The following is a 69,827-nucleotide window of genomic DNA, read 5'->3' as shown; positions in this document are numbered from 1 at the left end:
CCCTGCTCCTCTGTGTGGATAAAGGCGTACTGGGAGAACCACAGGAAGATTCTGCTACTGCAGTCTAGGGTGGGCAATGACAGCTGCCAACACTAAGGACAGAGAATGCAGGGAGAGGTGTGAGGGTCTCCAAACAATGGGAGCAACTTGTTTAGCCTCGAATAAAACACAAAGCTTATTAATGGAATGCACACACACAGGACATTTATGGAATGCCGGTGAGATATTTTTACCTTAAATAAGCCACTCATACGGTAGGAGGAGAAAATAAAGAATAAGTCAAATATGAAGCTAACCCTTTGAAATGTCATTTTCCAAGAAGAAAGTACCCTTTTCTCTGTGGGAGGATAGGAGCCTAAGTTCCATAAATACAAATTGGGAAACACAGATGGCCCAATCACACTGCTCAACCTTCCCGCCAGCAACCTCCAGTACTTTTCCACCAGCTCACTCTAGGGCTTAAACTCCCCTGTGTTTCACCTCAAGACAGTTGAGTTCAACTGCTCTCCTTATTGCAAAGAGTTAACACCTATTGGGACATTCCTCAATAACCAATTTCTTGGCATTTCAAAAAACTATCTGGTGCAATTTTTCTTTTAAACAAAGGATATTGGCTTGTTAGTGTTGCTGTTGATATTTTGTGCTTGTTTATATGATATTCTGAACTCTGTTTACAATGAAAAAAGAATGTAAGAGATGAGAAAAGTACTTGTTCCCTTTTCTGAACTTTGGCATATTTTTTCTTTTGCTGCTAAAAGTCCCATAACTCACGAAGAAACTTAAGATTATGAGAAGTTATTTTTCACTCTAATATTTCCCAGAAGGTCACTCTCACTACCCCTCAATGCTTTGAGATCCTGGATAACAGTAACCCCCACCCCTCACTTTGCACCAGCCCTCTACCCATGGCCACCCACCAGCTCCTGACACCACCTGGAATTCCTCCATTTATGAACATCAACTATGAAGCTCCCCATCCCTGACTCACCCACTGTCCTTCCAGCCTCTCATGTACCGTCCCTCCTTCCCTGCTGATCAACATCAACAAGTTTCTTCTCCCCCGGGGCTGTGCATGGGAATCACCAGGGAACCTGATGCCGGAGCTGCCCCCAGTATACCTGTCATCTGCTCTCAAGCTGCCCCTGGGACACTTGTCATCTGCTCTCATCTCCTGTCCTTGTGCACTGCACTATCTTTGCCTCAGGTTCTCTGCGTTCGGTATTTTTGATGGTTTTCGGATCTCTTAATGGAGTCTTGAATTCAAATGTCAGAAACCAAAGACAAGCTAAGTTAACATTTTGACTCCTGTATCTTGGAATTGAGGAGGAATTCTGGCTTTAGGAATTGCTTGATCCAAGAACTCAAAGCATGAGTTACATTGTTATTTTTACCATTTTTTTTTTCCCTTTGTTTCTCTTGATCTTATTTTGGGCTGTCTCCCCAGGTGACATCCATGTGAATCGTGGTCATCTCTCCATGACCTTTGTTGCTAATCTCCAGGAGAAAATCTCTACTTCTCTCCCTATTGTTCCAGCCAATTCCCGGGTCCCATGGCCTCCTCTGAGTCTGTTGCTGCAGGGACAGGTTGAGACTCCACCTGGCTCCCGCACCACCTCTGCTCCAAGCAGTAAGAATTTAAACTAAGAATAAGTGAGGGGGTTCTTCAGTCACTCCTAAGACTCCACAGTTCCATGCTGCCATGACGATGGGCTCTTTGTGACACTTTGGGAATAACGTGAGAGGGTTCTGTCCCACTTCATCAATACTATAGAGAAGCTGAGATTTACATGCAAAAACAATGCACACATTCAACTTCTCACCAAAACTGTGCCTTCTGTTCATCTGGGACTGTGTGAAAAGACACCAAAGAAAGTAGTGGATTGAAACAGCATGATCAGGTCTTCACTCACACATTTGCAATTGGGGTTTGGATCCTTCCATGGGCATAAGAGGAGAGGTTCTGCTGGGATCTGAAAATTCCAGGGCCAGGACACTCATGCACAGGTGGCGGGTGGTGCTGGCTCAGCTGGGAACTCTGAGAAAGCTGAACGATGAGACCCTGTGATGTGCAGGGGCCAGATCAGGCCAGCTTATCAGAGAGGAGTTCTGTGTGATAATTCTTAAACTGTCCATAGCTGGGAGCATTTTAACCACAGAAATTTACATAAATTTACATTGCAAATCACAGTTTTGTTTTTTCCTAGAAAGCTGGTTGCTCGGTGTTCTCTAGCCCATCCTTGCAGGTGGGCTCAGTTCCTCTCCCTGTGGAATGCTTAGTCTTCCTCCAAGCATGGTGTCTGGGCTCCAAAGGCACCAGCCCTCTTAGCACAATTGGTCTGCTAAAAAAAATTTAAATGCCATGAACCAAGTTACTCTAATATTGCCTGGAAGGTCACCCTCACTACCTCTCAGCACTCTGTCCTGCTGAACAACAGTGACCCTTCATCTTCTTTGTTCCAACCCTCCACACCCTAACTCCTGCCACCACTCAGAATTGCCTGTGGAGGCTGAGAAGTCCAAATCAAGGTGGTAGCAGAATCAGCCTCTGGTGAGGACCAGCTTTTTGGTTCATATACAATATCTTCTCACTGTGTCTTCATCTGGTGGAAGGAATGAAGGAGCTCTCTGGGACCTCTTCTACAGGGGCACTCATTCCATTCATGAGGACCCCACCATGCTGACCTGCTCACTTCCAAAAAGGCCCCTTCTTTTAATGCTATCATCTTAGGGTCTAAGACTTCAACATATGAATTTCAGAGGAAAAATGTATCAGGCCACAGCACCATCCAACACAGAGAAAGTGAAAGACACCAGTTCACTAGGGCCTAATCCCAGAAAACAGCATGGCATCTAGTTGCATGTAGTCTGTCGGTCAAAATGTCACCCGTCCTAGATCCAACAGGAGAGAACAGAAACCTTCCTTTCTATAAAAAAGAGTAAAAGGATTTAGGGGTCATATTTGAAAACAGCTCAAGGAAGCTATTTCCTTATGGTTTATTGTAAAATAAACCTGCTGCAGACATCTGCTGCGGATGCCAACACCGGACACATAGACAGCTAGTGAGAGGCGGCTGGGAAAGGCGGACAAAAGGCAGGGGACTCGGAGCTTCTGCCTGTCCCAGCTGGATCTGCAGGCCCAGGAGTGGCTGTTGGCACAGGCAGCACCAGGACACTCCCTGCAGGATGGGGGACAGATGGCTGAGGGGAGGGACAGGGCGATGCACTCTGAGGAGCTAGGAGGTGGAGGGTCCTCCTCAGAGCTCACCTCCATGCAGCCCCCGCTCTGCCCCACGCTAACACGCATGCTGCGTTCTATGATTACCCTTTCCTACCGGGTCAAAACCATAACCCCATGCCTGCGTCCCAGGTTCTGAGTTTCACGGGGAGGCCCTCACTACCGCCCATCACAACTCTCAGAGCCTCTGGACAAAGCACACTAGTCCTGGCTATGGGCTTCTGCACGTGTAGACTTCCAGGGAAGGTAACTCCTTATGCCTTGGCTGGAGCAGGTGTTCTCCTTTCGTGGCATTTCTCCGCTTTCTCCTTTAGAACCACATCTACATTTGATTCAGATGGAGGTTCCCACCTCAGGGCATCACAACACTGCGGTGGGTTAAGGGAGTCTCATTTAGTTCATCATCCCCAAGCCACCAGCTTCCTCAAGCAGCACGGTGGCCTCCTAAAGTCATGGTTTTTAATGTCTCTGCATGTGCTACGGACACCCAAGGCACCAAGGACCTTCAAAGGGCCATCACTTTTTTAATTCTCAACCCCATGGCCACCATCTCCTCATCACAATTGGGCTAGACTCACTGTGGTGCCCACCTTGGTGATCACAGAAGAGTTAGCTTCTTTTTCCCTTAGAGATAACATCATTTACATGTTCTCCAATAATGAGACCTCCCCACACCATCACAGGACATCCACCATCTCAACAGCAAACATTTACTGAACAACGGATTGTGGATGGATAGTAAACTATGATCTTCTGAGGACTGACGCCCCAGGCCCACTGGCACCCAGCAGGGCCACGAGACTTTTGCTAGACCACATCTCTCCATTTGACAAGCAACTTCTGGCACAAGCTCCCGTTTTTACCGGTTTTAAAGGTTAGCTAATATTTCCCACTTACTCCTCCTGGCAGGAAGTAGGGATTATTGCTCCAGAACCCACCGAGGGTGCAGTCGGAGGCAGCAAATGAGGAGAAGAAGCCTTCAAATTAGAGACAACAACTACATCAGGCAAAGACCATATGGAAGTGCCATCACCGAACGTGGCCATGGGGGAGAAAGGCTCCAAGGAAAAGTGGGTGCGAGCTGACCCATGGAAGCACTGGGAAGAAAGCCCTGAGTGACAAGATGTCAGTGTTCTCGATGATTGGCCTTGCTTGGTATCTCGTGTACACATGGCTTGTGGGGTAGCTGTTACACCCAGGTCTTGCAGCCTAGAGAGCTGCTGGGAACAGGACAGCCCTAGTCAGAATTTGTACTCCAGGCTGGAAAACTGGGGAATTCCCTGTGAGTCCTGTTAGAGGGGCTGTACCCCAAATACAACCTGACCTGTGTCCAAGGTGGGCAACACAATTCTTAGATATTGATTGGGTCCCATGGCACCAATGCTTAAACACCAGCAGCCCTCGCAACGTCAGATCACCCTGTTTCAAGGATGAGGAGGTGGTTCTCTGGATGCACAGGATTCAATCCAAATGGGCTAACGACACCACAGCACAAACCCAGACTGCAGCCTGAAGGGTTGGAGCCTTGCATTCACAGAAAGCATCCAGACATGATCATGGACTCAGCGATACACCTGTGCTCCAATGTATACGAGTTACAGATGGAAACCTCCTATGCCTCTCAGGAAGCACCACTCAACTTTACTAAATGCTTCTCTGAAGACCCACAAGGGCTGAGAAGCTGTACAACACCAGCAGTAAAGTGAATGCCCAGACCCCACTTCCCTTTTTGTGTGGCCATCTGAAAAGGCCACCCCCACCCCGAAGGCTAATGTTTCAGACCAGTTCTTGGCCCAGATGATCGTAGACAATTGTTTAACCTTAAACTGTTCATTGGCCAAGCAAGGAGGTGATTGTCCCCTCTGGGGAGCCACACACTGCGTGTACATCCATAACTCAGGAGAACCCACAAAAGTCTGTTCCACAGAGCAACAGAAGCCCAGGTGGCACTCAGTCTCACCTGGGTGTTCTCCAACATCCCAGCTCAGCCAAACGGCTTTGATTTGTTTTTATGGTTAGACCCCAAGTCCTCTGGACGCTGCTTCAGAAACAGATTCCAAATCCCCTTCTGTGTGTGAGTGGCATTCCTATCCTAGTCTCTTTGTAGGGTATATACTACGATACGCAGCCAGGCTGTCCCGGAGGCTTTAAGTACTACCTTGGTGCAGGTAGTTCACCTTAGCCACAACCAATGCAGCACAGGGTCAATTGTGTTAGGAGCCATGGAGAATCCAGAGTTGGTTGCTGCCCAGGCCTGGTCAGGGCTGGCCAAGGTAGACAAGGGGTTCCTCTGTGGAGTTCAACTTTAACCTCACCTTCCCACCAAATTTCTCAACCATCCTTGACACCACAATTATTGAATGGACCCAACAGAAAGTAACCCCGGAAATTAGGACACCTCATCCCAAAAGACCTTTAAATAGGGGAAGTCCACTTGCGCATAGCTGCTCCTTACTACAGAAGACCTGGGACAGAGGACTGCTGTCTGCCCTCTCTGGTCGCCCTGCCTAGCTAGAGGAGCTGTAAGTAAACTTAAACTTTTACACTGAGTTTTCATCATTGAAGCTATGCCTCCAATCTGACCTCTGACTGTGGGGCCACCCCAGAGGGACCCAGTGGGTAAATCCCTGCTGGGAACGTCTGTCTGGATCTCTGGTGGCTCCTGGGGACAATGGCTTTCAGCTAAGTTAATAGAGAAACTTAAGCAGTTTCCTTCTAAACACAAGTGTCCTAGTTGACATGTTCAACAGAGACAATCGCAGGTCTTTGGAACATTGTTTTGAGAAAAGCATATTCAGGTCCTTGGTCTGTTTTTCAATCAAGTTGTTTGATTTTTGCTATTGAGTTGTTTGACTTCCTTATGTATTCGAATATTTGCCCCTTCTACCACATAGGTTTTGCAAATATTTTCTCTCATGTTCTGGATTATCTTTTGACGCAGCTGATTGTTTCCTTTGCTGTGCAGATGCTTTAGTGTTCAATACAGTCACAATTGTCTATTTTCCCTTTTATTGTCTGTGCCTTTGGTGTCACAGCCAAGAAATCATTACCTACATCAATGTCAAAAGCTTTATCCTTATATGCACTTCTAGTAGTTTATGGTTTCGGGTGTTGCATTTAGGTCTTCAGTTCATTCTGAATTGATGTTTCTACACAGTGTGAGATAAAGATTTAAATACAAACATATATAAAATCATGAGGTAGTGTACACTATAAATATACAATTGTTAATTGTCACTCAAGTCTAAATAGAGCTGGAAATAATAAACAGTTTTTTTTCACTTCAACAACTCTATGTCACTGAGCTTATTTCACCTTTAGCCTGATAAAATCATTGTCCTCTGCACCCTGATTCCTACAGGAGACTACGCACCCCATAACCTCAAAAACCTCTTCATGAGGATGGTAAGTCACTTGAATCCTGAAGTGAATTACTCTCTAGTCCATTGGAAACTCATATAGGACAGCAGAATCTAGACCTCCAGAGAGCAGCAGGACACATCTTCAGAAAATAAGAAGCATTTGTTCCCTGAGCCTGTTGAATGAAAGCGCAATTTCTATTGTTTTTGGAATGTCGAAAAGTAAATACTAATATTTAAGCAGGTGAACCCAAGAGTAACATAGCAGGGTCTTTCTTGTCATTATCAGCTCCAACCTAGCACAGACATTAAACGTACAGATTTACACTAGCATGAAGCTGGGAAAACAGGAGCATTCGAGTGACCTTGAGACCAATGGACTTCTCTTACAAAATGCACACCTCTTCTTACTGAAGGTCGAGAAGGTTTCTTGTCTCTGAGCCTTCTCCCAGCAGAGTTATAAATCCAGGCTGGCTCCTCCCTCCCACACATCCGCTCCTGCTCTCCCTCCTCTAGGTGACGCCAGCCATGAGGACCCTCGTCATCCTTGCTGCCATTCTCCTGGTGGCCCTGCAGGCCCAGGCTGAGCCACTCCAGGCAAGAACTGACGAGGCTACTGCAGCCCAGGAGCAGATTCCAACAGACAACCCAGAAGTGGTTATTTCCCTTGCCTGGGATGAAAGCTTGGCTCCAAAGGATTCAGGTGAGAGAGACCAGCATGTAGAGCTGCTGAGTCTAGAGGGAATGACAGGAGACAGGTTCCAGAGTTGGGTCTCAGCAGTCTATGTCACTGAGGTGGCTTCACTTAGCATCTCTGGGCCTTGATTTTCTCATCTATAAATTGAACAGAGAGCCAAATAAATCTGAGAAGTTTTATTTCTCCAAAGACTTGATTCCATGAAATATCTGTGAAATTCACTAGGTTTAAGATATGAAGAGACAGACTAGTTATCTCTGGATCTAAACAAGTAGACTTATTTATAAAGAGAACATTTTACTCTATTTATAGAAGAGCTTTTAAAAACTGGAGCCAAGCCTGAGGGTATGTTTAGGTGTGTGTGTCATGGGGCAGGAATGCAAAAATGAGAGCAAAGGAGAATGAGTCTCAAATTCTGTGTGACCAGCACTCCTCTGTGTATTTATTCCTATTGACTGAGGTTGTACGTGCTATATGGCAGCAATGCAGCCAGCATCACCCATTAGCTAGCATGTGACTTCCCCAAGATTCTCTTTCTTATCCACTGCTGACCCCGTATTCAATTTCTCATGCTCTCCCAGTCCCAGGCTTAAGGAAAAACATGGCCTGCTATTGCAGAATACCAGCGTGCTTTGCAGGAGACCGTCGCTATGGAACCTGCTTCTACCAGGGAAGAGTCTGGGCATTCTGCTGCTGAGCTTGCAAAAAAGAAAAAAGAAAAATGAGCTCAAAATTTGCTTCGAGAGGTATAGGGAATTGCTATCAACTCCTGTACCTTCTGCTCAATTTCCTTTCCTCATCCAAAATAAATGCCTTGTAACAAGATTTCTGTTTTTACTTCTCTTTAATGTGTGATATGTGTCTGCGTCAAGATACTTGGGATACATGTACCAAAAAGCAAAATCAAATGTTTGAACAATATAAAATTCCAAATTCTAGGAATTTTAAACAAGAATTTACGATTCAGACCCAAATTGAAAAGAAGGCCCATGTGACACCACCGATTTCCCCATCCACTGCTCTGCCTTTTCACTCTGCCTCATTTTCTCTGGATCTACTCTCAAAGAGCTCCCGTGTGCTGCACAAACAATCAGTGTCAGCTTAAAGTTCAAGCAGTCACAAAATCATACTTCTCTGGGAAAACTACCATCCTCTGTGCTAAAGAATTGGAGTTTCATTGAACAATGTCAGATTGTACATTTTCCCTTTAAGACATAGGGTTACATGAGATCCACTGAAATAACTTTAATTAAGAGGGAAATGGGTTGTGGGCAAAGGCGTGATGCATGGAACAGAAAACACAGCAGACCACACTGGAACGTCCTCATTAAGAGCAACCTCCAGCCACATCTACTAAGACCTGGATTTCACACTCATAAAATTGTCTTCACACCGGCCGGGCGCGGTGGCTCAAGCCTGTAATCCCAGCACTTTGGGAGGCCGAGACGGGCGGATCACGAGGTCAGGAGATCGAGACCATCCTGGCTAACACGGTGAAACCCCGTCTCTACTAAAAATACAAAAAAAAAAAAAAAACTAGCCGGGCGAGGTGGCGGGCGCCTGTAGTCCCAGCTACTCCTGAGGCTGAGGGAGGAGAATGGCGTAAACCCGGGAGGCGGAGCTTGCAGTGAGCTGAGATCCGGCCACTGCACTACAGCCCGGGCTACAGAGCAAGACTCCGTCTCAAAAAAAAAAAAAAAAAATTGTCTTCACACCTAGAAAACACACACGCACTGGCCGGGCGCGGTGGCTCAAGCCTGTAATCCCAGCACTTTGGGGGGCCGAGACGGGCGGATCATGAGGTCAGGAGATCGAGACCATTCTGGCTGACATGGTGAAACCCTATCTCTACTAAAAAATACAAAAAACAAGCCGGGCGAGGTGGTGGGCGCCTGTAGTCCCAGCTACTCGGGAGGCTGAGGCAGGAGAATGGCGTAAACCCGGGAGGCAGAGCTTGCAGTGAGCTGAGATCTGGCCACTGCACTCCAGCCTGGGCGACAGAGCGAGATTGTCTCAAAAAAAAAGAAAAAAAAAAAGAAAACACACACGCACTAATGCACCACTGCACTTTGCAACACGCACTCCCTTGTGTTGCCCTAAAGCTGCTGAGAACCTGATTCTGCCTGGAAAATACAGCTTCAGAGGGGTAACGGACGAGGGAGGGAAAGCATTTCACCAGGAACATGGTAGTCTTCCTGATGCTGCAGGGTGCTGAGGAAGCTCAGGGGTCCAGGTACCTACTGAGACACTGCATGGATGGGGAAGCCCACATAGAAGCCAGGGAGGACAGAGTGGGTAATGATCCCAGACTTCTTGTTTAGACGGTGAAGGACACAAATAGGGAACCAGGATGTGAACCCCAGGAGCCTTCTCTGGGCTCTGGTGACTGCCACAGACCTGGAATCATGTGGTCCCTGAATTAACTTTCCATATTATTCTGAACTATGAACCGGGTCAAGATGACTGTATATTGGGGCATCTGCCAGAGGTCCACCTGGCTTCCTCCCAAGCATCTGAAGTCTCAGCTAAAACTTCACTTGGTCACTGAGGTCCTTTCTGATCTCTCCATTTTAAATTGCAACAAGTTCCTCCAGACACCTCCATTCCCCGGATTTTCCTCATTGCTAACGACAGAATTGCAACCATCTCACCCCCTGTACACTTCACGTACTATCTGTAACATTTGCCTCCTTATCTAGAAGGGAAGCTGCATGTTTTGCTTATTGTTGCACCAGAGTGCATGGATGACTGCAACATAAAGTAGGGGGTTAATAAATTAATTCTGATTACATTAACTAATTACATCTAATAGCATATCACAATACAAAATTATTAATTAATTGTTATTACTAAATTCTGTAGGAAAAAGCTAAATTCAACACAGGTAGAGCAGTCCATGTCTCTAGACCCTATGACAGCACACCTTTAAAAACAAAATAAATAAAACCATTCAAGGCTGAAAGATGAAAAATCATCATGGGTACGATTTGGTGTCATGAAGCTTTAGGACTTTGGAAGAAAGAGGCCATTCTGGCTAGAGGTGGCAGAAAGATTTCATGTGAATCTTCAAGTACAACGTGAATACTTTTAAAACGTGGAGAGATTAAAAGAAGAGGTAGAGTAAAATATTTGGTGGACAGAATGGTATCAGGGCAAGAGCTACACAGGATGAGGGTCGACCTCCACTGAATTTAGAGGAATGGATGTTGCCAGACAGAAGGCTGGAGGAGAATTCAGGCTGATGTGCTGAGAAGCATCCGTCAATCCAAGGGAAAGGGCCAGACAAGGGCGGAGCCTCCCTGTTCTTCTGTGTGGATAAAGGCACACTGGGAGCACCACATGTGCCTTCTGCTCCTGCAGTCTAGGGTGGACGATGACTGCTGCAAAATCTAGGACACAGAATTGAGGGAGAGGAGTGAGGGTCTCCAAACAACCAGGGCCACTTGCTCGGCCTCAGATGAGACATAAAACTGTTTACTGCGATGCATGTACACTCTAGGATTAGTAATGACATACATGATCTTTTCTACCTGCCACTCATGTGGCAGGACAAGGAAATAAGGAATAAGACAGATACTTCATCCCTTTAAATGTAATTACTCAAGGGGACAGCAGCCCTGTCTCTGTAGGCAGGTAGGAGCCTAACTCCAGTAAGCACAAACTAGCAAATGCAGATGGCCCAATCACACTGCAAGACTCCCACTAACAACCTCCCGTGCATTTCCGCTAGCTCTCCGAGGGCTTAACCTTCCCTGGCTTTGTCTTCAGGGAACTTGAGGCCAATGGCTCTCCCTATTACAACGTTCTGACTCACATTTCAACAGGCTTCAGTAAGCGCTTCCTTCACATTTTCAAAAATCTTGGTGAATTTTTACCTGTATGATAAATGAAATAGGTATCCTTTGCTGTTACTGTGCTGATTTTCTAAACTCGGCTTACAAGCAAAACTAGAAGGAAAGAGCTGAAAAGTACTCATTCCATTTTATGAATATCATGTTTCTTGGCCTCCTGTATGTCTATTTTTGAGAAGTATCTGTTCAGGCCCTGGAACACATTTTAAAAGGGTCATTTCTTTGTTACTTACTTATCTGTTTAAGTCCCTTGTAGAGGAAAATCACTTTGACCACGAGATCACCACCAACCAGCCTCTCCTTACTGCTACAGGTATGGACCTCGTCATCTCCAGGACACGGCGCTGGCTCATGTCCATTACCCTAACCCTTGCCTTGCTGCTTCCCTGAACGCAAGCTTTGCTGATTACCCCAAAAATGACCTCATTACAGTGGAATTTTGCTGAGATCACCATTTGCTTTCAGTATAATCCCATTACTTTATGGTGCAAGGAACCCATAGAGCCTCAGTCAGATTGGAAGGCTGCCCTACAAGCTTTGCAAAAACTACACACTTGGGAGGCCTGTGTGTCAGAATCCCATGCCCGAATCTAACAGCTCTCCAGTGAAAACACTCATGCAGTGCTGGGGAAATGCCTATGGACTGGAGTGTGTTCTGTGTGCAGGAAGCAGGTCCAGGTTTCATTTCCACAGGATACGGGGCATATCCAGAACCCGAGATCTTCCTCTCGCTCATACATACCCCTTCACATTTTGTCCCTATAACCTCATCATTGTGACCCTACAGGCACCTACTAATGCCCTGGAACCTAAAACCATCACCAAGCCTTAAGTTCCCCCAAATAGCCCAAATTTCTTCTTATGCTGGGATAAGACTGGTGCTGACTTCCTCCAATGCTGAAGTACCTGGGCCTCCACTCATCAGGAACTCACTGTTCCTCAGAGGGACAGCTGACCCCACTGCTCTGCCACAGCGACCACCCCAGCAAGGCTTGAGATGCCTCCTCCTTACTTAAGGTTGAGGGAGACGCTTCAGCTCTCACTCCTCTGCCCCCAGTCCTCCACAGCCCAGTGCCTGCTGCCTTCACACAGAGCTGGAGGGGAGGCGCTGAGCACCCAGCCTGTGGGACCAGCACTGTGCACGACCTTCCCATGGTGGCAGGGGCTGCCCGGCCTGCACACTAGGTTCAGCAGCCTCACCGTAGGTATTTATTGCCTCAGGAGTGACTGCATTCTTTTCTTATTATCCCATCTACCTCACTAGGAGAAGGACGAGGAGGGTGGATAGTGGTACATTTTAAAATGTGCTCTAGTCTTCCTAGGAATTCTCCTCAAATAACACAGGAAGAACCACAGAGCTCGATCCTGCATGTCTCAAGCGACCAGTGATCATCCCACTCACACTGTGTGTATGGAAACTCTTAAGCCTGCCCAGAATGGGCTATGGAATAAGGTATTTGAGCACACAACACCAGGTGATCCAAGCTAACACCAGTCTCGCTGCCACCTTGACCACCTCACTGAGAGACTTCCAAGAGACATTAGGTCTCAAGCAGCAAACTCAGGAGTCCCCGGCTACAATGATCCTAGACACTCGTTTAGCCTTAAACTGTCCATTGCCCAAGCAATGAGGCAACTGTCCGCTCCAGGGAACCACATGCTGTGTGCACATCCTTAACGAACCCAACAGAACCTGCCCTGCCTGGAAACACAAGCCGAAGTGGGATTCAGTCTCCCCCAGGTGGCCTGCAACATCCCAGCCCAGCCATCGGCTTTGATGTGTTGTAATGGTGAGAACTCAGGTACTAGGGAGGCTGGTTCAGGGCAAGATTCCTCATTCTCTCCTGTGCATAGTGATTGTGTTCTTGTCTCCCTAACGAAGTGTATCCTGTGAGATGCAGGCCAGGCTTTCCTGGGGGCTTTAAGTATTCCCCTGCTGCAGCGAGCTCAGCCTCAGCCACCAGCACAGGCACCTCGGGGTTCATTATCTTAGGAGTCATGGAGAATCCATCATTGGTTGCTGCCTGGGCCTGGCCAGGGCTGACCAAGGCAGATGAGGGGACCCTCCCTAGACTCCTGTCTGAACCCCAGCTTCCCACCAAATTTCTCAACTGCCCTTACCAAAAGAGTTATTTAATATACCCAACGGAAAGTAACCCAGGATATTAGGACACCTGATCCCAAATAACTCTTAAATAGGGAAGTCCTCTGCTGTTTGTGCACGGCTGCTCTTGCTACAGGAGACCCGGGACAGAGGACTGCTGTCTGCATTCTCTCTTCACTCTGCCTAACTTGAGGATCTGTAAGTAACACAAAACTTAAACTTTCCTGTCGAGGTTTGAACATTGAAGCTGTGCCCCCAATCTGACCTGTGACTCCCGGGCCACCCCAGAGGGACCTAGTGGGTGAATCCCCTGCTGTGCATTTCTGTCTGAACCTCTGGGGGCTGCTGGGAGCATTGGCTACCAGCTCAATTAATAGAGAAACTCAAGGAATTTCCTTAATTATACGTGTCCTACTTGACACATCCAACAGAGACAACAATAGCTCCTTAAAACACCCTTTTATTTGGAGAGAGGCCGATCCTGTTCCTCGGCCTGTTTTTCAATCGGGTTATTTGTTATTTGCTATTTAGTTGTTTGACTTCCTTATGCATTTAGATGTTCACCCTTTCTACCACTTAGGGTTTGTAACTATTGTCTTTCATTTTCTGAGTTGCCTTTTCATTCAGTTGATTGTTTGTTTGTTGGTTTGTTTTTTGATGTGCGGATGCTTTAGAGGTCAGTGCAGCCCCACTTGTCTCTTTTCTCGTCTACTGCCTGTGTCTTTGGTGTTGCATCAAAGATATCATTACTAACATCAATGTCACAGCGTTATCTTCATATGTTCCTCTGATCGTTTTACGGTTTCAGGTCTATGTTTGGGTCTTCAATCCATTTTGAGTTGGTTTGTGTATATAGTATATGATAAAGGACCACATGTACACAAACATCAAATCCTAAGTTGGAGTACAGTAGATATATACCATTTTTCATTCTTATTCCTATCTCAATAGAGCTGGAAACAAATTTTTGGCTGTAGATGAAATTTTTACCTCGATATCACTGTGTGATTACCTCATTTCACCTATAGCATGATAGGGTCATTGTCCTCTTCACACTGGCCCCTACAGTAGGCTACATACCTCATGCCTTCATGAGAGTAGTCTTGCCTATGATGCCTGCAACAGATCACTCTTCACTTGATAGGAAATTCATGCCTGCTGCCAGAGTGTAGACCTATAGAGAGCAGTGGAGCCATCTGAAGGAAAGGAGACATTTGTATCCTGAACTTACTGAACAAAGCACTGCTGTTATCCTTTGGTAGAACAGTAAAAAGTAAATATGTAATGAAGTGAGAAACAGGAGAAAGATGCCAGGTTTCTCATCTTCACATCCTCTCCACCCAGCACAGACTCTAAACATAGAGATTCAAACTAGAGTGAAAGCTGGGAGAGCAAAGGAAGAAAACATGGACATTGAGACCAATGGGATCCCATACAATCTCCAATGAAATGCACACCTCCTCTCTCTGACAAGGTTCAAGGTTTCTTCTCTCTGAACCTTCTCTCTGCAGACATAGAAATCCAGGCTAACTCCTCTCTCCCGACTTGTCCGCTCCTATTCTCCCTCCTCCAGGTCACTCCAGCCATGAGGACCTTCGCCCTCCTCACCGCCATGCTTCTCCTGGTGGCCCTGCATGCTCAGGCAGAGGCACGTCAGGCAAGAGCTGATGAAGCTGCCGCCCAGGAGCAGCCTGGAACAGATGATCAGGGAATGGCTCATTCCTTTACATGGCCTGAAAACGCCGCTCTTCCGCTTTCAGGTGAGACAGGCCAGCATGCAGAGCTGCAGGGTCTAGAGGGATGGATGGGAGACAGAGTCGGGAATCGAGACTCAATGGTCCATGTCACTTAGGTGGCTTCATTTAGCATCTCTGGGCCTTGGTTTTCTCATCTATAAATTGAATAGAGAGCCAAAGAAATCTAACAGGTTTTCTGTCTTTAAAGACTTGAGGCAGCTCTGCCTGGAAAGTAACCATTCTTTTATTCCTTTACTTCCTTAATAATCCTTTCACTTTAGAGAATCAATAAAATTAAAAAATAAAACTTGAAATCAAGATATGTCTGTGAAATTCAGTAGGTTTAAGACATGAAGAGACAGTCTGACTAGTTCTTTCTTGATTCAAACAAGTCATCTTCATTACACGGAGAATATTTTACTGTATCTACACAACCGTTTCTAAGAGTAGAGACAAGCCTAAGAATGTGTTCAGGTGTGTGTGTGTGATGGGGCAGAGGCATAAAAATGAGAGCAAATGAGAATAAGTCTCAAATTCTGTGTGACCAGCACTGCTCTGTGTATTTATTCCTATTGACTGAGGTTGTTCTTGCTACCGGCCCGAATGCAGCCAACATCCCTCATTAGCTAGCACATGACTTCTCCAGGATTCCCTTTGTCACTCACTGCAGACCTTCTGATCCATTTATGATGCTTTCTCTGTGTCCCCAGAGTCAGCGAAAGGCTTGAGGTGCATTTGCACACGAGGAATTTGCCGTCTGTTATAAAGGCGTTTGGGGTCCTGCGCTTTTTGTGGTTGACTCTGTCGGATCTGCTGCCGCTGAGGTTCCAGAATCAAGAAAAATACGCTCAGAAGTTACTTTGAGAGTTGAAAGAAATTCTTGTTACTCCTGTGCCTTGTCCTCAATTTTCTTTTCTCATCCCAAATAAATACCTTCTCGCAAGATTTCTGTCTTTAGATTTCTTTCATATTTGATGTGTCTTTGCATCTCAAGACACTTGGGATGCATCTACCAGAATCATAAGTTTTAAACAAAACAAAATTCCAAATTCTAGGAATTTCAAGCAGGAGTCAGGGCTTCAGACTCAAACGGAAATGAAGGCCCAAATCACACCATCAATCACCCCATCCACTGCTCTACCTTTCACTCTGCCTCATTTACTCTGGATCCACTCTCAAAGAATTCCCATGTGCTGGGCAAACAATTGTTGTCAGCTTAAAGTTCATGCAGTCACAAAATCACTCCTCTGAAGAAACCAGCATCCTCTGTGCTAAAGAACTGGAGTTTTATTGAATGTATCCAGGTCACACTTTTGCATTTTAAGACATAGGGCTACAGGAGACCCACTGAAGCAACTTTCATTAGAAGAGAAGTGGGTTGTTAGCAAAAGCAGAATGCATGGAACAGAAAGCACAGCAGCCCACACCAGGATGTCCTCATTAAGAGCATCGTCCAGCCAGGTCTACTAACACCAGAACTTCACACCCATAAAGTGTTCTTCACACCCAGAAAATGTACACACACAAATGTTCCACTGCACTTTGCAATGTGCCCTCCCTTGTGTTGCCCTAAAGCTGCTGAGAACCTGATTCTGCCTGGAAAATACAGCTTCAGAGGGGAGAAGGGATGAGGGAGGGAAAGCATTACACCAGGAACATGGAAGCCTTCTTGTTGCTGCAGTGTGCTGAGGCAGCTCAGGGGTCCAGGTACCCACTAAGACACTGCATGGATGGGGAAGTCCACACAGACCCCAGGGAGGACAGAGTGGGTAATGATCCCAGACTTGTTGTTTAGACAGTGAAGGACACAAATAGGGAAGCAGGTTGTGAAGCCCAGGAGCCTTCTCTGGGCTCTGGTGACTGCCACAGACCTGGAATCATGTGGTCCCTGAATTAACTTTCCATATTATTCTGAACTATGAACTGGGTCAAGATGACTGTATATTGGGGCATCTGCCAGAGGTCCACCTGGCTTCCTCCCAAGCATCTGAAGTCTCAGCTAAAACTTCACTTGGTCACTGAGGTCTTTTCTGATCTCTCCGTTTTAAATTGCAACAAGTTCCCCCAGTCACCTCCATTCCCCGGATCTTCCTCATTGCTAACGACAGAATTGCAACCATCTCACCCCCTGTACACTTCACGTACTATCTGTAACATTTGCCTCCTTATCTAGAAGGGAAGCTGCATGTTTTGCTTATTGTTGCACCAGAGTGCATGGATGACTGCAACATAAAGTAGGGGGTTAATAAATTAATTCTGATTACATTAACTAATTACATCTAATAGCACATCACAACATAAAATCATTTATGAATTGTTACTACTAAATTCCATAGGAAAAAGCTAAATTCAACAGAGGTACAGCAGCCCATGTCTCTAGACCCTATGTCAGCACACCTTTAAAAAACAAAATAAATAAAAACATTCAAGGCTGAAAGATGAAAAATCATCATGGGTACGATTTGGTGTCATGAAGCTTTAGGACTTTAGAAGAAAGAGGCCATTCTGGCTAGAGGTGGCAAAAAGATTTCATGTGAATCTTCAAGTACAACATGAATACTTTTAAAACATGGAGAGATTAAAAGAAGAAGCAGAGAAAAATGTTTGGTGGACCCAATGGTATCAGGGCAAGAGCTACACAGGATGAGGGTTGACCTCCACTGAATTTAGAGGAATGGATGTTGCCAGACAGAAAGTTGGAGGAGAATTCAGACTGATGTGCTGAGAAGCATCCATCAATCCAAGGGAAAGGGGCCAGATGAGGACGGAGCCTCCCTGCTCCTCTGTGTGGATAAAGGCACACTGGAAGCACCACATGTGGCTTCTGCTCCTGCAGTCTAGGGTGGGCGATGATAGCTGCAAACTCTAGGACAGAGAATTCAGGGAGAGGTGTGAGGGTCTCCAAACAACCAGGGCCACTTGCTCGGCCTCAGATGAGGCACAACACTGTTTACTGTGATGCACGTACACTCTAGGATTAGTAATGACATACAAGACCTTTTCTACCTTAAATGAGCCACTCATGCAGCAGGACAAGGAAATAAGGAATAAGATAGATGCCTCATGCCTTTAAATGTAATTACTCAAGGGGACAGCAGCCCTGTCTCTGTAGGCAGGTAGGAGCCTAACTCCAGTAAGCACAAACTAGCAAACTCAGATGGCCCAATCACACTGCAAGACTCCCACTACCAACCTCCAGTGCATTTCTGCTACCTCTCCCAGGGCTTAAACTTCCGGCGCTGGCTTCAGAAAAGTTTGGGCCAACGTCTCTTGCTATTGCAGCGTTCTGACTCCCATTTCAAGTCATCAATAAGCATTTCTGAAAAGAGTTGGTGAATTTTTTCTTGTTCAACAAATGAAACAGGTTTATTTTGCTGTTTCTTTTCTGATTTTCTAAACTCGGCTTACAAGCAAAACCAGAAGGAAAGAGATCTGAAAAGTACTCACTCCATTTTACAAATATCTGTATTTTTTCCATTTTCACTAAAAAACAAATAACTCATGAAGAAACTAAGGGAAAGAGCTCACTCTAACGTTTCCTGGAAGCCAGCCTCCCAACATCTCAAAGCTGTGTCCTCCTGGATGACAGGGACTGCCACCTCATTCCAGCCCTCCACCCCATGGCCACTCCCTAACTCCTGCCACTACCTGGAATTCCTCCATCTCTGAACATCAACTATGAAGTTCCCGACCCTGACACACCCACTGTCCTCCGGCTTCTCACATAGCTGTCCCTCCTTCCCTGCTGATCAACATCAGCAAGGCTGTTCTCCCCAAGGGCTGTGTATGGGAATCACCCAGCAGTCTCTTCCCCAGGCTGTACCCAGGACACCTGTCGTCTGCTCTCGTTTTCTGTTCTTATGCACTGCACCATTTTGCCTCAGGTTCTCTTATCTGGATAATTTTTTTCAATCTTTTTCAGGCATATTAGCAGAGTTTTGCACTCAAATTTAAGAAACCACAGCAAGCTGAGTTAACATTTTGACTGCCACACCTGAAAATTAAGAAAGAATTCTGGTCCAGGCACAGTGGCTCACATCTGTAATCCCAACACTTTGGGAGGCCAAGGAGGGTGGATCATGAGGTCAGGAGTTCAAGACCAGACTGAGCAACATGGTGAAAATCGTCTCTACTGAAAACAGAAAAATTAGCTGGGTGTGGTGGCGCATGCCTGTAATCTCAGCTACTCAGGAGGCTGAAGCAAGAGAATCGCTCGAACCTGGGAGGTGCAGGTTTCTGTGAGCCGAGATCGTGCCGCTGCACTCCAGCCTGAGTGACAGAGTGAGACTCTGTTTAAAAAAAAAAGAAAGAGGAAAAGAAAAGAAAAGAAAGAATTCTGGCTTCATAAAATGCCTGATCCAAGGACTCTAATCATGAGTCACACTGTTGTCTTTACCTTTTTTTCCCATGTTTTTCTCTTGATCTTAACTTGAAGTCTCACCCCAGATGACAGCAATGTAAATTGTGGTCATTTTCACCTGGTCTTCATAGCTGATCTCCAGGAGAAAACTCCTACTTCTCTCTCCGTTGTTTCAGCCAATTCTGGAGTCCCACGCCCTCCTCTGAGTCTGTCACTGAGGGGAGAGCTTGAGACTCCACCTGGACCCCACCCTACCCCTGCTCCCCACAGGAAAAATTCAAACTAAGAATGGGTGAGACAGGGTCCCTCCAAAGAGTCCAAAATTGCATGCCCCCACCACAATGGGCTCTTTGTGACACTTTGGGAATAAATTGAAAAAGTTCTGTACTATTTCATCAATGTTTTAGAGAAGCTGAGATTTACACACACCCAAAAAATGTACACGTCCAGTTTCTCACTGATATTGTGAAAACTGCACTCTGTTCATCTAGGGCAGTGTGAAAAGATACCACAACACTTAATGGATTAAAACAACATGATCAGGTCTTCACTCACACATTTGAAATTGGGGGGTGGCTCCCTCCACAGGCATCAGACGAGAGGTGCTGCTGGGATCTGAAAACCTCAGGCTCAAGACACTTGTGCACAGGTGGCAGGGGGTGCTGGCTCAGCGGGAACTCTGACAGGGCTGAGGGATGAGACCCTGTGAGGCACTGAGGTCAGATCATGCCCGTTCATGAAGGAGGAGATTTGTGTGACACTTTTTATCCCACTCATATCTAGCAGGATTTGCAACACTTAGACTTCCTCCAAGCATGGGATCCGGGCTTCAGAGGCACCAGCAATCTTAGCATATGTGGACTGCTGGAAAAATATGCCATACACCAAGGGACTTAGAAACAACAGAAGTGTATTTCCTGGTGTTCTCGAGGCTGAGAAATCCAACTCAAGATGCCAACAGATTTGGTGTCTGGCGAGGACCCCTTTTGTGATTCATAGACGGCACCTTCTCACTGAATCCATCTCGCTGCAAATGACATAACTCCATTCTCTTTTATGAATGTGGTATCCCATCATGTATGTGAACCACATTTTCTTCATCCAGTCCAACAGTGATGAGCATCTAGGTTGACTCCATGTTTTTGCTATCATGAATGATGCTGCCATGAACATAGGAGTGCGTGTGTCTTTTTGCAGAACAATTTGCTTCCTTCAGATATATACCCCGGAGTGGGATTGCTTGGGTGAGTGGTGGTTCTATTTTAAGTTATTTGAGAAATCTCTCAACTGCTTTCCACTATGATTGAACTCATTACCATTCCCTTCGATAGTGTATAAGCATTCTATTTCTCTGCAGTCTTGCCATTGTGAGTATTTTTAAACTTTCCAATAACAGCCATTCTGACTAGGGTGAGGTGGTATCTCTCTGACGTTTTAATTGGCATTTCTCTAATGATCACTAATGTGGAGGATTTTTTCATGTTTCTTGGCCTGTTGTATGTCTTTTTTTTTGAGAAGTATCTGTTCATTCGCTGGCATATGTTTTAAAGGGGTCATTTCTCTTTTGCTTACTTACTTGTTTAAGCCGCTTATAGAGGAAAATCACTTTGACCACGAGACCACCACCAACTAGCCTCTCCTTCCTGCTACAGGTATGGACCTCGTCATCTCCAGGACACGGCGCTGGCTCATGTCCATTACCCTAACCCTTGCCTTGCTGTTTCCCTGAACTCAAGCTTTGCTGATTACCCCAAAAATGACCTCATTACAGTGGAATTTTGCTGAGATCACCACTTGCTTTCAGTATAATCCCATTACTTTATGGTGCAAGGAACCCATAGAGCCTCAGTCAGATTGGAAGGTTGCCCTACAAACTAGGCAAAAACTGTAGACTTGGGAGGCCTGTGTGTCAGAATCCCATGCCCGAATCTAACAGCTCTCCAGTGATAACATTCATGCAGTGCTGGGGAAATGCCTATGGACTGGAGTGTGTTCTGTGTGCAGGAAGCAGGTCCAGGTTTCACTTCCGCAGGACACGCGGCATATCCAGAACCCGGAGATCTTCCTCTCGCTCATACACACCCCTTCATATTTTGTCCCCATAACCTCGTCATTGTGACCCTACAGGCACCTACTAATGCCCTGGAACCTAAAACCATCACCAAGCCTTAAGTTCCCCCAAATAGCCCAAATTTCTTCTTATGCTGGGATAAGACTGGTGCTGACTTCCTCCAATGCTGAAGTACCTGGGCCTCCACTCATCAGGAACTCAGTGTTTCTCAGAGGGACAACTGACCCCACTGCTCTGCCACAGCGACCACCCCAGCAAGGCTTGAGACGCCTCCTCCTTACTTAAGGTTCAGGGAGACGCTTCAGCTCTCACTCCTCTGCCCCCAGTCCTCGACAGCCCAGTGCCTGCTGCCTTCACACAGAGCTGCAGGGGAGGCGCTGAGCACCCAGCCTGTGGGACCAGCGCTGTGCACGACCTTCCCATGGTGGCAGGGGCTGCCCGGCCTGCACACTAGGTTCAGCAGCCTCACCGTAGGTATTTGTTGCCTCAGGAGTGACTGCATTCTTTTCTCATTTTCAGAAACCTTATCCCATCTACCTTACTAGGAGAAGGAGGAGGAGAGTGGATACTGGTACATCGTAAAATGTGCTCTAGTCTTCCTAGGAATTCTCCTCAAATAACACAGGAAGAACCACAGGAGCTCGATCCTGCATATCTCAAGCGACCAGTGATCATCCCACTCACACTGTGTGTATGGAGACTCTTAAGCCTGCCCAGAATTGGCTACGGAACAAGGTATTTGAGCACACAACACCAGGTGATGCAAGCTAACACCAGTCTCACTGCCACCTTGGCCGCCTGAGAGACTTCCAAGAGACAATAGGTCTCAAGCAGCAAACTCAGGAATCCCCGGCTACAATGGTCCTAGACATTCGTTTAGCCTTAAACTGTCCATTGCCCAAGCAATGAGGCAACTGTCCGCTCCAGGGAACCACATACTGTGTGCACATCCTTAATGAACCCAACAGAACCTGCCCTGCCTGGAAACACGAGCCGAGGTGATATTCAGTCTCAACCAGGTGGTCTGCAACATCCCAGCCCAGCCATCAGCTTTGATGTGCTGTTCTGGTGAGAGCACAGGTACTGGGGAGGCTTGTTCAGGGAAGATTCCTCATCCTCTTCTGTGCATGGCGATCACATCCTTGTCTCCCTAACAGAGTGTATCCTGTGAGATGCAGGCCAGGCTTTCCTGGGGGCTTTAAGTATTCCCCTGCTGCAGCGAGCTCAGCCTCAGCCACCGGCACAGGCACCTCGGGGTCTATTGTCTTAGGAGTCATGGAGAATCCATCATTGGTTGCTGCCTGGACCTGGCCAGGGCTGACCAAGGCAGATGAGGGAACCCTCCCTGGACTCCTGTCTGAACCCCAGCTTCCCACCAAATTTCTCAACTGCCCTTACCAAAAGAGTTATTTAATATACCCAACGGAAAGTAACCCAGGATATTAGGACACCTGATCCCAAATAACTCTTAAATAGGGAAGTCCTCTGCTGTTTGTGCACGGCTGCTCTTGCTACAGGAGACCCGGGACAGAGGACTGCTGTCTGCACTCTCTCTTCACTCTGCCTAACTTGAGGATCTGTAAGTAACACAAAACTTAAACTTTCCTGTCGAGGTTTGAACATTGAAGCTGTGCCCCCAATCTGACCTGTGACTCCCGGGCCACCCCAGAGGGACCTAGTGGGTGAATCCCCTGCTGTGCATTTCTGTCTGAACCTCTGGGGGCTGCTGGGAGCATTGGCTACCAGCTCAATTAATAGAGAAACTCAAGGAATTTCCTTCTAATTACATGTGTCCTACTTGACACATCCAACAGAGACAACAATAGCTCCTTAAAACACCCTTCTGTTTGGAGAGAAGCCAATCCAGATCCTCGGCCTGTTTTTCAATCAGGTTATTTGTTATTTACTATTGAGTTGTTTGACTGCCTTATGTATTTAGATATTTACCCCTTCTACCACTTAGGATTTGCAACTATCGTCTTTCATTTTCTGGGTTGCTTTTTCACTCAGTTGATTATTTGTTTGTCAGTTTGTTTTTTGACGTGCAGATGCTTTAGAGGTCAGTGCAGCCCCACTTGTCTCTTTTCCCATTTATTGCCTGTGTCTTTGGTGTCGTAGCAAAGATATCATTACCAACATCAATGACAAAGCGTTATCTTCGCATGTTCCCCTCGTCATTTTATGGTTTCAGGTCTATGTTTGGGTCTTCGCTCCATTTTGAGTTGATTTGTATATATAGTATATGATAAAGGGATCAAGGACCACATGTATAGAAACATCAAATCCTAAGGTGGAGTACAGTAGATAAGTAGATATATACCATTTTTCATTCTTATTCCTATCTCAATAGAGCTGGAAACAAATTTTTGGCTGTAGATGAACTTCTAATCCTCGATATCACTGTGTTCATTTCACCTATAGCATGATAGGGTCATTGTCCTCTTCACACTGGCCCCTACAGGAGGCTACATACCTCATGCCTTCATGAGAGTGGTCAAGCCCTTGATGCCTGCCATAAATGACTCTTTACTTGATAGGAATTCATGCCTGCTGCCAGAGGGTAGACCTACAGAGAGGAGTAGGACCATCTGCAGGAAAAGACACATTTGTCCCCTGACCTCGTTGAATAAAATCACTGCTGTAATCCCTTCATAGAATAGTAAAAAGTAAATATTTCATAAAGTGAGAAACAGGAAAATGATGCCAGAATCCTCATGATCACCATCCTCTCCAAACCAACACAGACACTAACCATAGAGATTCAAACTAGAGTGAAAGCTGGGAGAGCAAAGGAAGAAAACAGGGACATTGAGACCAATGGGATCCCACACAATCTCCAACGAAATGCACACCTCCTCTCTCTGACAAGGTTCAAGATTTCTTGTCTCTGAGCCTTCTCTCTGCAGACATAGAAATCCAGGCTAACTCCTCTCTCCCGACTTGTCCGCTCCTACTCTCCCTCCTCCAGGTCACTCCAGCCATGAGGACCTTCGCCCTCCTCACCGCCATGCTTCTCCTGGTGGCCCTGCATGCTCAGGCAGAGGCACGTCAGGCAAGAGCTGATGAAGCTGCCGCCCAGCAGCAGCCTGGAGCAGATGATCAGGGAATGGCTCATTCTTTTACATGGCCTGAAAACGCTGCTCTTCCGCTTTCAGGTGAGACAGGCCAGCATGCAGAGCTGCAGGGTCTAGAGGGATGGATGGGAGACAGAGTCGGGAATCGAGACTCAATGATCCATGTCACTTAGGTGGCTTCATTTAGCATCTCTGGGCCTTGGTTTTCTCATCTATAAATTGAATAGAGAGCCAAAGAAATCTAGCAGATTTTCTGTCTATAAAGACTTGAGGCAGCTCTGCCTGGAGAGTAACCATTCTTTTATTCCCTTACTTCTTTAATGATCCTTTCACTTTAGAAAATCAATAAAATTAAAAAATAAAACTTGAAATCAAGATATGTCTGTGAAATTCAGTAGGTTTAAGATATGAAGAGACAGTCTGACTAGTTCTTGATTCAAACAAGTCATCTTCATTACATGGAGAATATTTGACTGTATCTATACAACCGTTTCTAAGAGTAGAGACAAGCCTAAGAGTGCGTTCAGGTGTGTGTCTGATGGGGCAGAAGCACAAAAATGAAAGCAAATGAGAATAAGTCTCAAATCCTGCGTGACCAGCACTGCTCTGTGTATTTATTCTTATTGACTGAAGTTGTTCATGCTACCGGCCCTTATGCAGCCAACATCCCTCATTAGCTAGCACATGACTTCTCCAGGATTCCCTTTGCCACCCACTGCTGACCTTCTGATCCATTTACGATGCTCTCTCTGTGTCCCCAGAGTCAGCGAAAGGCTTGAGGTGCGTTTGCACACGAGGATTCTGCCGTTTGTTATAATGTCACCTTGGGTCCTGAGCTTTTCGTGGTTGACTCCACCGGATCTGCTGCCAGTGAGCTTCCAGAATCAAGAAAAATACGCTCAGAAGTTACTTTGAGAGTTACAAGAAATTCTTGCTACTGCTGTACCTTCTCCTCAGTTTCCTTTTCTCATCCCAAATAAATACCTTGTCGCAAGATTTCTGTCTTTACATCTCTTTCACCTTTGATGTGTCTTTGTGTCTCAAGATACTTGGGATGCACCTTCCAGAATCCTAAGGTTTTAAACAAAAGAACATTCCACATTCTAGGAATTTCAAGCAGGATTTTGGGCTTCAGACTTAAATGGAAATGAAGGCCCAAATCACACCATCAATCTCCCCATCCACTGCTCTGTATTTTCACTCTGTCTCATTGTCTCTAGATCCACTCTCAAAGAGCTGCCGTGTGCTGGGCAAACAATCATTGTCAGTTTAAAGTTCATGCAGTCACAAAATCATTTCTTCTCAGGAGAAACCAGCACGGTCTGTGCTAAAGAACTGGAGTTTAATCAAACGTGTTCAAGTCACACATTTGCCTTTTAAGACATAGGGTTACAGGAGATTCACTGAAACAACTTTAAGAGGGAAATTAGTTGTTAGCAAAGGCGGGATGCATGGAACAGAAAGCGCAGCAGCCCACACCGGGATGTCCTCATTAAGAGCATCCTCCAGCCACGTCTACTAAGACCTGGATTTCACTCCCATAAAGTCATCTTCACACTCACAAAATGCACACGCACAAATGCTCCACTGCACTTTGCAACACGCATGCTCTTGTGTTGCCTTAACACCTCTGAGAACCTGATTCTGCCTGGAAAACACAGCTTCAGAGGAGATAAGGGAAGAGGGAGGGAAAGCGATTCACCAGGAACATAGCAGCCTTCTTGTTTCTGCAGGGTGCTGAGGCAGCTCAGGGTTCCAGGCACCCCACTGAGACACTGCATGGATGGGGAAGCTCATGCAGAACCCAGGGAGGACAGAGTGGGTGCCGACCTCCAGTGCATTTCCCCTAGCTCACCCAGGGTTTAACCTTTCCTGCCTTTGTCTTCAGGGAATTTGATGCCAACGGCTCTCCCTACTGCAACAGTCTGATTCCTATTTCACCATCTTCAAAAAGCGCCTCCTTCACATTTCTAAAACGTCTTGGTGAATTTTTTTTGTACAATAAATGAAATAAGTTTCTTTTGCTATTTCTTTTCTGATTTTCTAAACCCAGCTTATGAGCAAACCCAGAAGGAAAGAGATCTGAAAAGTACTCATTCTGTTTTAGGAATATCTGAATTTTTTCCTTTTTCACTAAGAAACAAACAACTCATGAAGAACCTAAGGGAAAGAGCTCACTCTAACATTTCCTCTCAGTCACCCTCCCAGCCTCTCAATGCTGTATCCTCCTGGCTGACAGTGACCCCCACCTTTCTTCCAGCCCTCCACCCCATGGCCCTGCCACCACCTGGAATTCCTCCATCTCTCAATCTCAAGTATGAAGGTCCCAGTCGCTGACTCACCGGCTCTCCTTCCAGCCTCTCCCATAGCCGTCCCTCCGTCCCTGCTGATCAGAACCAGTAAGGCTGTTCTCCCACAGAAATGTGCATGGAAATCACCCGGGAGTCTGTTCCCCAGGCTGCACCCGGGACACCTGTCATCGGCCCTCATTTCCTCTTCTTATGCACTGTACTGTCTTTAACTCAGATTCTCTGAGCTAGGTAATGTTTTTATATCATTTCAGGCATATTAGTTGAGTTTTGCATTCAAATTTAAGAAACCACAACAAGCTGAGTTAACATTTTCACTGCCACACCTGAAAATTAGGAAAGAATTCTGGCTTCATAAAATCCCTGATTGAAGGACTCAAAGCGTAAGTGACCTTGTTGTCTTTACCTTGTATTCCCATTTTTCTCTTGATGTTAACTTGAGTTCTCTCCCCAGGTGACAGCCATGTGAATTGTGGTTATCTCCCCACAGCCTCCGTTGCTGATCTCAGGGAGAAAACCCCTACTTCTCTCTCCATTGTTTCAGCCAACTCCCGAGTCCCATGCCCTCCTCTGAGTCTGTCACTGAGGGGAGAGGTTGAGACTCCACCTGGATCCCACACTACCCCTGCTCCACACAGGAAAAATTCAATCTAAGAATGGGAGAGGAGGGTTCCTCAGTCACTCCATAGAGTTCACAATTCCATGCCCCCACCACAATGGGCTCTGTGACACTTTGAGAAAAAATCTAGAAAATTCACTCCTATTTCATCAATACATTAGAGAAGTTGAGATTTACACACACAGAATATGTACATATGCAATTCCTCACCAATACTGTGAAAATGCCCTCTGTTCATCTAGGACTGTGTGAAAAGACAACACAAAAGTTAATGGATTAAAACAGCACGATCAGGTCTTCATTCACACATTTGCGATTGGGACGTGGCTCCCTCCACAGGCATCAGAGGAGAGGTGCTGCTGGGATCTGAAAACCTCATGGCCAAGATGCTTGTGCACAGGAAGAGGGAGTGCTGGGCTGGCTCAGTGGGAGTTCTGACAGGTTGAGGGATGAGACCCTGTGATGCACTGAGGCCAGGTCATGCCAGCTCATGACACAGAAGATAGGTGTGACAACTTTTATCCCACTCAGAGCTAGGAGGATTTGAACCAGAGAGATTTGCTAACACTGCATATCAGCGTTTTCTTTTTCCTAGAAAGCTGGTTGCTCTGGGTTCTCTAGCTCATGCTTGAAAGTGGTCTCAGTACCACATTTTATGCAATGCTTAGACTACCTCCAAGCAGGGTATCCGGGCTTCAAAGGCAACAGCAATCTTAGTAGATGTGGGGTGCTGAAAAAAAAAATACCATACACCAAGTGACTTTTAAACAACAGAAATATATTTCTCAGTGTTCTCGAGTTTGAGAAGTCCAAATCAAGGTGCCAACAGATTTCTTTCTGGTGAGGACCAGCATTTTGGTTCATAGGCAGCATCTTCTCACTGCTTCCTCACCTGAGGGAAGGAATGAAGGAGCTCTCTGGGGCCTCTTCCTCAGGGGCACTAATCCTATTCATGAGGACTCCACCCTCCTGAACATATCTCCTCCCAGAAAGCCCCACCTTTTCATGCTATCATCTGGGGGAGGGATTTCAACACATGAATTTCAGATGAACAAAAACATTCAGGCTGCAGCACCATACAATACAGAGGAAGTGAAAGATACGAACTTCTTATGTCCTTAGCCCAGCAAATGCCATGGTGCTAAGTCAGGTGTGTTCAACTGGTCAAGATGTCACCCAACGTAGATTCAACAGAAGAGGATTTCACCTCCATTTTTATGTGGAAAGAGTCCGGGATTTAGGGCCACATTTCAAAACAGCTCAAGGAAGTTTTTACTTCATGGTTTATTGTAAAATTGCTGCAGACGACAACACTAGACACATAGACAACCTGAGAGCGGCAGCTGGGAAAGGCAGACAACGTGCAGGGAACTTGGAGTTCCTGCTTGTCCCAGCTGAATCTGCAGGCCCGGGAGTCTCTGTGTGGCACAGGCAGGACCAGGTCCCGCCCTACAGGGTGGTGGACAAACGGCTGAGGGGAGGGACAGGACAGTGCACTCTGAGGAGCTGGAATGTGGCCAGTTCTCCCCAGAGCTCATCCCCATGCAACCCCGCTCTGCCTCACACTAACATGCACGCTGTGTTCCACAACAGCCCTTTCCTACCGGGTCAAAACCAGGTCTCAGGGGCATGCCGAAGGTCCACACACACTGTGTCTGCTGGAGCCACCAGACAGCCTCAAAGTGTGTGGGAATATTCTTGCTGCTCTGGAGGCCTCTCTCCTCTCATGGGCACACCTGCTCCCTCACCCACTGTTTCTGTAGAATATTTCCTTCAACCTGATGATGTCAAGGCACTTATGGAGAGTTCAGACTCACTTCAATATTCCCTGGAACTTCAAATGCATGTGTATGAAAGACCAGCTTAAGCCATGTCTACTGACACTGGGTGTTGACACTGGTGGAAAGAATGGGAAAATCAGGATAACGGGGGGACTGAGGGTAAACATGGAAGAGAACGTGTTGCAAAGATGTTGCGGGAAGTCAGGGACCCCAAACGGAGGGGCCGGCTGAAGCCATGGCAGAAGAACATAAATTGTGAAGATTTCATGGACATGTATTAGTTGCCCAAATTAATACTTTTATAATTTCTTATGCCCGTCTTTACTGCAATCTCGGAACACAAATTGCGAAGATTTCATGGACACTTATCAGTGAATAAGTGAAATCAATACTCTTGTGATTTCCAATGCCTGTCTTTATTTTAATCTCTTAATCCTGTCATCTTCGTAAACTGGAGATGCATGTCGCCTCAGGACCCTGTGATGATTGCGTTAACTGCACAAATTGGTTAAACAATATGAAATCTGGGCACCTTGAAAAAAGAACAGGATACCAGTGATGTTCAGGGAACAAGGGAGATAACCATTAGGTCTGGGTGCCTCAGAACCGGGTGGAACAGAGCCATATTTCTCTCCTTTCAAAAGAAAATAGGAGAAATATCACTGAATTCTTTTTCTCAGCAAGGAACATCCCTGAGAAAGAGAATGCATTCCTAGGGGGATGTGTCTAAAATGGCCGCTCTGGGGACATCTGTCTTTTACGGTTGCAGATAAGGGATGAAATAAGCCCTGGTCTCCCGTAGCACTCCCATGCCTATTAGGACGAGGAAATTCCCACCTAATAAATTTTGGTCAGACCGGTTGTCTACTCTCAAACCCTGTCTCCCGATAAGATGTTATTAATGAAATGCGTGTCTCAAACTTCATTAGCAATTTTAATTTCATCCTGGTCCTGTGATCTCGCCCTGCCTCCATTTGCCTTGTAACACTGTATTACCTTATGAAACATGTGATCTCTGTGACCCACACCTACTCATACACTGCCTCCCCTTTTAAAAATCACTAATAAAACTTGCTGGTTTTGTGACTTGGGGGGCATCACGGAACCTGTCAACATGTGATGTCTCCCCCGGTCAACCAGCTTTAAAATTTATCTCTTTGGCCGGGCGTGGTGGCTCAAGCCTGTAATCCCAGCACTTTGGGAGGCCGAGACAGGCGGATCACGAGGTCAGGAGATCGAGACCATCCTGGCTAACCCGGTGAAACCCCGTCTCTACTAAAAAAATACAAAAAACTAGCCGGGCGAGGTGGCGGGCGCCTGTAGTCCCAGCTACTCGGGAGGCTGAGGCAGGAGAATGGCGTGAACCTGGGAGGCGGAGCTTGCAGTGAGCAGAGATCCGGCCACTGCACTCCAGCCTGGGCGACAGAGCGAGACTCCATCTCAAAAAAAAAAAAAAAAAAAATTTATCTCTTTGTAATTTTTCCCTTTATTTCTCAAACCGGTCAACACTAAGGGAAACAGAAAAGAACCCACATTGAATTATCGGGGGCGGGTTCCCCCGCTACAAAGACTTTTAGACAAAATTCCTGATTGCTTAAACTCCAGAGTTCTGCCAAAGTTCTAGGGCAGTCTGAAAAGAATATGAAGGGGACCGCAAGAGAAGAATCTCTGTGCTAGTTGGGATGAAAGTTTGAAAGCCACTGGACAAGGAACAGGTACAACCTCAACAGACTGGGAACCCAGTGGGTCCTGGGAATGAAGTGCCATGCACTAGCCTGCAGTGCTCACCACTGCAGCTAAGCCTGGGAGAGAAGGACATCAGGACATCGGGTTAGGGGTGAGGAAGGCAGAACCAGGAGCCACCACTGACTTGGAGCCACTTGCAGCGCATTCTGTGCTCCCTGAACTCCTAAAATCACTCCGGGTGCTGCTGGTACGGCTGCTGCTGAACCAGACACACAGAGGCTGACAGGTTGTGCAACAGCAGCAGTAAACAGAATACCCAGAACCCACATCCTTTCTTATGTGAACACCTGGGAAGACCACCACCACCGGGATGGCCCCAACATCAGACAGCAGTGCCCCTGCCCAAGAGATCATCCAGGGAGACATCAGCTTCATAGGAACCAGACACAACAATGAATCTCATTATTTTTCAACTTTTCTTTTAGATTTCTGGGTCCATGTTCAGGTTTGTTATATGCAGGGTGAATCTATAGGGCGATGTTGAGGGTGTGGGTACAACTTACCCCATCACCCAGATAGACAGCATACTACACAATAGACAGGTCAACAACATTTGCCTCCCTCCCTCCCTGGTCCCTCTCCCAGTCTGCTGCAGCTAAGCCTGGGAGGGAAGGACATCAGGACACTGGGTTAGGGGTGAGAAAGGCAGAACTAGGAGCCACCACTGACTTGGAGCCACTTGCAGCGCATTCTGTGCTCCCTGAACTCCTAAAATCACTCTGGGAGCTGCTGGTTTGGGGAATTCTTCCTGCCTTTATGTCCATGAGTCCATGATTACCCACTGTGCAGCTCCCACTTACAAGTGAGATCGTGTGATGTTTGCTTCTCTGCTCCTGCATTAATTCACTTTTGGTTTTCTGCTCCTGCATTAATCCACTAAGGATAATGGCTTCCAGCTGCATCCGTCTTGCTGCAAACGACACAATTTCATTCTCTTTTATGACTGCAGTATCCCATGGTGTATGTGTACCACAGTTTCTTCAACCAGTTCACCACTGATGGGCATCTAGGTTGATTCCATGTCTTTGTTATTGTGAATGACGCTCGCATGAACATATGAGTGCATGTGTCTTGGTGGAATCAGAGTTTTGTTTTAAGTTATTTGGCAGATCTCTAAAACTGCTTGCCACTTGTGCCTGAACACATTAACACTCCCCCAATAATGTATAACTGTTCTCTTCTCTATGCATTCTTGCCAATATCTGTTATTTTTGACTTTTTAATAACAGCCATTCTGACTAGTGTGAGATGGTATCTCTTTGAGGATTTAATTTACATTTGTTAATGATCAGTAAGGTAAAGCATTTTTTTCATGTTTGTTAGCCTCTTGTATGTCTTTTCTTGAGAAGTATCTGTTCATGCCCTGGCACATATTTTAAAGGGGTCATTTCTTTTTTGCTTACTTATTTGTTTAAGTCCCTGGTAGAGGAAAATCACTTTGACTACAAGGTCACCCCCAACCAGCCTCTCTTTCTTCTACAGGTACGGACCTCACCATCCCCGAGACATAGTGTGGGGTCATGTCCAGGATCCAAACTCTTGCCTTGCTGCTTCCTTTGCCTCGTTCTTTGCTGGGTACCCCCAAGGATGACATCATTGAGTGGAATTTTGCTGAGATCACCATTTGCCTTCAGTGTAATCCCATTACTTTAAGAGGCAAGGAACTCTCAGAGTCTCAGTCATATTGTAAGGCTGCCCTAGAAGCTACGCAAAAACTGTGAATATGGGAGATCTGTGTGTAACAACCCAATGCCCGAATCTAAACAGCTGTGCCAGTAATAACACTCATGCAATGCTGTGGAAATGCTAATGGACTGGAGTGTGTCCTGTGTGCAGGAAGCGGGTCCAGGTGTCACTTCTTTCAGAAATGGGACATTTCCAAAACCCAGAGATTCTCCTCACTTGCAAACACACCCCTTCATATTCTGCCCCTATAACCTCATCCTTGGGCCCCTCCACGCACCTACTAATGCCCCAGGAAATAAAACCATCACCAGGGCTTCAGTCTCCCTAAGCAGCCCAAATTTCTTCTTGCGCTGGGATGAGACTGTTGCTCACTTCCTCCAGTGCTGAAGGTCCTGGGCCTGCCACACATCAGGAACTCTCTGCTTCCTTAGAGGGACAGCTGACCCCACTGCTCTGCCATAGTGACCACCCTTAGAAAGGCTTGAGATAACTCCTCGTTACTTAGGTTGAGACAGACACTGCACCTCTCCATCCACTACCCCCAGTTCTCCACAGCCCAATGCCTGCTGCCTTCACATAGAGCTATAGGGGAGGCCCTGAGCACCCAGCCTCCTGGACCAGTGCTGTATAGGACCCTCCTATGGTGGCAGGGGCTGCCCAATCTGCACACTGGGTTCAGAAACCTCACCATTGGTATTTATTGCCTCAGGAGTGACTGCATTCTTTTCCCATTTCTAGAAACTTTATCCCATCTACCTCACTAGGAGAAGGAGGAAGAGGGTTGGTAGTGGTACATTTTAAAATGTGCATTGGTCTCCCTAGGGTTTCTCCTCAAATAACACATGAGAGACCACAGGAGCTAAATCCTGTGCATCTCAAGCAAACAGTGATCATCCTACTCAGGCTGTGTGTATGGAGACTCATAAGCCTGCCCAAAATTGGCTAGAGAGCAAGGAAATTGAGCACACAGCACCAGGTGATGCAAGCTAACACCCATCTTGCTGCCACCTTTGCTGCCCCCCGAGAGACTTCCAAGAGACGTTAGTTCTCAAGCAGCAAACCCAGTAGTCCTTGGACCGGATGGTCCTAGACACTCGGTTAGCCTTAAGCTGTCCATTGCCCAAGCAATGAGGCAATAGTCTGCTCTAGGGAACCACATGCTGTGTGCACATCCTTAACGACCCAACAAAACTTGCCCTGCCTGGAAACACAAGCCGAGATGGGATTCAGTCTCCCCCATGTGTCCTGCAACATCCCAGCCCAGCCAGTAGGCTTTGATGTGTTGTTATGGTTAGAGCACAGGTACTGGAGAGGCTGGTTCAGGGCAAGATTCCTCATCCTCTCCTGTGCATGGATGTCAATCGTGTCCTTGCTTCTCTAACAGAGTGTATCCTGTGACATGCAGGCCAGGCTCTCCTGGGGGTTTAAGTAATCCCTTGATGCAGCAAGCTCAGCCTCAGCCATCTCGGGGTCCATTGTCTTAGGAGTCATGGAGAATCCATCGTTGGTTGCTGCCTGGGCCTGGCCAGGGCTGACCAAGGAAGATGAGGGGACCCTCTGTCTGAATTCCAGCTTCCCACCAAATTTCTCAACTGCCCTTGCCAAAACAGTTATTTAACATACCCAGGATATTAGGACACCTGATCCCAAATAACTCTTAAATAGGGAAGTCCTCTGCTGTTTGTGCACGGCTGCTCTTGCTACAGGAGACCCAGGACAGAGGACTGCTGTCTGCACTCTCTCTTCACTCTGCCTAACTTGAGGATCTGTAAGTAACACAAAACTTAAACTTTCCTGTTGAGGTTTGAACATTGAAGCTGTGCCCCCAATCTGACCTGTGACTCCTGGGTCACCCCAGAGGGACCTAGTGAGTGAATCCCCTGCTGTGCATTTCTGTCCGAACCGCTAGGGGCTGCTGGGAGCATTGGCTACCAGCTCAATTAATAGAGAAACTCAAGGAATTTCCTTCTAATTACACGTGTTCTACTTGACACGTCCAACAGAGACGACAATAGCTCCTTAAAACATCCTTTTATTTGGAGAGAAGCTGATCCTGCTCCTTGGCCTGTTTTTCAATCAGGTTATTTGTTATTTGCTATTGAGCTGTTTGACTGCCTTACGTATTTAGATATTTACCCTTTCTACCACTTGGGGTTTGCAACTATTATCTTTCATTTTCTGAGTTGCTTTTTCACTCAGTTGATTATTTGTTTGATGGTTTCTTTTTTGACGTGCAGATGCTTTAGAGGTCAAGGCAGCCCCACTTGCCTCTTTTCCCATTTATTGCCCGTGTCTTTGGTGTCATAGCAAAGATATCATTACCAACATCAATGTCAAAGCGTCATCTTCATATATTCCTCTCATCGTTTTATGGTTTCAGGTCTATGTTTGGGTCTTCAATCCATTTTGAGTTGATTTGTGTATATAGTATATGATAAAAGATCACATGTATACAAACATCAAATCCTAAGGTACAGTACAGTAGATATATACCATTTTTAATTCTTATTCACATCTCTATAGAGCTGGAAACAAATTTTTGGCTGTAGATGAACTTTTTACCTCGATATGTCAGTGTTCATTTCACCTATCATATGATAGGGTCATTGTTCTCTTCACACTGGCCCCTACAGGAGGCTACTCACCCCATGCCTTCATGAGTGTGGTCAAGCCCTTGAAGCCTGCAATAAATGACTCTTTACTTGATAGGAATTCATGCCTGCTGCCAGAGGGTAGACCTACAGAGAGGAGCAGGGACATCTGCAGGAAAAGAGACATTTGTCGCCTGACCTCATTGAATAAAATCACTGCTGTTATCCTTTGCTAGAAGAGTTAAAAGTAAATATTTCGTAAAGTGAGAAACAGGAATCCTCATCATCATCCTCTCCAAACCAGCACAGACACTAAACATAGAGATTCAAACAAGAGTGAAAGCTGGGAGAGCAAAGGAAGAAAACAGGGACATTGAGACCAATGGGATCCCACACAATCTCCAACAAGATGCACACCTCCCCTCGCTGAGAAGGTTCAAGGTTTCCTGTCTCTGAGCCTTCTCTCTGCAGACATAGTAATCCAGGCTAACTCCTCTCTCCCGACTTGTCCGCTCCTGCTCTCCTTCTTCCAGGTCACTTCAGCCATGAGGACCTTCGCCCTCCTCACCGCCATGCTTCTCCTGGTGGCCCTGCACGCTCAGGCAGAGGCACGTCAGGCAAGAGCTGATGAAGCTGCCGCCCAGCAGCAGCCTGGAGCAGATGATCAGGGAATGGCTCATTCTTTTACATGGCCTGAAAACGCTGCTCTTCCGCTTTCAGGTGAGACAGGCCAGCATGCAGAGCTGCAGGGTCTAGAGGGATGGATGGGAGACAGAGTCGGGAATCGAGACTCAATGATCCATGTCACTTAGGTGGCTTCATTTAGCATCTCTGGGCCTTGGTTTTCTCATCTATAAATTGAATAGAGAGCCAAAGAAATCTAACAGGTTTTCTGTCTTTAAAGACTTGAGGCAGCTCTGCCTGGAGAGTAACCATTCTTTTATTCTCTTACTTCCTTAATAATCCTTTCACTTTAGAGAATCAATAAAATTAAAAAATAAAACTTGAAATCAAGATATGTCCATGAAATTCAGTAAGTTTAAGACGTGAAGAGACAGTCTGACGTTCTTTCTTGATTCAAACAAGTCATCTTCATTACATGGAGAATATTCGACTGTATCTATACAACCGTTTCTAAGAGTAGAGACAAGCCTAAGAGTGCGTTCAGGTGTGTGTCTGATGGGGCAGAAGCACAAAAATGAAAGCAAATGAGAATAAGTCTCAAATCCTGCGTGATCAGCACTGCTCTGTGTATTTATTCTTATTGACTGAAGTTGTTCATGCTACCGGCCCTTATGCAGCCAACATCCCTCATTAGCTAGCACATGACTTCTCCAGGATTCCCTTTGCCACCCACTGCTGACCTTCTGATCCATTTACGATGCTCTCTCTGTGTCCCCAGAGTCAGCGAAAGGCTTGAGGTGCGTTTGCACACGAGGATTCTGCCGTTTGTTATAATGTCACCTTGGGTCCTGAGCTTTTCGTGGTTGACTCCACCGGATCTGCTGCCAGTGAGCTTCCAGAATCAAGAAAAATACGCTCAGAAGTTACTTTGAGAGCTACAAGAAATTCTTGCTACTGCTGTACCTTCTCCTCAGTTTCCTTTTCTCATCCCAAATAAATACCTTATCGCAAGATTTCTGTCTTTACATCTCTTTCACCTTTGATGTGCCTTTGTGCCTCAAGACACTTGGGATGCACCTTCCAGAATCCTAAGGTTTTAAACAAAAGAACATTCCACATTCTAGGAATTTCAAGCAGGAGTTTGGGCTTCAGACTTAAATGGAAATGAAGGCCCAAATCACACCATCAATCTCCCCATCCACTGCTCTGTATTTTCACTCTGCCTCATTGTCTCTGGATCCACTCTCAAAGAGCTCCCGTGTGCTGGGCAAACAATCATTGTCAGTTTAAAGTTCATGCAGTCACAAAATCATTCCTCCTCAGAAGAAACCAACATGCTCTGTACTGAACAATTGGAGTTTTATCGAACGCGTCCCAGTCACACATTTGCCTTTTAAGACACAGGGCTACAGGAGATCCACTGAAACAACTTTAAGAGGGAAATTAGTTGTTAGCAAAGGCGGGATTAATGGTACAGAAAGCGCAGCAGCCCACACCAGGAAGTCCTCATTAAGAGCACCCTCCAGTCATGTCTACTAAGACCTGGATTTCACACCCATAAAGTCATCTTCACACTCACAAAATGCACACGCACAAATGCTCCACTGCACTTTGCAACACGCATGCTCTTGTGTTGCCTTAACACCTCTGAGAACCTGATTCTGCCTGGAAAACACAGCTTCAGAGGAGAGAAGGGATGAGGGAGGGAAAGCGATTCACCAGGAACACGGCAGCCTTCTTGTTTCTGCAGGGTGCTGAGGCAGCTCAGGGTTCCAGGCACCCCACTGAGACACCGCATGGATGGGGAAGCTCATGCAGAACCCAGGGAGGACAGAGTGGGTGCCGACCTCCAGTGCATTTCCCCTAGCTCACCCAGGGTTTAACCTTTCCTGCCTTTGTCTTCAGGGAAGTTGATGCCAACGGCTCTCCCTACTGCAACCTTCTGATTCCTATTTCACCAGTCTTCAATAAGCGCTTCCTTCACGTTTCTAAAACGTCTTGGTGAATTTTTTTTTGTACAATAAATGAAATAGGTTTCTTTTGTTATTTCTTTTCTGATTTTCTAAACTCGGCTTACAAGCAAACCCAGAAGGAAAGAGATCTGAAAAGTACTCATTCTGTTTTAGGAATACCTGAATTTTTTTCCTTTTTCACTAAGAAACAAACAACTCATGAAGAACCTAAGGGAAAGAGTTCACTCTAACATTTCCTCTCAGTCACCCTCCCAACCTCTCAATGCTGTATCCTCCTGGCTGACAGTGACCCCCACCTTTCTTCCAGCCCTCCACCCCATGGCCCTGCCACCACCTGGAATTCCTCCATCTCTCAATCTCAAGTATGAAGGTCCCAGTCGCTGACTCACCGGCTCTCCTTCCAGCCTCTCCCATAGCCGTCCCTCTTTCCCTGCTGATCAGAACCAGTAAGGCTGTTCTCCCACAGAAATGTGCATGGAAATCACCCGGGAGTCTGTTCCCCAGGCTGCACCCGGGACACCTGTCATCTGCCCTCATTTCCTCTTCTTATGCATTGTACTGTCTTTAACTCAGATTCTCTGAGCTAGGTAATGTTTTTATATCATTTTCAGGCATATTAGTTGAGTTTTGCATTCAAATTTAAGAAACCACAACAAACTGAGTTAACATTTTCACTGCCACACCTGAAAATTAAGAAAGAATTCTGGCTTCATAAAGTCCCTCATTGAAGGACTCAAAGCCTAAGTGATCTTGTTGTCTTTACCTGTTATTCCCCCATTTCTCTCTTGATCTTAACTTGGGTTCTCTCCCCAGGTGGCAGCCATGTGAATTGTGGTTATCTCCCCACAGCCTCCATTGCTGATCTCAGGGAGAAAACCCCTACTTCTCTCTCCATTGTTTCAGCCAACTCCCGAGTCCCATGCCCTCCTCTGAGTTTGTCACTGAGGGGAGAGGTTGAGACTCTACCCGGATCCCACACTACCCCTGCTCCACACAGTAAAAATTCACACTAAGAATGGGAGAGGGGGGTTCCTCAGTCACTCCATAGAGTTCACAATTCCATGCCCCCACCACAATGGGCTCTTTGTGACACTTTGAGAAAAAATTGAGAAAATTCCCTCCTATTTCATCAATATTTTAGAGAAGTTGAGATTTATACACACAAAATATGTACAAATGCAATTCCTCACCAATACTGTGGAAATGCCCTCTGTTCATCTAGGACTGTATGAAAGACCACACAAAAGTTAATGGATTAAAACAGCACGATCAGGTCTTCACTCACATATTTGTAATTGGGACATGGCTCCCTCCACAGGCATCGCAGGCATCGGAGGAGAGGTGCTGCTGGGATCTGAAAACCTCATGGCCAAGATGCTTGTGCACAGGAAGAGGGAGTGCTGGGCTGGTTCAGTGGGAGTTCTGACAGGTTGAGGGATGAGACCCTGTGATGCACCAAGGCCGGGTCATGCCAGCTCATGACACAGAAGATAGGTGTGACACTTTATATCCCACTCAGAGCTAGGAGGATTTGAACCAGAGAGATTTACAAACACTGCATATCAGAGTTTTCTTTTTCCTAGAAAGCTGGTTGCTCTGGGTTCTCTAGCTCATCCTTGAAACTGGGCTCAGTTCCTCTCCTTTTGCAATGCTTAGACTTCCTCCAATCATGGTATCTGGGCGTCAAAGGCACCAGCAATCTTAGTATATGTGGGGAGCCGGAAAAAAATACTGTATACCAGATAACTTATAAACAACAGAAATATATTTCTCAGTGTTCTTGAGGCTGAGAAGTCCAAATCATGGTGCCAACAGATTTGGTGTCTGGTGAGGACCAGTTTTTCGTTTCATAGGCGGCACCTTCTCACTGCTTCCTCACCTGAGGAAAGGAATGAAGGAGCTCTCTGTGGACTCTCCTCAGGGGCATTAATCCTATTCATGAGGACTCCACCCTCCTGACCTCATCATCCCCCAGAAAGCCCCACCTTTTCGTGCTATCACCTGGGGTAGGGATTTTAACATATGAATTTCAGAGGGACAAAAACATTCAGCCTGCAGCACCATCCAATACAGAGGAAGTGAAAGATAAAAACTTCTCATGACTTGAGCCCAGCAAATGGCACGGTGCAAAGTCAGCTGTATTCTACTGGTCAAGGTATCACCCAAGCTAGATTCAACAGGAGAGAATTTCACCTCCATTCTTATGTGAAAAGAGTCAGGGATTTAGGGCCACTTTTTAAAACAGTTCAAGGAAGTTATTCCTTCATGGTTTATTGTAAAATTGCTGCAGACGACAACACCAGATACATAGACAACCTGTGAGAGGCAACTGGAAAAGTTGAACAAACTGCAGGGAACTTGGAGTTCCTGCATGTCCCAGCTGGATCTGCAGGCCCGGGAGTCTCTGTGTGGCACTGGCAGCACCAGGACCCTCCCTGCAGGATGGTGGACAAAGAACTGAGGGCAGGGACAGGGAGGTGCACTGTGAGGAGCTGGAAAGTCATGGTCCTCCTCAGATTTCACCCCAATGCAACCCCGCCCTGACCCACACTAACACACACACCGTGTTCCACAACTGCCCTTCCCCATTAGGTCCAAACCATGTCCCAGGGGCCTGCACAAGGTCCACACACACTGTGTCTGCTGGGGCCACCGGACAGCCTCAGCGTGTGTGGGACTATCCTTGCTGCTCCTGGAGGCCTCTCTCCCCTCATGCCCACACCTGCACCCCCAGCAACAGCCTCTCCAGAATATTTGCTCCAACCTGATGATGACAAGGCTCTTATGGAGAGTTCAGACTCACTTCAATATTCCCTGGAAATTCAAATGTGTGTGTATGAAAGAGCAGCTTAAGCCATGTCTACTGTCACCGGGTGTTGACACTGGTGGAAAGAATGGGAAAATCGGGTTGGGGGTGAGGACTATGCACAAACATGGAAGAGAAAGTGTTGCAAAGGTTTTTAGACAAAACACCTGTTGGTTGAAACTCCAGTGTTCTGCTTAGATTCTAGGGCAGTCCAAAAAGAAATGTGAAGGGGACCGCAAGAGAAGAATCTCTGTGTAATTTGGGATGAAAGTTTGAAAGCCACTGGACAAGAAACAGGTGCAGCCTCAACACAGGCTGGGAACCCAATGGGTCCCGGGAATGGAGTGCCACGCACTAACCTGGAGTACCCACCGCTGCAGCCAAGCCTGGGAGGGAAGGACATCAGGACACTGGGTTAGGGGTGAAGAAGGCAGAACCAGGAGCCACCACTGAGTCGGAGCCACTTGCAGCACATTCTGTGCTCCCTGAACTCCTGAAATCACTCTGGGTGCTGCTGGTACGGCTGCTGCTGAACCAGACACACAGGAGCTGTCAGACTGTGCAACAGCAGCAGTAAACGGAATGCCCAGAACCACATAACTTCTCGTGTGACCATCTGGGAAGACCACCACCACCGGGATGGCCACTACCTCAGACAACAGCGTCCCTGCCCAAGAGATCACCCGGAGAGACATCTGCTTCATAGGAACAAGACACATCAAGGAATTTCATTATTTTTCAACTTTTATTTTAGATTCCTGTGTCCATGTTCAGGTTTGTCATGTATAGGGCGGATCTATAGGACAATGTTGACGGTTTGGGTACAATTTACCCTGTCATCCAGATAGAGAGCATACTACACAGTAGGCAGGACTACAACATTTGACCCCTCCCTCTCTGGTCCCTCTCCCAGTTCCTCCTGCCTATTCTTCCCACCTTTATGTTCACGAGTCCATGAGTACCCACTGTGTGGCTCCCACTTATAAGTGAGATTATGCGATATTTGGTTTCCTGTTCCTGTGTTAATTCGCTAAGAATAATGGCTTCCAGCTGCATCCATCTTGTTGCAAATGACACAATTTCATTCCTTTTATGACTGCAGCTTGTTGCAAATGACACAATTTCATTCCTTTTATGACTGCAGCATCCCATGATGTATATGTACCACATTTTCTTCATTCAGTCCACCACTGATGGACATCTAAGTTGATTCCATGTCTTTGTTATCGTGAATGATGCTGCCATGAACATACGAGTGCATGTGTCTTTTAGGCAGAATGATTTGTTTTCTTTGGATATATACCCAGTAGTGGGATTGTTTGGTGGAATGCAAGTTCTGTGTTAAGTTATTTGGCAAATCTCTAAACTGTTTTCCATTGTGCCTGAACTCATTAACAATCCCCCAATAGTATATAAGCATTCTCTTCTCTATGCAGTCCTGCCAATATCTGTTATTTTTGGACTTTTTAATAACAGCCCTTCCGACTAGTGTGAGGTAATATCTCTTGAGGTTTTAATTTGTATTTCTCTAATAATCAGTAATATAAAGCATATTTTCATATATTTGTCAGACTCTTGTCCGTCTTTTTTAGAGAAGTATCTGTTCATGCCCTGGCACACATTTTAAAGGGGTAATTTCTTTTTTGCTGACTTATTTGTTTAAATCCCTTGTAGAAGAAAATTACTCTGATCACAAGGTCGCCACCAAACAGCCTCTCCTTACTGCTACAGGTACGGACCTCGCCATCTCCAGGACATGGCGCTGGCTCACATCCATTACCCAAAACCTTGCCTTACTGTTTCCCTGACTTCATGCTTTGCTCATTACCCCAAAAATGACCTCCTTAGAGTGGGATTCTGCTGAGATCACCATTTGCTTGCAGTATAATCCCATTACTTTATGGTGCAAGGAATCCATAGAGCCTCAGTCAGATTGTAAGGCTGGCCTAGAAGCTATGCAAAAACTATGGACTCAGGAGACCTGTTGTAATAATCCCATGCCCAAATCTAACCATCTCTCCAGTGATAACCCTCATGCAGTGCTGGGGAAATGCCTGTGGACTGGAGTGTGTGGAGTGTGTGGACTTCCTGTGCACAGGAAGCAGGTGCAGGTTTCAATTCTACAGAACACGGGGCATTACCAGAACCCAGAGTTCTTCCTCCAGTGCATATACACCCCTTCATATTTTGCCCCTATCACCTCATCCTTGGGCCCCTCCAGGCACCTACTAATTCCCCAGAAACTAAAACCATCACCAGGGCCTCAGTCTCCCTAAGCAGCCCAAATTTTTTCTTATGCTGGGATGAGACTGTTGCTCACTTCCTCCAATGCTAAAGTTCCCAGGCCTGCCACACATCAGGAACTCACTGCTTCCTCAAAGGGACAGCCGACCCCACTGCTCTGCCACAGTGACCACCCCTAGCAAGGCTTCAGATGCCTCCTCCTTCCTTAAGGTTGAGGGAGATGCTTCACCTCTCACTCCACTGTCAACAGTCCTTCATAGGACTGTGCCTGCCCAATGCCTGCTGCCTTCAGGCAGAGCTGCAGGGGAGGCCCTGAGCACCCAGCCTGCTGGACCAGCGCTGCACACAACCCTCCCATGGCGGCAGGGGCTGCCTGGCCTGCACATTGGGTTCAGCAACTTCACCATAGGTATTTATTGCCTCTGGAGTGACTGTATTCTTTTCTCATTTCCAGAAACCTTATCCCATCTACCTCACTAGAAGGTGGAGGAGAGTGGAGAGAGGTACATTTTAAAATGTGCATGAGTCTCCCTAGGACTTCTCCTCAAATAACACATGAGGGACCACAGGAGCTCGATCCTGCATATCTCAAGTGCCTAGTGATCATCCCCCTCACGCTGTGTGTGTGGAAACTCTTAAGCCTGCTCAGAATTGACTTAAGAGCAAGGTATTTGAGAAGACCCATCTCGCTGCCACCTTGGCCACCTCCCTGAGAGACTTCCAAGAGACATTAGGTCTCAAGCAGCAAACTCAGAAGTCCTTGGACCCAATGATCCTAGACACTAACTTAGCCTTAAACTGTCCATTGCCCAAGCAATGAGACAATTGTCCGCTCCAGGGAACCACATGCTGTGTGCACGTCCTTAACAAACCCAACAGAACCTGCTCTGCCTGGAAACACAGCCGAGGTAGTATTCAGTTTCCCCCATGTGTTCTGTAACATCCCAGCCCAGTCACTCGGCTTTGATGTGTTGTTATGGTGAGAGCTCAGGTACTGGGGAGGCTGGTTCAGGGAAGGTTCCTCATCCTCTCCTGTGCATGGCAATCACGTCCTTGCTTCCCTAATAGAGTGTATCCTGTGAGATGCAGGCCAGGCTCTCTTGGGGGCTTTAAATATTCCCCTGCTGCAGCTAGCTCAGCCTCAGCCACCAGCACAGGCACCTCGGAGTCCATTGTCAATCCATCGTTGGTTGCTGCCTGGGCCTGGCCAGGGCTGACCAAGGCAGATGAGGGGACCCTTCCTGGACTCCTGTCTGAACCCCAGCTTCCCACCAAATTTCTCAACTGCCCTTGCCACCAGAGTTATCTAATATACCCAACGGAAAGTAACCCAGGATATTAGGACACCTGATCCCAAATGACCCTTAAATAGGGAAGTCTTCTCCCGTTTGTGCACGGCTGCTCTTGCTACAGGAGTTCGAGTGGGACAGAGAGATTACAGGCTTCAAAGAAAGAGAGAGCATTTCAAGTGGATTATTCACCATTCTTCACTAAAGCATCTCATGGTCCAGACACTTCTATGACCACCAACACCAACCACAAATGCTCAGACCCCAGGAGGAGGGAGCAGGTGTTAACCACGTCCACCTCATGCAGATTCTGAGCAGATCTCGGCCCCGGACTGAGGCTCTGCCTGTCTGAAGATGCAGCTCAGGGATCCAGGCACCCCACTGAGATGTTGCATGGCTGGGGAGCCCAACACAGATCTTAGCGACTATAGATGAATCTATGTCTGACAGAGAAATGGTCCCAGCTCTACCTCTTCTTTAGACAGCTAAGGACACATATTAAGATTGAGAATGCAATTGCCAGGCAACCTTCCTTGGGTACCTATAACTGCCACTGACTTGAAGTCACGTGGTGCTTGCTGTAACTCTGCATATTGCTCCTAACTGTCCACTGCGCTGAGCTGACTCCCTTACATGGCTTTTGCACTTCACCCAGAAGTTCACCTTTCTTGCACCCCGGATCCTAGGGTCTCTGCTAAAACTTCCCTTTGTCATTGAGGGCTTTGCTGATTTCTTAATTTTAAATTACAACTAGTTCCCCCTGGAAACCTCAATCCCCTTCTTCTCTTATTTTAAACTGTAGAATTTCACACCATCTTACATTCTGTACATTTCACTTGCTTTCTGTAACATTTGCGTCCCTACTGTAGCAGGTGAGTTGCATGTTTTACTCATCATTGGATCATAGTGCATAGACAACTCCCTAATAAAGAGTAGACGATCAGCAAATCCACTATGGTCACATTAATTATTCATATCTAACATAATTCATACCACATATTATTACAAAATTACATTGTCATTACAAAACTTCATAGAACAAACCTGACACCTATGGGGATAAAGCACCTGTATGCCTAGTCCATGTGACACCCTTGCTTTAAAAATCAATAAAAATCATTTAAAACTAACAGGAGAATATCATGGCTAAAATATGGCTTTGTGAAGTATTACTACTTTCTAACGAAGAAACTAGCCATTTTGGCTGCAGTGGCAAGAAAAAAGTTTATGATATATCTTTACCTGGAACACACAAGATATCGAAAAATTCAATACTTTAAAAAGAAGAGGTAGAGTAGTATTCCAGGTAAAGAAAATGGCACTGGGACAAGAAATACGCAGGGTCAGGTCGACCTCCACTGAATTTAGAGGAATTGCTGTTGCAACAGGGAAGAGTGGAGCAGAATTCAGGCCAATGTGCGGAGAAGCATCCATCAATCCAAGGGAAGGGGGCAGACGAGGACAGAGCATCCTGTCCTCTACTGAGAGCACCACATGTGGCTTCTGCTACTGCAGTCCAGGGTGGGCAATGACAGTGGCAAACTCTAGGACAGAGAATGCAGGGAGAGGTGTGAGAGTCTCCAAACAACCAGGGTAATTTTCTCAACCTCAAATAAGAGCCCGAAATGATTATTGAAAACACAGACTCTGTATGTACACTGAAGACCTACTAGGCATTTTAAAGAACTAACTCATGTGATTGAACCATAAAGAATAAGTCAGAGGTGGGCCGTGTTTTCAAAATGTGATTATCGCAAGACACAGCATCCCTGTCTCATTGTAGGGCTTCCCTTGTGAGGCTCTGAATCCCTACAGGGCATGGAAGCACAGAGAAAAGGGTGCTTGGCAGTTTCATTTCCACTCACCAACTTCTGTTCTTAAGCCCTCATCCTCAAGATGTGAAGCTGTGCCTAGAACATCTTCAGGAAGCTTCTCATTCACCATTTCCAGTCCAAACTCACTTGCCATTCCCCATGTTTACAACCTTCCCTTCAGTGAGCACAGTCTACACAGCATTCTACTGAATGTCTTCATACATTTCCTCTCCACACTGTTCTCCACACTTGGAACCTGCTCTCTCACCTCTCCCCTTGCCCCAGTCCTCCTTCAGGGAGGACATGAAGCCTCTACTGTTCCAAAGGGTCACTTGACTTTAATTAAGTACTTACTGGGGACAACCTTTTTGACACCAAGAACAGGTGGGAGACAATTTTTCCATGGGTGGGGGATGGAGGGATGGTTTGGGGATGAAACTATTCCACCTCATATCATCAGGCATTAGATTCTGATAAGGAGCACACAGCATAGATCCCTTGAGTGCACAGTTCACAATAGGGTCCACATTCGTTTGGGAATCAAATGCCACCGCTAATCTGACAGGAGGTGGAGCTCAGGCAGTAATGTTCACTCACCTCCTGCTGTGTGCCCTGGTTCCTAACGGGCCATGGACTGGTACTGGTCCTCAGCCCAGGGGTTGGGGACCCATGTGATAAGCAGATGAAGGGATTTGGAAAAAGGGGCCTGTGATTCCAACCTAGCTTTGACGATGCTGGACCTTTATCCTTGGAGGCAACGCTTTAATCCTATGGACCAAATTATGGCATTCTGTAAAATGAGAACATTAATGTGTTCTTTCCATTTATGATAGGTTGGAGGCAGCATTGTATGACATCACAGAAGTGCTATTAATTGGATAACTCCTATAGACCAGACAGTATTCTCAAAACACATAAAGATTTACTGTACTAATATTAGCTAATATGAATTGATTACTAAGAAATATTCATCCATTATAATAACTAATAGTCACATTAATCCTATTAACTCCCACTTACCATTAAATATTTTTTTCAGAAATATACATTAAGGAGAAAATGAACATTAGACAGATTATTTACCTTAATCAAAGTCAAAACCGATTGAGTAACAAGGCTGATGCCAAATTCCATATCCTTCATTCATGCCCTATACTCTCTATTCCTCTGAATTCTGCAGTGCTGGCTTCTGTAAGTTGCTGGGTTATTTGTTTTCTGAGCCTAGAACCTGACAGCCGCTGATGCTCCAGGGATATTTGCTGACTGAGAGTCTTACATGAGCATCACAGGCTCTCCTTGGTACATGCCTTTGTAAAGCCCTTCCTTTGGGATTTCATGTGAAGCACCTGGGATCTGATCTTTTGGTCCACATCCTTTAAGTAGCTGAAGTCAAGTTTGTTACCAGACGCCACCAATCAGAATTCCCATTGATCATCATTACTGAGTAAAAGAGACTTATTGCTCTCAGAAAATGGTGGCCGAGAGTACTGTTGACCTCTCCACAGACTGGAGATAAAGATACGGCCATTAGGATGCACCCATTGGAGTCTACAGGTGCATGAGACTGTAGCAAGAAGAAGTTCCCAAGACTGTGATTCATCCTGGGGTCCAGCCCTTCCTGTGCAGAAGCAGGATCTGAATGTCTCTGAGGAGGGAAGAGACATGGGCTCCCTGTGTGTACAAATCAGTTGGGTGCAAGATTGGAGGTAAGGGCCTTCAGAAATGGAATTCTGTGTTTACACTGAAATGTGTGTACTTTGAGGAAGACTGAGGCACAGCACAGTGGGACAGAAGAGGTGAAATAGACCACATAGAGCACCGTTGTTGCCCCAACATCGCTTTGATGTTTCTCTGATCTAGCAGTTCCATCTATGGCCATGTTTCCTACCTACTTGATGGGCCTCTGTACGTGCCATTCATACATCCAATTGGTATGGATCCTGATAGCCCTCCCTGGGACAGCACAGCCTCCTCAGGGAGGGTGGCAGCAGATGGAAAGGCAACCCTGACTCGTAGCACAGAGCATGAGCGAACACATGCAAGATTGAATTTTACAAGGTTAAGTGGGAAAGACACAAGACTCAGAAATCAACAAAGAAATTTTAAATCTACATAAAAATAACTGCACATCAAAAGGACCCTATAGAGAAAGACAAATTCTAAAAATATTTCTAATACATATGACAAAGAATTAATTTCAAACTATATAAAGAGATGCTACCAGTCAATAAAAATAAATAAGCCAAGAAGGTTTAAAAAAAAAAAAAAAAAAAAAAAAAGCACTTCAGGGAAAATAAATGCAAGTGCTTCTCGAGCATTAAATCACCTTGACCCTAATTTACACGAGAAATGCAAACCAAGACTCCACTGTGATGTCAAATTTTGCTTATCACCTTGGAAAAGATTTAAAAAGCTCTATAACGCATGTACCAGCTGCTTTCAACCACGAAGACCAGGAAACCCAAATGAACAGTGGATTTCAAAGGTAAGATCATATTTCTCCTAAGTCATGACACAACTAAATGTGGGCAAACAGGAGTGGGTGCAATATCTCAACCATGGCCTCAAGAACCAAGGAGTCTTGTACCTTTCAGGAGGAATTAATTGTCTTCTTCGTGGTAAAAAGACAGCTGTTTCTGCAAGTCCAAGTGCTTCCACGATCCAAGAAGAAAAAAGGAAGACCACATTAAACAATAATGGGAAAATATAACACAAAATCAGAAATTTATTTCGTTATTTTAAAGACTACCCCTATTAGGGATTATTGGTCAGAACAGAGCTTACTGGTCACTGAGCTGCAAGAGAGTCTAAGACATCAAGTATTCCTAGAGGAACATATTGCTGCCTTAAACATAGGCAGGAAGAAAGGGCGATGACAATTGATAAACATTAGGTTGGTGCAAAAGTATTTGCAGTTTTGGACCATGAATTTCAAATCATTATAACTAGGCTCCAACACATCTTTGTTAATCAAAATAGAAACCATTACAATCAACACATTTTTGCCAACAAGAAATAAGTTTGTTTATTCCTTTAGCGTAAAAATTCATGCTTCAGAGTTCAGTGAACTCTTGGAAAGCATTTTCTGCATCCTGCTGATTGTAGAAGCATTTTCCTTGCATAAAGTTGTCCAGATGCTGAAAGAAGTGGTAGTCAGTTGGCGATCTAGCAGTTCCATCTATGGCCATGTTGGCCATGTGAATATGGCAGATGAAGATCTATGGCCAGGTAAATATGGCAGATGAGGCAAAGCTTCGTAGCCCAATTCGTTCAGCTTTTGAAGCATTGGTTGTGCGATATGCCATTGGGCATTGCATTGATAAGAATTGGGTCCTTTCTGTTGATCAATGCCGGCTACAGGCATTGTAGTTTTTGGTGCATATCATGGATTTGCTGAGCATATTTCTCAGATGTAGTGATTTCTCAGAGATTCAGAAAGCTGAGTCAGTAGTGGATCAGACAGGCAGCAGACCACCAAACAGTGACCATGACCTTTTTTTGGTGCAAGTTTGGCTTTGGGAAGTACTTTGGAACTTCCTGTCAGTCCAGCCATTGAGCTGGTCTCTGCTGGTTGTCATATAAAATCCACTTTTTGTTGCACATCACAATCCGATCAAGAAATGGTTTGTTGTTGTTTTGTAGAATAAGAGAAGACGACACTTCAAAGTGACGATTTTTTTTTATTTTTTGTCAGCTCGTGAGGCACCCACTTATTTAGCTTTTTCACCTTTCCAATTTGCTTCAAATGTTGCACAACTACAGAATGGTTGATGTTGAGTTCCTTGGCAACTTCTCGTGTAGTTGTAAGCGAATCAGCTTCAATAACTGTTCTCAATGGGTCGTTGTCAACTTCCAATGGCCGGCCACTATGCTCCTCATCTTCAAGGGTCTCATCTCCTTTGCAGAGCTTCCCGAACCACCACTGCACTGTACGTTCGTTAGAGAAGTGGGTCAGAATGCATTGTCCTGGGCCAAATGCATTGCTGATGTTGAGAGTCGTCTCCACTGCCTTACGACCCATTTTGAATTCAAGTAACAAAATTGCTGGAATTTGCTTTTTGTCTAGCATCATTTCCATAGTGTAAAATAAATATAAAATAGACAGCAAGTAATAAGTCGTTACCAACAAAAAATAAAGTGACCAATGTGCATTAAAATGATCTATAATGTAACCACATTTATTTAAGAATGTATTCCAGTATCAAACGGCAAATTTCAACAGTGCAAAAACCGCAATTACGTTTGCACCAACCAGGGCCTTCTAAAAGAAATTCCACTGGGCGCAGTGATGGTTGGAGTGATTTTTGTTTTTAGTGTATTAAACAAATATTTAATGAGGACAATGTAGCAATAAATTCAAAATGTTTAAGACATGTTCTTTAACCCAGAATTCTACTTCTAAAGACATATTCGAAAAATACTGTCACTTACAGGCAAACTGATGTCTATAAAATTATATTCATTGCTGTTTAAAATTGTCATGGAAAAGCTCAGAAATACACAAATTACAGTTGACAATATTTCCCAATATAAAAATAGTAAAGTGATGGCATGTGCAAATGCTGGAATAGTATAGGGTATAATTGTAACACTGAAGTTCGATGTGTTTTGATATACAAAGTGTACAAGACACAGCATTAGAAGGAAAAAGCAAGTGCGGAAGAAAGTGTAAAATTGGGAAGTGGTGGTTTCCAGCAGCAGAGATGCAGGGCTGGGGGCACAGATGGGAGCCTATTACCCTTTCTACCTGTTGTTCCATCTGCATGATTTAAGATTTTATAATTAAAACAATAACAAAGATCCTAGAAAAGGGCTATGGGCATGTCAATTGTTTTGATATTTCTTAAAGTACAAATAGGTTAATGGTACAGATTTTACCTGATCTGTCCAATGACATTTGTTTCTTAAAATTAACCCATCCTTTGGCTTTAGTTTTACTTATTCTTGACCTAGTATCCTAATGAGTTCATTTCACCTGTAGCCTGATTAAGTCGTTTCGTCCTCTTCACACCAGCCCCAGGAGGAGGCTACACACCCTATAACCTCTTCATGAGGGTGGAAATGTCCCTGAATTCTCCAATGGTTTAATTTTCTACTCCATTGGGTTCAGATCTGGGACTCCAGAAAGTGGCAGGGCCCATCTTCAGAAAATAAGAGGCATTTGTTCCCCAACTTAATGAATGAAATCATGGTTTCTTTACATTTTTCAACATCAAAGAGAAAATATTCAAGTAGATTGTAAACAGAAAAATAAATCAGGGTACTCAGCCTCACTATCAGCTTGGATCCAGTCCAGACACTAAACATAAAGGCTCAAGCTACGATGAAAGCTGGGAAAACACCGGAACACAAAAGGGACCTGGAGGGCAAGGGCAGCCCTCCCACAACCAATCACATGCTCCACCTCCTCTCACTGCAGTATCTGTCTCAGGCCTTCTCCCAGCAGAGCTATAAATCCAGGCTGGCTCCTCACTCCTCACACATCCACTCCTGCTCTCCCTCCTCCAGATCACCCCAGTCATGACAACTCTCACCCTCCTCACTGCCATTCTCCTGGTGCTCCTCCAGGCCCAGGCTGGACCACTCCAGGCAAGAGCTGACGAGGCTACTGCAGCCCAAGAGCAGCCTGGGACAGACGACCAGGACTTTGCCATCTCCTTCACAGGGGACACAAGCTCAGGTTTTAGAGCTTCAGGTGAAAGCCACTGGCATTGTAGAGCTAGGAGTCTAGAGAGGAAAAACCAGGAGCCTCTAGAATCAGACCCAATAGCTGGCTCTTTCCCTTAGGTGATCACCTCCCCAGGCCTCAATTTCCTCATGTGTAGACTAAAAAGAAAGAACCAGATGATACTTCAGGGATAACTTTTCTCCAAAGATTTTTGATTCTATGACAATTCTGAGAAGCACACTTATTTTATGCTCTGCAGAAACATACTGGGCCATCTCCCCTGCATCATTGATGAGAGCCCACCCTTGAAGAAATACATTTCACTTGGTCTATTAGAAGAGTTTTAGAAACTAGGAACAGGCCTAAGAGTGTGATCAGATGCCTGGGTGATGGGGCAGGAGTACATAAGGGTGAGCACATGAGAATGGGTCTCTAACCCTGCCTGTGAGCAGCACTGCTGTGTACATTGATTCCTATTGATTAGGCTGATCTTGCTGCTGCCGTGATGTGGCCACCGTGACGAACGCAATCAGCCCAGCAAGTAACTGCACCGGGATTCTCTCTACCACTCACATCTGACCCCAGTCCTAATGCTTGATGCTCTCTCTATCCCCAGGCCCAAGGACCCTCTTGAAGTGCTCTTGCAGAATAAGAGATTGTCATCTTCAAGAACGCAACTATGGAACCTGCACCTCCGGTGAGATTCACTACAAATTCTGCTGCCTCTGAGCTTGTGAAACAGAAGAAAGTAAGTTCACATAACTAGCTTCCAGACCTAGAAGATAACTTTCATTACTACTGTACTTGGTCCCTAGCTTCCTTTCCTCATCTCTCATAAAGTCCTTGTAGCAAGTTTTGCATTTGCGCCTCTTTAATGTTTGATATGTGTCTTAGTCAAGACTGTGGGATGCAAGTATCAGAGCCCTAAATTCTACGTGTTAAACAAAAGCCGGTTCCAATTCTAGGAAGACTGGAGATGAACAAAGGTTTCAGACACACATTGTTAGGAAATCTCTAATGATGCTGCTCATCTCCCCATCTACTGCTCTGCCTTTTCACTCTGCCTCATTTTGATTGGATTCACGCAAAGATAATGCTTACGTGTTCCATAAACCATCATTGTCAGCTTCAAGAATATACAGCCATAACATTGCTACTCCTCAGGAAAAGCCAGCATGTTCTTTCCAGAAGTATTTGAGTTTCCCTGAGCAGTTCTGGATCGTACATCTGCTTTTTAGACCTGATGTAGTATCAGCTCCACAGGAAAAAACAATTCAATTAAAGTGGAACTGGCTGTTACAAAGACGTGATGAGCAGAACAGAAAGCACAGGGGCACCCCACTGGGATGTCCTCATTAAAAGTATTTCCAGCCATATCTACTAAAATCTAGATTTCACACACATAAAGTTGTCTGCACACATAGAAAACGCACACACACAATTCACTGCCCTGGGTGACAGGCACTCTCTTGGGTTACGTCAAAGCTGCAGAAAATCTGGTTCTGCCTGGAAAATACTGTTTCTAAGACATCAGGAAAAGTGAAGAGAGGGACAAGAGTTCTCCAAGTAACCTGAGTCCCTGCTGGTGCTGCAGGGCGCTGAGGTTCTAATTCCCAAAACATCCTGCACATCAGTGAGTGAGCAAGAAACCAGGTCTGGGGAAAGGGAATGAACCAGGAGCGCCCTCTGAGATGCACAGAGCATTTGCCGGGAAGGCCACAGCGCCCCCTGCTGTCCTGCCTCCAACTGCAGCCTCCCCGCCAGGCCCAGCACATGTGGGGTTTGTACCTTCCTGAGCCTGTCTTCCTCCTCCCCTGCAAGAGGACAGGGTACCTGCCTAACCCCGGTGTACCTGAGGCCAGGCTGACATCTTGCTGGGGTGATATGTGACCCTTCCTCCTGTCCTCTCTTTCGCTCCCCTGATTCCCACAGACCCTTGAACCGTTGTCCAATGTGTCCTGCAAATGTCCTTTCAGGACATGACTCACCCAGTCCAGAGAGGGAGTCCAGTGTGAGTCCCTCATATTTACTCTGGATGGCGTAGCTGCAGTCAGTGATTTCAAAACACATGTTTGGGAAAAAAAAGAAAACTATATTCAAGTCACGCATACTCTTAGCAGGTGATCACTGTTAAAATGCCCCAAGGAGTTTGAGTGGGACAGAAAAATTACAGGCTTCAAAGAAAGGAAGGTGTCTCAAGTGGGTTGTTCACCATTTCTGACTAAATCATCTCATGGCCCAGACACTGCCGTGACCACCAACACTAACAACAAATGCCCAGAGCCCAGGAGAAGAATGCAGGTGTTTTCCACGTCCACCCCATGCAGATTCTGAGCATATCTTGGCCCTAGACTGAGGCTCTGCCTATCTGAAGAGGCAGCTCAGGGGTCCAGGCACCCCTCTGAGACACTGCATGGCTGGGGAACTCAATATAGTCCCCAGGGAAGATACAGTAGGTCTGTGTGTGACAGAGAAATGGTCTGAGCTCTTTTGTTGAGACAGTGACGGAAACATATTGGGATTCACGGTTTGAAGAGCAGGATCCTTCCTTGGTTTCTAATAACTGCCACTGATTCAAAATCATGCAGTCATAAGTTACTTTCCATATTGTTCCAAACTGTCATGGGGGCTGAACTGACTCCATCTGGGGGCATCTGCACTGCACCCAGAAGGGCACCAGCTGGTTGCCCAGACCTGGAATCTCGGCTAAAATTTCACCTTGTCACTGAAGTCTTTCTCGATTTCTCAATTTTTAATTGCAACAAGTTCCCCTAGTGGCCCCCATCCCTCTTGTTCTTGTTATTGCTAACTGTGGAATTCTAATCATCTCACCTTCTGTACATTTCACGTACTATCTGTAACATCTCTCCCTACAATAGAAGGCGAGCGGCATGTTTTGCTCATCGTTATACCACAGTGCATAGTTAGCTGCCTAACACATAGTAGGGGATCGACAAATTCATTATGGATAAATTAATTATAACCAATGTCATGTAATTATATAGAATTGTATTATTATCACTAAACTGTATAGGAAAAAACTGAAACCTACGGAGGTAAGGCAGTCCATGTGTCTAGTGCCTGTGATAGCAAACCTTGAAGAAACAAATTAAAAACACTGAAGTCTGAAATGTAGAAAAATATCCTGGGTAAAATGTGGCTTCATGAAGCATCAGGACTTCAGGAGAAAGGCAGAGATCATTTTGTCTTTGAGTGGCAATAAAGGATTTCATGGTGAAATATGAAGATATTGAAAATGTGAATAGATTAGAAGAAGGGGTAGAGCAGCATAAGCAGTGGAGAGAATGGCATCCTGGCCCTCAAACAAAAGCGGCAGCCCCCAACTTTTGGCGCTGGGGGCTGTGGCCAGTTTAGAGAGTACCCTAGGCCACTGGTGCCTCCCACCAGATCTCCTGCCAAGCAAGGGATGCTCAAGCGCAGATGCCATGCCCTGGTTAACACAGGCTGTGGCCGGCACTCCCTTGTTCCTGGGCCATCATCCTTTCAGCACATTGACTTCACTGGGTCCCTCCCTTGAGGCCAGCACCTTCTGCTGTGCAGAAGCAGACACACAACCCCGCACTTCCATTGACTCTTCCAACCCAAGACGCTTGGTGTAACAGGTACTCTCTTGCTGTGACATTTGTTCTGTGAAATTTCCCTCTCGGAAACCTCCCAACATCATTGATCAAGATCTCACTTCAAGGCAGCGGTGGTGACATAGGAATGGGCACCACAGCATGAGGGTTTAGGGGACTCTCACTGGGCCCATTTTCCCCAAGCCACCAGCCTCCTCAAGCAACACAGTGGCCTCCTAAAGTCATTCTTATTGAAGCTGTGGCATGGGCTATGAAACCCCAAGGGGACCAAGCTCCTTCTGAGAGTCCTAACTTTCTTAACTCTCTACCCTGTGGCCACCAGTGCCTCATCACAATTAGGCTGGACCCACCATGGTGAGCACTTTGGTAATCACAGAAGAGTCAGGTTATTTTTCCCTTAGAGATAGTATCATTCACATTTGCTCCAATAATGAGAACTCCTCGTACTGTGGTAAGAGGTCCATCGTCTCAACATCAAACGTTTACTGGACAACAGATTGTGGATGGATAGTAAGCTGTGATCCCCTAAGGACTGATGGCCCAGGCCCACTGGCACCCAGCAGGGCCACAGTGCTTCAGCAACACCACACCTCCCATCTTGATGTGCAGCTTCCAGCAAAAGCTCCAGTTCTTACTACTTTGAAAGGTAGCTAATGTGTCCCACTCGCCCCTCCCTGGAGGGAGTAGGGATTATTGTTCCAAGACCCAGAAAGGGCACAGACTGAGTCACTAAACAAAGAGAAGCCCTCAGACTAGTGGGCAGAGTCTACATTAGCTGATGATCACGTGGAAGTATCATTCCCAAATGTAGCCTGTGTTGATGGTGGAGAAAGACTCTGAAGAAATGTTGGTGAAAGCTAACCCCATAATCGATGTCAATGTCGAAGTCCTGAGTGATAAGATGCCAGTGCTCTTTATGGTCGATCTTGTTTGGTATGTTGTGTTCCCACGGCTTGTGGAGCTACTGTCAGACTCAGGATCCGAAGCCCAAAAACTGCTAGAACAGGACTGCCCTGGTCAGAACTTGTACCCCAGGCTGGAAAGGTGGGAAGTGTTGGAATCCCATGCTAGAGGGGCTGTGCCTCAAATGCCACCTGACCTCCGTCCAAGGCAGGCAGCTCAATCCTTAGATATTGAATGGGTCCAAAGGCATAAAGCTTAAACACCAGCAGCCTTCACAATCACAAATAACATTTTAAAGACCGGCAGGTGGCTCATGCCTGTACTCCCAGCACCTTGGGAAGCTGAGGCGGGCGGATCACCTGAGGTCAGGAGTTCAAGACGAGCCTGACCAACATGGAGAGACCCAATCTCTACTAAAAATACAAAATTAGCCAGGAATGGTGGTGCATGCTTGTAATCTCAGCTACTCGGGATGCTGAAACAGGAGAATCACTTGAACCCGGGAGGCAGAGATTGCGATGAGCCGAGATCGCACCATTGTACTCCAGCCTGGGCAACAAGAGTGAAACTCCGTCTAAAAGAAAAAAAAAAAAAAGACCAGCAGGTGGCCCTCCCAATGCCAGGTGTGAATTCAAACCAGCTAACAACGCCACAGCACAGCACAAATCCAGACTGCAGCTTACATATTGGAGCCTCACGTGCAGAGACAGCTTCCAAAATGATCACAGGCTCAAGGGTATGCATGTGCTCTGATGTATAAGTGTTGTGGATGGAAATGTCCTACACCACTAAGGAAAACACGGCTTAACCTTCTCTGAATGCTTCCCTGAAGACCCACAGGGCTAACAGCCTGTGCAACAGCAGCAGTAAAGCAAATGCCCAGACCCCCACTTCGCTTCGTGGGTGGCCACCTGGGAAGGCCACCCCATGGCAATGGCCATGGCTTCAGATGACAGCGCCCCTGCCCAAGGAGTTGTCAAGGGAGGCAATGGCCTCGCTGGAATTGGAGACACCAAAGAAACTCGCCTTGACTGTGGGATCACCAGCAAAGCAATCTTTCCTTACTACTATAGGATACTCCTTACGCCTTACTGCTACACTCCCTACCCCAGCACATGACGCCGGTGTATGACACATACGCCGACCCTTGCCATACCACTTCCTTAGCTCAGGCTTTGTTGAGTACTCTGCAGATGACCCAATACAATGGTATTTTGTGAGATTACCATTTGTCTTCAGAGTAACCCCATTAGCTATATCTCCAACAGCAAGGAAACCAAAGGAACTAGGTCAGATCGTGGAGCTGCCCTACAAGTTAGCCAAAAAATATGGGCTTCTGAGATGTGTGCGTTAACAACACCACACCCAAATCTAACCAGCTCTCCCAATAATAGTTCTCTCATATGTTACTGAGAAAATGCCTGTGGATTGGAGTGTTCTGTGTGCAGGAGGCTGGTCCAGGTTTGACTTCTGCAGGTCACTGGATGTTTCCACAACCATGGGACCTTCCCCACATACATGCCCACCCCTTCTCATTTTCTGTCTATACCCACATCCACTGGGCCCTCACAGGGCACCTACTAATGCCCTAGAACCTAAAACCATCTCCTAGTCCCAGTTCCCCAAAGAGCCCTAATTTATTCCTCTGCTGGGATGAAATCAGAGCCACTTCCTCAAATGGTGAAATTCCTGGGCCTGCTAGAGATCAGGAACTCACTACTTCCTCAGAGTGACAGCGACCCCACTGCTCTGGAACAGCAACCACCCCTAACAAGACCTGAGACACCTCATCCCACCTTAAGATTACTGAAAACACTTCCACTCTTACTCCTAGACAATTATTTAGCCTCAAAGTATCTAATTGCCAAGCAGGAGACAACTATACCCTCTAGGGCACCCCGTGCTTCCTGTACTTGCTTAACTCAGGAGAATCCAGCAAAACCTGACCTGCTTAGCAAGACAAGCCCAGGTGGTATTCAGTCTCACCCAGGTGTTCACCAACATTTCGGCTTGGCTGAATGGCTTTGATGTGTATTGTAGACCCCAGGGCCTGCACAGGCTGATTGAAAACAAAATCCCAAACCCTCCTCAGTGTATAGGTTAGAGCTTTTTTCCTAGTCTCCTTACAGAATGTATACTACAGTACACAAGCTGTCCTTTCCTGGTGGCTTTAAATATTCCCTCGGTCCAGGTAGTTCAGCCTCAGCCACCAGCATAGGCACTGTGGGCTCAATTGTCTTAGGAGTCATGGAGATTCCATAGTTGGTTGCTAGTTGGACCTGGCCAGGGCTGATGAAGGTAAGTGAGAGGTCCTTCTGTGGATGCCTGTTTGAACCCAAGCTTCACACCAAATTTCTCAACTGTCCCTGTCACCAGAGTTATTTAATGTACCCAACAGAAAATAACCCTGAAAATTAGGACACCTGAGCCCCAAAGACCTATAAATAGGGGAAGTCTTCTCTGGGATATGCACAGCTGCTCTTGCTGCATAAGACCTGGAACACAGGACTGCTGTCTGCCCTCTCTGCTCGCCCTGCCTAGCCTGAGGATCTGTAAGTAGCACAAAATTTAAACCTTCACATTGAGGTTTCAGCATCGAACCTGTGCCCCCAATCTGAACTGTGAATCCCGGGCCACCCCAGAGGGACCCAGCAGGCGAATCTCCTGCTGTGAACATCTGTCTGAATCTCTGGTGGCTGCTGGGGGCATTGGCTACCAGCTAAGTTAACAGAGAAACTCAAGCAGTTTCCTTCTAAACACACATGTCCTACTTGGTATGTCCAATAAAGATGATCATAGCTCTTTAGAACATTCTTTTGAGAGAAGTCTATTCAGGTCATTGGTCTGTTTTCCAATCAGGTTTTTTTTTGTTTTTTTTTTTGTTTGTTTGTTTTGTTTTGCTATTGAATTGTCTGACTTCCTTATGTATTCAGATATTTACCCTTTCTATCATGTAGTGTTTGCAAGTATTTTCTCTCATTTTCTGGGTTGCCTTTTCACTCACGTGATTGTTTCTTTTGCTGTGCAGATGCATTAGCGTTCAATGCATCTCCACTTGTTTCTCTTCCCCCTTGTTGCCTGTGCCTTTGGTGCCATAGCCAAGAAATCATTACCCACAGCAACACCAAAGCTTTATCTTCATCTGTTCCTCTCATCATTTTATGGTTTCAGGTCTATGTTTAGGTCTTCTAATCATTTTGACTTGATTTTTCTACATGGTGTAAGATAAAGGTCCAAACATATACATATGTCAACTCATAAGGTAGTATACATTACACATATATAATTTTTGTCACTCACACCTAAATAGAGATGGAAATAATACACATTTTAGCCTTAGATGACTGTTTATATCACTGAGCTTGTTTTACCTGTAGCCTGGTGAGGTCATTGTCCTCTCTACCCTGGCCCCTATAGGAGACTCCTCACCCGATAACCTCAAAAACCCCTTCATGAGGGTGATAATGACTTCAAAGCCTGCAATGAAAAACCACTGGGTCCAGGTCTAGACTTCCAGAGAAGAGTAGAGCCCATCTTCACAAAGTAAGAGGCATTTGTTCCCTGAATTCATTGAATGAAAGCACTCTTTCTTTTAATAGTGTAAGAGAAAATATTTAGGCAGCTGAAAGCAGGAAAACATGGCAGGGTCCTCATCAACACCATCATCAACACCAACCTAGCGCAGACACTCAACATAGAGATGCATGCTAGAATGAAAGCTGGGAGAGCAGAGAAGGAAAGGAGGGACATTGAGGCCAATGGATACCCACACCCTCTCCAAAGAAATGTCCACCTCCTCTCACTGAGAAGGTTCAAGAAGGTTTCTTGTCTCTGAGTGTTCTCCCAGCTATAACTCTAGGCAGGCTCCTCCCTCCCCACACATCTGCTCCTGCTGTCCCTCCTCCAGGTGACCCCAGCCATGAGGACCCTTGCTCTCCTTGCTGCCATTCTCCTGGTGGCCCTGCAGGCTCAGGCGGAGTCACTCCAGGCAAGAGCTGCAGCCCAGGAGCAGCCTAGAGCAGATAATCAGGAAGTGGTTGACTCCTTTGCATGGGACGAAAGCGCCACTCTTCAGGTTTCAGGTGAGAGAGGCTGGCATGCAGAGCTGCAGAGTCTAGAGGGACAGATGGGAGATAGAGTCTGGAATGGAGTCTCAATGGCCCATGTCACTTAGGTGACTTCACTTAGCATCTCTGAGCCTTGATTTTCTCATCTATAAATTGAGTAGAGAGTCAAATAAATCTAAGAGATTTTCTTCTCCCAAAACTTCATTCCAAGATATGTCTATGAAATTCACTATGTTTAAAATACAGAGAGACATACTAACTAGTTCGTTCTGGATCTAAACAAGTAGACTTAACTATTGGGAGAATATTTTACTCTGTCTATAGAGAATCTCTTAAAGACTGAGGATGGGCCTAACAGTGTGTTCAGGTGTGTGTGTGTGATGGGGCTGGAGGACAAAAATCAAAGCAAATGAGAGTGAGTCTCAAATCCTGTGAGACCAGCACTGCTCTGTGTATTTATTCCTATTGACGGAGGTTGTTCATGCTACCGGCCCTAATGCAGCCAACATCACCCATCAGTCAGCATGTGACTTCTCCAAGATTCCCTTTACTACCCACTGTTGACCTTGGTGCTCAATTTCGGATGCTCTCTCTGTGTCTGTAGGTTCAACGAGGGGCTTGCCCTGCACCTGCAGACGAAACTCCTGCCTTCCTGGAGAACGCCGAAGAGGGACTTGCAGTGCTCCTGGAGTACGCTACCCGTACTGCTGCCGCTGAGCCTTCGGAAGAGAGGAAAACGAGCTCATAATTTGCCTTCAGAGCGCCAGGGAATTGCTGTTACTCCTATACCCGGTCCTCAGTTTCCTTTCCTCATCCCAAATAAATGCCTTCTGATAAGACTTCTGTGTTCACACCTCTTTAATGTGTGATATGCTTCTGTGTCAACACATTTGGGATACACGTACCAGAAACCTAAATAAAATTTTTGAACAAACTAAAATTCAAATTTTTAGGAATTTCAAGCAGGAATTTGAGCTTCAAACCTCAGTTGAAATGAAGGTCCAGTCTCACCACCAATCTCCCCATCCACTGCTCTGCCTTTTCACTCTGCCTCATTTTCATCGGATCCATTATGTGCTGGGCAAACACTCAGGGTCAGCTTAAAGTTTATGCAGTCACAGAATTGTTACTTCTCCAGGAAAACCAGCATCGTCTGTGCTAAAGAATTGGAGTTTTATTGAACGTGTCCAGGTCACACATTTGCCTTTTAAGACATAGGGTTACAGGAGATCCACTGAAACAACTTTAATTAAGAGGGAAATGGGTTGTTAGCAAAGGCGGGATGCATGGAACAGAAAGCACGGCAGCCCACACCAGGGTGTCCTTATTTAGAGCACCCTCCAGCCACGTCTACTAAGACCTGGATTTCACTCCCATAAAGTCGTCTTCACACCCAGAAAACCCACACGCACAAATGCTCCACTGCACTTTGCAACGTGCACCCTCTTGGGTTGCCTTAAAGCCGCTGAGAACCTGATTCTACTTGGAAAATACAACTTCGGAGGGGAAAAGAGAAGAGAGGAAATAAATTTCATCAGGACCTTGGCGGCCCTGTTGTTGCTGCAGGGCACTGAGGCTCTGATAACCAAAACATTCAGCACATCAGTGAGTGAGCAAGAAACCAGGTCTGGGGAAAGGGAATGGACCAGGAGCGCCCTCTGAGATGCTCAGAGCATTTGCCGGGAAGGCCACAGCGCCCCCTGCTGTCCTGCCTCCTACTGCAGCCTCCCCACCAGGCCCAGCACAGGTAGGATCTGCACCTTCCTGAGCCTGTCTTCCTCCTCCCCTGCAAGATGAAAGGGTCACTACCTAACCCCAGTGTCCCTGAGGGCCAGGCTGACATCTTGCTGTGACATGACCTTTCCTCCTGTCTGTTCTCCCTTTCCCTCCCCTGATTCCCACTGACCCTTGAACCCTTGTCCCATATGTCCTACAAATGGCCTTTTAGGACAGGACCACTTTCAGTAATCCAGCATGAGCCCCTCGTATTTTCTCTGGATCTGGTAGTTGTAGTTGGCGAATTTAAAACACATGTTTGAAAAAGAAACTATATTCAAGCCATGGCTACTCGTAGCGGGTGGGTCACTGGTAAAATGACGCAAGGAGTTTGAGTGGGACAGAGAGGTTACAGGCTTCAATAAAGGAACGTGTCTCTAGTGGGTTATTCACCATTACAGGCTAAGACGTCTCATGGCCCAGACACTGCTGTGACCACCAATATCAACCACAAATGCCCAGAGCCCAGGAGAAGGGAGCAGGTGTTCCCCACGTCCACCCCATGCAGATTCTGAGCACGTTTAGCCCGACATTGAGGCTCTGCCTGTCTGAAGAGGCAGCTCAGGGGTCCACACACCCCACTGAGATGCTGCACGGCTAGGGAACCCAATTTAGATCCGAGGGAGGACACAGTGGGTCTGACAGAGAAATGGTCCCAGCTCTTCCCCTTGTTTAGACAGTGACAGTGATGAACCCAATAGGATTCAAGGTGTGAAGACTGTGCACCCTTCTTTGGTTTCTGGTTCACTATCACTGATTCAAAGTTCTCCGGTCATGAACTAACTCTGTCATGTGGGTCTAAACTGTCACGTGGGCCAGGCTGACTCCATCTCAGGTCATCTGCACTTCACCAAGAATTCTGCCTGGCTTGCTCCCTAGCTCCGGGGTCTCAGCTAAAACTTCACTTTGTCACTGTGTTCTTCCTCAATTTGTCACTTTTAAACTGCAACAAGTTCCCCCTGGTGACCTCCATCCCTCTGGTTCTCTCTATGGCTAACTTCAGAATTATAACCATTGCACCTTCTGTACACTTCACTGACTCTTTGTAACGTTTGTCTTCTTATGCTGGAAGGGAAACTGCATGTTAGGCTCATCGTACCGCAGTGCACAGATGAGTGCCTGACACATCACAGGGGATCAATAAATTCATCATGAGTGAATTAATTAACCATCTCTAACATCACATATTATTATAAAATCACATGGTTATTACAAAACTGTCTAGAATAAACCTGAAAACTACAGAGTTAAGACAGTCCTTGTTTCTAGTTTCTGTCATAGCATACCTTTAAGAAACAAATAAAAAACATTAAAGGCAGAAATACAGAAAAATATCTTGGGCAAAATGTGGCTTCATGAAGCATTAGGACTTTAGAAGAAAAAAGAGATTATTTTGGTTTGCAGTGGCAATAAAAAATTGTACGGTTAAGCATAAAGATATTTAAAACATGGAGATACTTAACAAAGGAGTAGAGCAGCATGTTCAACGGAGAGAATAGCATCAGGGCAAGAGATAGGCAGGAGAAGGTCAATCTCCACTGAAATGAGAGAAATTGCTGTTGCAACAGAGAAGGATGGAGTAGAATTCGGACCTCTTTGCTTAGAAGCCTGCATCAATCCAAGGGAAAGAGCCAGACGAGAATGGAGCCTCCCTGCTCCTCTGTGTGGATAAAGGCACACTGGGAGCACCACATGCGGCGTCTGCTGCTGCGGTCTAGGGTGGGCGATGACTGCTGCAAACTCTAGGACAGAGAATTCAGGGAGAGGTGTGGGGGTCTCCAAACAGGGCAACTCGCTCAGCCTTGGATGAGATCCAGAACTGTTCCCCAGGATGCAGGCACAGTCTAGGTTCACTGATGATGTACAAGAGATTTTCTACCTTGAGCCACTCACAGGGTAGGACAATAAAAGAGTAAGTCAGATGGGTGCAGCACACCAACATGGCACAAGTATACATATGTAGCAAACCTGCATGTTGTGCACATGTACCCTACAACTTGAAGTTTAATAATAATAAATAAATTAAAAAAAAAAAAAAGAGTAAGTCAGATGCCTCATCCCTATAAATGTAATTATGCAGGGGTATAGCAGCCCTGTCTCTGTAGGAGGATAAAAACCTAACTCCAATAAGCACCAATTAGCCAACACAAATGGCCCAATCACGCTGGGCAACTTCCCTCCTAACGACCTCCAGAACTATCCCGCTAGCTCCCCGCAGGGCTGAAATTCTCCCGCCTTTGGCTTTAGGAGAGTGTAGGGCGACCGTTTTCCCTATTGCAACATTTTGACTTCTATTGCAACGGTCTTCAATAAATGCTTCCTTGCATTTCTGAAACATCCGCGTGAAATTTTATTTTACAAAAATAAAAGACATAGGCTATTTTTTCTGTTTCTCTGTTTGATTTTTCTGAACTCTGCTTACAAGAAAAAGCAGAATGTTACGGATGGAAAAAGGATTTGTTCCCTTTTCTGAATATGTGTATTTTTTTCTTTGCTGCTGAAAGCCAAATAGCTCATTAAGAATCCTGGAAAAAGAGTTCACTCTGATATTACCTGGCAGGTCACCCTCCCAATCTCTCACTACTTTTACCTTTGAATAACAGTGACCCTCAATAATCTTTGTTCCAACAATCTTTGTTTCACCCACTAGACACCCACTAATTCTGCCAGGGCCTGGAATTCCTCCAGCTCTGAACATCAACCAAGAAGCTCCCCATCCCTGATCTCATTCGCTGTGCTTCCAGCCTCTCATGTAGCCATCCCTCCCTCACTGCTGATCAGCCTCGATAAGGCTGTTCTCGGCTGGGCACAATGGCTCATGCCTGTAATCCCAGCACTTTGGGAGGCCAAGGCGGGTGGATCACCTGAGGTCAGGAGTTCAAGACAAGATTGGCCAACAGGGTGAAACCTCATCTCTACTAAAAAAAAAAAAAAATTAGCCAGGCATGGTGTCAGGAGCCTGTAATCCCACTTACTTGGGAGGCTGAGGCATCAGAAAGGCTTGAACCTAGGAGACAGAGGTTGCAATAAGCCAAGATCACACCTTTGCACTTTCGCCTGGGCGACAGAGCAAGATTGCGTCAAAAAAAAAAAAAAAGGCTGTTCTCCCACAGGGTTGTGCACCAAATAATTTGCCTGGGAGCCTGATGCCCAGGCTGTGCCCAGCACACCGGTCTTCTGCTCTCATCTCCTGTCCTTGTGCACTGCACTGTGTTTGCATCAGGTTCTCTGAGTTTGGTAGTTTTGATGTTTTTCAGTCATGTTAGTTGGGTCTTAAATTCAAATGTCAGAAACCACGATAAGCTGTTAACATTTTGACTCCCATATCTTGGCATATTCCACAGATTACCTCAAGGCCTCTAGTCAGCACCACAGCCATTGTGGAGAAGACACCAGCCCTTGAGCCAGGTGGACAGAGACCCAAGGTAGCCACCGAAACAAGACACACAGACCTCACACCCAGCTTAACTCCTGCATGCCTCCCATCTGAAGTCCCCCTTTTTAAACTCTTGCCTTCTCCCCAAAACCTTGAAATGGTTGCTGTGATATGAATCCAGCCATTTCCCCCTTACTAGTTTTGGTTAATAAAGTCGCTCTCTTTCTACCGCACCTCCGTCCAGTTATCGCTGCTGCAAGTGGCGAGCCGCGGGACCTGTGTTCAGTGACATGTCCTCACAAGGTGGAAGGAATGACGAGGTGCTCTGCAGTCGCTTCTACAAGGGCATGAATCCCATTCAGGAGGACCGTGCCCTCCTGATCTGATCACTGGATAAAGCCCACACCTCTTGATGCTATCACCTTGGGGTTTAAGATGTAAACATACGGATTTCAGAGGGACGAAAATTTTCAGGCCACAGAATCATCCCATACTGAGGAAGTGAAAGATATCAGTTAATTAGTAGCTGATCCCAGAAAAGAACACAGCACTAAGTCAGGATTATTTTACTTGTCAAAATATCACCCAGACTAGATTCAAGAGGAGAGGAGATAAACCTTCCTTTCTTTGGGAAGAGCCACGGATGTAGGATGTAGGGGCCATATTTTTAAAGCTGCTCAATGGACTTATTCTCTCATAGTGTATTGTAAAATGCAACAACACCAGACACACAGACAGCCTGAGAGGAGCTGGGAAAGACATTCAAAGGGCAGGGACTCGGACCTCCTGCCTGTGGCAGCTGGATCTGCAGGTCCAGGAGTTGCTGTGTGACACAGGCAGCACCAGGAGCCTCCCTGCAGGACAGTGGACAAAGGACTGAGGGGAGGGACAGGGCGGTGCACTCTGAAGAGCTGGGAGGTGCCCAGTCCTCAGAGCTCACTCCCACGCAGCTCCCGCCCTGCCCCATGCTAACGTGCACCCTGTGTTCCACGACTGCCCTTCCCTACCAGGTCAAAACCACGGACCAGAACCCTGCCCAAGGTCCACACACCCTGTGTCTGCTGGGGCCCCTGGACAACCTCAGCATGTGTGGGAATATCCTTGCTGCTCCTGGAGGCCTCTCTCCTCTCACACCCACACCTGCACCCCCACCCACAGCTTCCCCAGAACATGGTGTCAAGGTTCTGATGGTGTCCAGGTTGATGGTGTCAAGGCTCTTATTAAGTGTCCAGACTTGCTTAAATAATCCCCGGAAATTCAAGAGCATGAGGATGAGAGAAGAGTTTCAGCCACGTCTAGTATGCCTGGGAGTCAACACTGGTGAAAAGAATGGGAAACTCAGGCTGGGGAGATCATGTATGGACACAGAAGTGAAAGTGTCGCAAAGATTTTTAGACAAAACACTGTTTTTTTGCTTAAACCCAGAGTTCTGCCAAGGTTCTGATGCAGCCCAGAAAGAAAAGTGAAAGAGACCACAGGAGATGAGCCCTCTCTTCTAATTTGGGTTGGAGTTTGAGAGTCACGTGGGCGAGGAGGAGGTAAAGCACAGGTGCAACCTCAGCACAGACTGAGAACCTGATGGGCCCTGGGCTGCTGAGTCCGCCCCTGCCATGGAGTAGCGTCCCCCAGCCAGCAGTTACCACCCCTCCAGTTGTGCATGGGAGGGAATGACCTCAGGACACTGGGCTGGGGATGGAAAAGGCAGAACCAGCAGCCACCACTGACTCGAGCCACCTGCAGCGCATCTGTTCTTTTTGACCTCCTGAAACCACTCCGGGTGCTGCTGGTGAGGCCGCCACGTGGGCCAGGCCACACTCCTGCTGCAGGACTGCTGCACCTGCTCCCCCTTTTCCTGGACCCATCCAGGTTTCTATAGGACTCCCCCAGGCCCTCCTGGCCTCTGTTCTGATGCTCTCTCCACAACGAGGCTGCCATGGTGACACTACTGAGCAGCACCCTGCCCCCAACACCGCGTCACCTGGGCACTCCAGGTCACTCAATGTTATCCTTTTACTCTGTATAATAACCGCTGGCTGCACAGTGTATCATATCCATCATAACTTTGCCTATTGTTTGTCTTCTCCACTAAAATATAAGACGGAAACAGTGCTTACCACTCTCTGGTGCTGGAATACAAGTAGAGCAGCCACCAGATTGTCCTCCAGGACTATCAAGGTCCTGATCCCAGATACAGTCCAGTTAACAGAGGGCATACAAAGGCCCAGGGCACAACGTTTTGCAGCAGGAGACTTGGCCAATGCATTCTGCTCATTCCCATCACAGAGGGGTCGCAGTCTGTGTTAGCTTTGACTTTGGAAGGGACCCAGTACACATTTACCAAATTGCACTCAGGCTGTCTCAGTAAGCCAGCTACTGCCCGTAACTCGTGCCCCCAGGACTCCCTGTGATTCAGCATGAACCCCTGTACCCTGTAGCATTACATTGACAGCATTTTGCTCAGAAGCCCCTAGAAGAAGGAAGTGAAAACCAAGCTGGTCGTTTTAGTGGCTTCCTCCAAAACCATGGCTGGGCCACAACCCACACAAAGTTCAGGCCCAGCGCTGCTGTAAAGATTCTAGAAATCACCTGGTTCTCAGTGGCTCAGTGGGCCACCAAATTCCCCTTGCAGTTAAAATCCAAGTCTTCACTATTAGGGTGCCAGCCACTTTGTGGCAGGCCCTGCACATACTGGGACATTCTGCCTGCACCTACACCCCACTTGTCCGTTCTGCTGAGGCCCACAGATGCCGTCACGCAGAAGCCCTCCATGTCTTACTGGGGCCACAGCAGGATACAGCATGCAGCTGGCTCAGCAGGTGGCCTCCCAGGCCATGCCCGGGTCCCAGCTTCTGAGTTTCATATAGAGGCCCTCAGTACCACCAATCATGACTCCTAGAGCCTCTGGACAAAGCACACCCGTCCTGGCTATGGGCTTCTGCAGGCACAAACTTCCTGGCAGCTGCAGCTCAATATCCCCAGTTAAAAAGGTGGTGACCACTACACACAATGCCCGCATAGACACAGGCACTATGCGACAGGTTCTGGGGCTGCTGTGTCCCCAGACTCCAGTCATGCCCCACGTCTGATTCCTCCTGACAGTGGCTACTCATGTCTCCCTGGGAAAATGGGAACAGCACCCGCAGGACAGGTCAAACCTGGCACCTGGGTCCTTTCAAGTGACAGAAAGCCGAGGCCATGGTTTCCCTAACTCAGCTCCCGCCTACAAGCAGAGAGAAATAGCAGCAGCGACTCTATTGCCCGAACAATTGGTGACCTGATGAGGCCATGGGAAGAGTTGGACATGGCGAGTCCACATACCTCAGGGAAGGCAGTAGTGCCCTGCAGGCCGGGAGCCGGCTGGCCAGCAACCACCTCCCACATTTATCACAGCAGGGCCTACATAGGAGGGGAGGGTGTGCTGAGCCCAGTCATAGAGCTGGCGGTGCCAGTTGCAGGGGAGGTTGCTGTGGCCATAACCCCACCAAGGGTCATGTTTTTACAGATTCCCGGGCTGTGCCCAACGTATTGTGAGTGCCCTGGAGCCAATGCCTCTGGAATGGCCTCTGTGGCGTGCACCTGTTTGGGTCAGATTAGGGGAGGCTCCAGTCCTCCTACAGGCGATTCATGCCTCATGCACTCAGAACCAACATGCCCAGGCTATTTTTCATGGCTCAAAGGGTGAGGCATCCACAGTGAGACTACTACCATCTTTGGCCTCCACACTGAGCCTGCTGACAGCCCCTGATGTCCTGTCCCAGGAGGTTAGGGATCAGACGCACCTCTCAGGGCCTCGGTGAGATCCTCTTTTTTTTTACAAGCTACCGGCCCCTATGCAGCCAACATCACCTGTCAACCAGCATGTGACTTCTCCAAGATTCCCTTTACCACCCACCGTTGACCTTGGTGCTCAATTTCTCCTGCTTTCTCTGTGTTCCCAGGCTCAACAAGGGGTTTGGTCTGTTCTTGCAGATTAGTATTCTGCCAGCGAACAGAACTTCGTGTTGGGAACTGCGTCATCGGTGGTATCAGCTTCACATACTGCTGCTCGCTTGTAGATTAACATTCTGCTGTCCAAGAGAATGTCATGGGGGGAACGTCATCATCGGTGGTGTGAGCTGCACATGCTTCTGCAGCTGAGCTTGCAGAACAGAGAAAAATGAGCTCATAATTTGCTTTGAGAGCTACAGGAAATGGTTGTTTCTCCTATACTTTGTCCTCAACATCTTTCTCGATCCTAAATAAATATCTTGCAACAAGATTTCTTTGTTTACACCCTCTTTAAAGTTTGAAATGTGTCTGTGTCAAGACACTAGAAAGCAACTGCCAGAATCCTACATTAAAATTTTGAACAAATTAAAGTTCCAAAATCTAGAATTTTTCAGAAGGAGCCATGGCTTCAGACACAAATTGAAACGAAGGCACAAATGATGCTGCTGATCTCACCATCCACTGCTCTGTCTTTTCACTCT

The 69,827-nt window shown here is 46.4% G+C and overlaps 3 protein-coding genes and 1 pseudogene across 3 annotated transcripts; 3 read left to right on the top strand and 1 right to left on the bottom strand.

The window, feature by feature from the left end:
• Nucleotides 1-5,663: 5,663 nt before the first annotated feature.
• LOC103215304 (neutrophil defensin 1) lies at nucleotides 5,664-8,116 on the top strand. The gene is made up of 3 exons (XM_007961622.3): nucleotides 5,664-5,757; nucleotides 7,111-7,297; nucleotides 7,873-8,116. Exons 2-3 carry the CDS (start codon nucleotides 7,123-7,125, stop codon nucleotides 7,986-7,988), a joined length of 291 nt encoding a protein of 96 aa, XP_007959813.2. The 5' UTR covers nucleotides 5,664-5,757; nucleotides 7,111-7,122; the 3' UTR covers nucleotides 7,989-8,116.
• A 26,186-nt stretch (nucleotides 8,117-34,302) lies between these two features.
• LOC103215303 (theta defensin subunit A) lies at nucleotides 34,303-36,845 on the top strand. Its single transcript, XM_073018626.1, has 3 exons — nucleotides 34,303-34,396; nucleotides 35,753-35,939; nucleotides 36,622-36,845. Exons 2-3 carry the CDS (start codon nucleotides 35,765-35,767, stop codon nucleotides 36,675-36,677), a joined length of 231 nt encoding a protein of 76 aa, XP_072874727.1. The 5' UTR covers nucleotides 34,303-34,396; nucleotides 35,753-35,764; the 3' UTR covers nucleotides 36,678-36,845.
• A 12,090-nt stretch (nucleotides 36,846-48,935) lies between these two features.
• On the bottom strand, nucleotides 48,936-50,047 carry LOC140712285 (histone-lysine N-methyltransferase SETMAR-like; annotated as a pseudogene).
• Nucleotides 50,048-51,321: 1,274 nt separating this feature from the next.
• On the top strand, nucleotides 51,322-69,418 carry DEFA4 (defensin alpha 4). Its single transcript, XM_073018625.1, has 2 exons — nucleotides 51,322-51,664; nucleotides 69,297-69,418. The coding sequence occupies exons 1-2, from the start codon at nucleotides 51,490-51,492 to the stop codon at nucleotides 69,416-69,418; spliced, it is 297 nt and encodes a 98-aa protein (XP_072874726.1). The 5' UTR covers nucleotides 51,322-51,489.
• The last annotated feature ends 409 nt before the right edge of the window (nucleotides 69,419-69,827 follow it).

This window comes from Chlorocebus sabaeus, chromosome 8 (genome assembly GCF_047675955.1).
Source record: "Chlorocebus sabaeus isolate Y175 chromosome 8, mChlSab1.0.hap1, whole genome shotgun sequence".
Taxonomy (NCBI): domain Eukaryota; kingdom Metazoa; phylum Chordata; class Mammalia; order Primates; family Cercopithecidae; genus Chlorocebus; species Chlorocebus sabaeus.
Note: the sequence above shows the minus strand (reverse complement) of the source record. Positions and strands in the feature narration are given on the sequence as shown.

Bases quoted from the DNA above. Each gene is read 5' to 3' on its own strand.
- LOC103215304 (XM_007961622.3), top strand. From the start codon at position 7,123: ATGAGGACCCTCGTCATCCTTGCTGCCATTCTCCTGGTGGCCCTGCAG. The intron at 7,298-7,872 runs GTGAGAGAGACC...ATGCTCTCCCAG, and splicing joins CTTGGCTCCAAAGGATTCAG to TCCCAGGCTTAAGGAAAAAC.
- DEFA4 (XM_073018625.1), top strand. From the start codon at position 51,490: ATGACAACTCTCACCCTCCTCACTGCCATTCTCCTGGTGCTCCTCCAG. The intron at 51,665-69,296 runs GTGAAAGCCACT...CTGTGTTCCCAG, and splicing joins CTCAGGTTTTAGAGCTTCAG to GCTCAACAAGGGGTTTGGTC.
- LOC103215303 (XM_073018626.1), top strand. From the start codon at position 35,765: ATGAGGACCTTCGCCCTCCTCACCGCCATGCTTCTCCTGGTGGCCCTG. The intron at 35,940-36,621 runs GTGAGACAGGCC...CTGTGTCCCCAG, and splicing joins CGCTGCTCTTCCGCTTTCAG to AGTCAGCGAAAGGCTTGAGG.